Below are 60,948 nucleotides of genomic sequence, written 5' to 3'. Positions count from 1 at the left end.
ACAACAGATAACAATTTTTAAAACAAAAAAAAAAAAAATACTCCGTAGTAACAATGTCATGCAAAGTCCGTGGCACAGTAACTTGCACATGCCATACCGCACCATACACACACCATCGTAAAAACCACCTAAATAAAAATAACAAATGCACATAATCGTGTTGTTAGTCGTCGGAAGATTGAATGGTGGATTTCAAGTTTAAGAAATGAAATCCCTCTCTCTTGGATGAATATATACACATATATATAGGATCGTAAAAACCACCTAAATAAAAATAACAAATGCACATAATCGTGTTGTTAGTCGGAAGATTGAATGGTGGATTTCAAGTTAAAAAAATAAAATCCGATCCCTCTCTCTCTTGGATGAATATATACACATATATAGGAATTAGGAAGAGAAATATTATCCGATCCCTTTCTCTCTTGGATTATTGGATGAATATATACATATATATATAGGAATTAAGAAGAGAAATATTCACTGATTCATATTTACCCTGATTTTTTAACATTTTAATTTCAAATTTAAAATTTTATCTCTTAATAAAAGTTGTAGCCTTATGAATTAGCTTTCCTGTGCAACTTGAATCATCTCAATTAGACCATTGTAGATAAAAGTTAGGCTAATTTCCTAATTCCATGTCTTGCTTTCCAATCTCCTTTTGATGACCATCTTTATTTTGAACTTTCCTCAACTTCAAGACTTTTGAGAGAACTATTTCGTGCCGCTAGACTACAAGATCATTTTAAAAAAGAGAGTGATTTATGGTATTATAAATTTCCAAAATCTGAGAGGGAGACAGGAAGAGCTCATTCCTGCTTCTCTGATTGTTACGATGCTCTTTCAACTTCTGTCCCTGATCAAACTTATGGCATATACCCAAAACCAAACCAATTTATTTACCCAATAAGAATGCAGTCGACTGGGCTGGAAGGATGACATATATGTATTATTGGAAGGATGACATAGTTCCAAACAATAAGTAAATAATAGTTTGAAGGGAGAAATGTTCTTCCCCAACTTAACGAAACATATTATTTTGATAATTATGCGTCTTCCACTCTTTATAGTAATTTTGGAAGTGAATGTGAATTGTTTGCTGCTCTAGTTAAAGAAAATGTGTTGGTCAGTTATCACCATATATCCACTTCTCTGCATTATTCGTGTAATTTACCAACTCTTCTGGTTTGAACCATAGGGCGATTTCATCCTTTGCAGTCTCAGGGCCATCGCTACCATGGATGATATTCCTGCAAAGAACAAAATATATTACTATTCAGAGCTAGCTGCAAAACAGTTTTATGGCATTTGGGAGTTAAATGCAAGCATAGTAATCAATTAATCCATTAAAAGAATTGAAACTGAAGTTATAAATCCGTAGTAGATTATACCTTCCAACTACAACGGCTAAGTCACCTCTGATAGTTCCGGGTTCAGATTTTTGTGGATCTGTGGCTCCAATAAGCTTACGACCATATTTTATCACACCTTCACCTTCCCAAACCTACAAGATCAACAACATCAGCACTAAAAATCTATTTCATAGTTCATACTACCATGCAGGTTGGTTGAACTCGTGAATAGAAAAATTTCCTAACCATTCCAATAACAGGGCCAGAGCTAAGGAAGTCGCATAAACCATTGAAGAAAGGTCTTTCCTTGAGATCATGATAATGCTTCTGGGCAAAGTCCTTGGAAGGTACCAAAATTTTTATTCCAACAAGTTTGAAACCCTTGCGCTCAAAACGGGATATTATCTCTGCAATCTAAAACCAAAATTCCATCAGATAACAGAGAAGAATTAAGGACGTGCATAAGCATTCTTTGTGTGCTTGAGTGGACACTGAAAATTCGTATCATACCAGGCCCCTCTGCACTCCATCAGGCTTGATTGCTATAAAGGTGCGCTCCATCTTGAAAAATAAAAAATGTTACTATCAGCCAATCCTGGAATTATAATCAAGAGACAGCATGCTAATAAATTTGGAAAAACAAGAGCTACCTCAGCAGCACATGCTTCTTGCTCCTGGAGCATGTAAGCTGATAAAGAAAGGCAACACCACACCAAAAGAGATGAGTGTTAAAATTAGAGCTCTAATGAAAATTTCAAGCAACTATATCGGAAAGGAATATTAACAAGTAAATGAGTATGCTTTATATGAAGTATAATAAATGGAGGCACTTGCTGGATAGCTTTTAAGATGGTCAGTTTGATGCCTTAAAATTAGCTTTCTTCTTTCCTTTATCTCTTTACTTATTTCTTCAGGTAAAATTTCATACCAAGGACTTGAGGACATTGAAGTACTTTTTGGAGATTGAAGTCACTTGACCCAAGAAAGGGATATTCTTCTCACAAAGAAGGGTTCATACAATCATACTAAGGAGTAAGGGCTTGAGGACATTGAAGTCACTTGACCCAAGAAAGGAATATTCTTCTGATGGACCTACTTGAAAATATTGGATTATTTGGGACAAAGCTGTGTTAAGGTCCTGTGGACTTGATTATCAACTGGTAAGGGAGAGGCATAAGATATGGAAGACTAGTCGGTAAGTTGAATGATCTGTTGCTGTCCAGATATTGCTTTTCCTACAAGTTGTGGTAAGCCAGTTTATAGAAGCCCCAATGAAATGTTCCAGAGCGGCTCCAGTAATTCGAATTGTGAGATATCTAAAGGCGCACCAGGGAAAGGATTTATGTTAGAATCATGGGCATAAGTGTATTGAAGTATTATTTGGCAGGACCACTAAAATGGCAGAAGATAAGCTACAATATGTTGTATTTTTATAGGTCAAAACTTGGTATCATGGCAAAACAAGAAGCAGAATGTTGTAGCAATATCCAATGCAAGATGTGAACATTGCACTTTCACTCAAATAATGTGAACTAATGTTGGTATATAATCTGCTAATGTTGGTACAATTGGTTGATTGTTTACTAAGGGAAACAATAACATATTGTGCATGATCGACATCTACACTCCAAATTGAGGGTGTGTGAAAGGAATATGAAGGGGACGCTAGAAACATGAAGGGATTTTGGGTATATGAAGTGGTCAGATTAGCTTGTATAAGTACTTGTAGATACCTCTGTGATAATCATTGGATTAGCTTAAGCTTTCTTCTTATTTAACATCTTCTTTATTCCAATTCACTCCATATTCACATTTATAAAAGGATAAACATAATAAACAGCCCAACCAATACTTTCGTTTCAATAATGATTTAAGCATTATTATTATTAAAAAAAATAAAAATGCAAGTCTACTATGCAAAAGCAAGCTCTTCAAAGATGCTTAGATTCACGCCCTTAAATAAGGTCAGACAAAGAACGAGTAGAAGCCATATGAACAAGTAAATTGAAATGATGTTTCTTTTGAGATGAACAAAAAAGATACAAGACACATTACAAACAGTAGGTTAAACATTTCCCCAATTAATGTTGAATACAACTTCCACACAATAATACTGACCTGCCGCAGGAAGAGCAAAGAGACCAGAAATCCAAGCTCTAGAGGCATTTGCAGACTCTTCCCTACCGTAGGCAGCTAGAGAAGGCACAACTCCTCTGAGAGAAACAGTAGCAGCAGCAGCAGCTGCTCGCCCTCCTGCAATTATCATGCTTCAGAAGAACATATACATTGCAAAAGACCTTTCTTTTTTCCTCACTTATAATTATTAAATTAAAACTAAATGCAAAAACAAGCAAACCATCCATTTTCCTCTCTAATCATTAAAGCAAAATAAACATAAACATAAACATTTCATGATAACTGAAAAACAAAGTTAGCAGACAGAAGCATAAAATGATGAAGAAATCATTGAGAGAAAAAAACAAGTATAATAATACTAAAATAATGAGATTAATGACACGTGTCCTCTTCGATATAATTAATATTATATCTCCACCAATGATTTCACAGTAATCATAAGGCAAAATAAAAGATTTTTCAGGATAATTGAACACAAGATTAGCACACAGAAGCATAAAATGATGAAGAAATAATTGAGAGAAAACAAAGCATAATACTAAAATTATAAGATCAATGACACGTGTAGTCTCCGATATATTATATCTCCACCAACCATTTCAAAGTCAAATCTATCAATTTCTCCGCACTACTACATACTTGACAGTTCTAAACAGTAGATTCTTTAAAAAAATGCCTTGGAAACCGCAAATGTGACGTTCAGTTTGATAACGATATGAGAAAATTACCGGAAATGGAACGAGAGCTCTGCTTGGAGTAAGCAGAGAGAATAGACCTGGCAGCTCGCGAAGCAACAGATCTGCAAATCTGTGAGCTCATCTTCGAGAATTTTCGATCAAAACTCAACAGAGAAGACAAGAGCAAAACGATGCGAGCTCTCGTTAACTTCGATGGAGATAGGAATGGAAATGTAAAGCGGAGAGAATATGATGATAATATAAATGAGTAGCAACTTTTTGAGTAGGGTAAATGTATGTGATGTCGGCTGATGTTTTACGCTTTATGAGAGATTTGTACCTTGTGGATCTCGAGTTGTACGTTCGGCCCATCATCGAAGTTGGGCTGGGTAAAATCCAAAGTTGAAGCTCCTAAAGGCCTGGAATGTATCCGATTCGTTAACGGATTAAAGCAACGTTTTGCGTGGGAACACGGCAACGACGTCGTGCCTTTGTTTTTCACGCTTTTTAAGATGAAATGTGAATCACGTGGTTATCAAGATTTTTTTTTTTTTTTTTTTTTTTTTTGTGTGTGTGTATGTAAATCAAGAGGTGGTTCAAGTGTTTCTTTGTCCGTTAGATTCATCCGGCTAATTCCGTTCGCTTCCGGAGGCACGAGACTGGTCCAAAGGGAATCATCAATTGTGAAAATTGAACCCAAATAATTTCAAAATTTTTCATCACAAAGAAAATTCATTTGCCACTTGAACTACCCTGTTGGGTTACGCGGTTAGGTTACGTGGTTATCAAGATAGTCCTAAACAAAAGTTATTTAAATGGTTTTCCTACCTTCTCCCTCTTATAAAATATGAAGTAGAAATGTTACCAAATGATATTTGTTTTCATTTGTACTTGTAAACATAGGCAATTACACTTGAATGGTTAGATAATTGATTTGGTAATCACAAAATTTCATGAATAAATGATTACAAGATACAATTAACAACTGACAATAAATTTGTTTTTATTTTATATGTTTTAAGATGGTGTGAACATGTCTTTAAAAACAAATTGTAATGAATTTTTTCACTTCAAATTAGGATTTGGGTATCGATTAATATTAGTAGCAATAAATTAAAGATCTCTATGGGATATTTCATATAAAACTTACTCCAAAAGTTTGAATCCCCAACTCTAAGGACCCCACACATTCCGACCCGACAGAGCATGTGGGAGGATGTAAATATTTCATATAAAACTGATTTAGATATGAGAGATTATTATCTGTTTATAAAAATGATTGTTAGTTGAAGGGTAAACTGTAAACTAAGGTAAGCACTAAGCAGGAGAATAGATCTTCAATCAAGTAAAAGTTACATCTTGTTTGAGTTGTTTCACCACTCAATTATGGGAAAGAATATCTAAGATACATTGACCTAAAAACTATCTTAGTCATAGATCTTGTGTACAATGCCTTTTTTCAAAGATAAAAATAGAGTTAATTATAATTTTTGTCATCTCTATCTCGATCTCTCTATCTCTATCTCTATCTCTATATCTCTATCTCTATCATTATCTCTATCTCTATCTCTATATATTAAAGCAAAATGATTAGGGAAAAATTTTTCCCTTCAAAGTGTGAAAGCATTTATTGTATTCACATTATTAATTTATAAATTCATGTAATTTTAATCACAAATCAAATCAACATCAACATAATTATTAAATTAGTCAACATAACATGTCTATATCATTAATTTATAAAATACTAGTAAGTGTCCCGTGCGATGCACAGACTATTATTAATTTAACAAATGAGCAAATTATACTTTTGGTCCTATGACTATAAGGGGCGTGTTAATTTCGCTCAATGACTTTTAAAACTAACAATTTAGTCCTTTAATTATATTTTTTTTAGCAGAGTTGGTCATTCTGGCCAAAACACCGGTGGAAATTGGCCGAAAAAACTTAAACCTTTTTAAATTGTTTATTGATATGCACATTTTATACTCATATTTTAGGTACATCTTTATAATAATTTTGCATTGGTTATTTAATATTATCTAATAATTAGTTCTTTTTATATATAATATATAATCTATTCTTATATAATATAATATATATATATATATATATATATATATATATATAATATATATATAAGAATACATACTACGTACATCTATATATAAGAATATCATAGATAAGAATACATATATCTATATATATTTTATAAATAACCTACAAATAAATTAGATCGGCCCACGTCTTAGTAAAAAAAAAAAAAAGACAAAACTAAGTTATAATTATGTTGTTTGTTTTGGTCTTAAAATCGTGTGGTATGCAGCAATGTAGCGGACAAATTCATGCGGCAATAGCGAAGCTTCATCGTACGTGCAGCACAAAAGTAGGAATTGGGTGGAGGAAATTGATTTAGCCTATTTTTAGAATGCTATAAATAGTAGGAGTTTTCTATTGTAAAATGTTCATTCTTCCCCTCTCGATTATTCTTTAAAGTTGTTACCAATGTCCATTCGTGGCTAATTTCTTCTAGCTTGGCTTAGTGAATTGATGCCCCGGAATTGATTATGCTGTAAGATTATTTATTTATTTTTATTATATATGTTTCTATGCATTTGAGTATTAAATATTCTGCTAAAATTATTTGAATAGTTGTATCATTTAATTGCTAGGGAGGCCTACTAGTTATTTATTTGATATAATTATTTGCTATATTAGATAATGTTGTGCTACAAATTATTCTAATATTCAGTAGCAACTGAGGTTAATTATTGACGGCTTAGTGATAATTGGTCTCGGGTAGAATATTTTCCTAAATTAAATGCAACCGCTTGTGCTTGTGTTATTTAGTTTGTCGGTTTTCCTAGTTCCTATTGCTGCTATTAAATTAAATCTATAGCGCTTGTCTTAGGTTATTTAGTAGTTAGGGGTAATTAAATCGCTTGTGCTTTATTTACCTACAACTAAGGGAAAACGGAAATGAAATAATTCCACGACAAATATTCAATTGCATATTAATTACTTTATTAATTAATGATCAGTGTTGAATTCCGGTGGTGGATCTTTACTAACCAAGGTTTCTTATTCTAAGTGTTTTCGATATATTATTTTCATTGCTTTATTCGTTCAATTAAATTTCTTGTTTATTTAAATTCTCTTTTATTTTATCTTTACTCTCGATATATTCCAAACCCCCCTACCTTTAATTTGAGCACAAAAGTTATACTAGTTACTCCTCGTGGGATCGATCCTTACTCCCGCTACTACGTTTGTAAGGTTTTAATTTGGAAGCCTACGACAGCTCACCAAATTTTGGCGCCGTTGCCGGGGAGATTTTCTAGCTTATTTTATGTTTGTTTATTTATTTAATTATTTATTTTGTTATTTGTTTATTTGTTTTTCAATTTGTCCCAAACGAAAATAAAAATAATAATTTTCTTTTCTTTCATTACTTTTACATAAGTGCAAATCAAAATATATTTTCTTTTTGTTTATGCCTATAACTCGATCTGCTAATCAAGAACTCTTGCCGTACTATCCGGAAATTGAAAGAACTATACGCAGGTGGAAGAAACAAGCTTTGAGAAAATTAGAGTTTAGTGATCTGGCTACCGATTCTACCAATTCTGATTTAGAAGAGGAACCCATGGCTCAAAATCGGACTTTAAAAGAGCTTGGAGCTCCAAATTTGGATCAGCAACCTTTATGCATTACTTTTCCCGCTCTGGATGCTAATATACAATTTGAACTAAAATCTGGGTTAATTCATCTTTTGCCTTCTTTTCATGGACTTGCAGGTGAAGATCCGCACAAACACTTAAAGGAATTTCATGTGGTGTGTTCGAGTATGAAACCCACAGGGGTTACTGAAGAACAAATCAAGTTGAGAGCCTTTCCCTTTTCGTTGAAAGATTCAGCGAAGGATTGGCTATACTATCTATCTTCTGGGAGCATCACCACATGGAATAACTTAAAGACAGCGTTCCTTGAAAAATATTTCCCAGCTTCAAGGGCGGCCAACATTAGAAAGGAAATTTGTGGTATAAGGCAAAACAATGGAGAGTCATTGTATGAATATTGGGAGTGTTTCAAGAAACTATGTGCAAGCTGCCCACACCATCAAATTAGTGATCAATTACTCATTCAATACTTTTATGAAGGACTTTTCCCAATGGATAGAAGCATGATTGATGCCGCAAGCGGTGGTGCGTTAGTTGACAAGACACCAGACGCTGCAAGAACCCTAATTGCAAACATGGCTGCAAATTCTCAACAATTTGGCAATAGACTTGTCCAACCGCCTAAGCAAGTGAATGAGGTAAATATTTCTGCTCTTGAACAACAAATTACTGGTTTAACTACTCTTGTTCGTCAATTAGCAGTAGGCAATATGCAAACTGTAAAAGCATGTGGAATTTGCTCGGTAGTTGGGCACCAAACTGATGCCTGCCCAACTCTTCAAGAAGAACCTATTGAGCAAGTCAACATGGCTGGAGGTTTTCCTGGACAACCTCAAGGTAAGTATGATCCGTTTTCCAATATATATAATCCTGGATGGAGGGATCACCCAAACCTTAGCTATGGGAACTCACAAGGGAACCAGTTTGTTCAGAATCGTTCCACTTTTCAGCAGTACAGACAACCATTTCCTTCGAGACAACAACCGACCCAAAACTTTAGCTCAGGTACGAATCTAGAAGATATTGTTAAATCTCTTGCTACTAACACTTTGCAGTTTCAACAAGAAACACAACTATTCCAACAAGAGACAAGAGCTCGTATTCAAGAAACAAAGGTTAGTATTCAAAACTTAGAAAGGCAAGTGGGCCAACTAGCAACTACGGTAAGTCGGTTGGAAGCACAGAGCTCTGGCAAATTACCCTCTCAAACGATCGTTAATCCTAAAGAGAATGTAAGTGCAATTACTGTGGGAAGTATATCGCTGGAAAAGAATGTTGATTTAGACAAGGAAATAAGTGCAGGTGACATTGCCAATAAAGAGAAGTCCCAAGGTAACCTTTCTTCTTTTTCTGATTATGAACCAGTACCTCCTTTTCCTCAAGCTCTTTTGGAACCAATAAGAGGAAACTCAAATAATGATTTATATGAGACATTTCGTGAATGTGAGGCTAATAAACCATTTTTAGATTCTATGAAAAAGATACCTCGCTATGCAAATTTTCTAAAAGAGGTATGCACATTGAAAAAGAAACCAAATAAAGGAGTTGAAGAAGTGAAAGTGCAAGAGAATGTCTCTATGGCTAGTCAAGGCAATCTTCCTGAAAAGTGCAAAGACCCAGGTATGTTTACTATTCCGTGCATGATAAGTGGTGTTAAACTTGAAAATGCTATGTTAGATTTAGGAGCTTCTATTAATGTTATGCCATATCCTGTGTATGCTTCTTTAAATCTTGGACCCCTGAATAAATCTAGTATAGTAATTCAATTGGCTGATGGATCTACTACATATCCTAGGGGTGTGGTTGAGGATTTGCTTGTTAAAGTTAATAACTTGGTTTTTCCTGCTGATTTTTATGTCCTTGATATGGAAAATAATAATCAAATTTCTCATATTTTGTTAGGAAGACCATTTTTAAAAACCGCAAAAACGAAAATTGATATTCATAGTGGCATGCTTACAATGGAGTCTAATGGTAAATTTGTGAACTTTAATATTTATGATACCATGAAATCTCCTAGTGATGATAATTTTGCAATTTTTGTTGATTCCTTGAAACTTGTTAAATTTAATGCAATTGCTTCTATTGAAAATAAAGAAGAACCAAATAATAAATCATCTTTGAGTCCTAATCTGCATGAAGGGGCTGTTTTTTTGAATACTCATAATCATCGAAGGTACTCAAAAAGACGATGGAAATTTAAAGATATATCATAAGTCGAGCCAACGACGATAAACAAAGGCGCTGCTTGGGAGGCAACCTAAGGTGTGTTTGTTCCATTTTTATTTTATTTTATTTTATTTTTTTTCCCTATTCTCATTCAATAACCCTTTTTCTGCATGTTTTTATTCAACATTGGGGACAATGTTGATAATAAGTGTGGGGGAGGAGATTTAGTTTTATTATTTGTTTACTTAATTTAGTTTTATTCTTTGTTTGCTTATGTCAAACAAATTTTTATTATTATTTGTTTTCTTATTTCATAATTTTCAAAAAATATTTTATTAATATTTTATGCAAAATAAGTATTATTTTGAAAAATAATATTTTTTTTCTTTCTTGGAATGCATAACATGATTGAATAAATAGTTTGGCAAGTTGTGATTAGTTTGTTAGCATCTCTTGTTTGATATTTAGTGGCTATATTAAGTAAGCAATAAACTTGTGAGTGTTTTGAACCACTGACTGACACTTCGGTCTTAATTTCTTTCTATTGTGCGCTTTCTTCCATAATTTTGTTTCTCTAGAACTTGCCTTGATTCTCTTTTAAAGCTAATTTGACCATGCATGATTCAAATGTGATTAAGGCCATTATTTGACTTTGAGCCTCACTAGCCAAATAACCGGTTTGTCCTATGATTTATTTCCCTTTGTTAACCACTTTGAGCTTTATGGCCATTCCTTTCTTTATTTTGGACCACATTACAAGCCTTTTATATCTAAAATAATGCCTTCACCCAGCTGAATAACTAGTGGAGCAAATTTTGGATTATTTTTGTAATCTACGTGAGGTTGGGAAGGATAAGTGTGGGGGAGATCACTTACTCTTATTAATATGATTGAGAGTGAGGTGAGTTGTATCTTCGTTGCCAATATGTCGTTGGTCTTCTATGAAAAAAGAAAAGAGGAAGCAGTTCACGATTCAAAAAAAAAAAAAAAAGCATGAAAAATTGAAAAAAATGAAATGGAAAAATGAAGAATATACGTTTGAAAAAGAAGAATATTGCTGAAAATTTATGAAAAAATGAAAAAGAATCAGCAATTGATTTTGAGTTGAAGTTACTTCTAAATAAATGAAGTAAGGAGAAATTCTGGTAATACTGAGGAAGCATTCTGTACCTCAATGGGATGTGTTTTTTTTGGAAATTGAGGGTGTTGGATTACTTGTATTTATTTGTTCCTCTAGTTTGAAGCTTTTGTTTAAGCTAATTTTCTAAAAATTCCCTACCTTAACCCTAACCCCATTACAACCTGTGAAAAGTCCTTATGATTTATGTCATGCATGACTCTTGTAGTGGTGATTGAGAAGATATGCAAGCCTATGGTAGATCAATTTTATAGGAATGAACTTGAGTGAAATTTATACCCATCAAACACTTGAGTGATGAGTGATATTCCTGTGAGGGCTTACTTATTTAGTTTTCTCCATTTTTGAATAGGGAATGCTAACTTATTAATTGTAGGGTGCTTCAAATTGTTGTTCATGATATGTTATGAGTTTTGGGAATTTCATTTTAATTTACTTCGCAAATAATATTTTTGCTTGGGGACAAGCAAACGTTTTAGTGTAGGGGAGTTTGATATGCACATTTTATACTCATATTTTAGGTACATCTTTATAATAATTTTGCATTGGTTATTTAATATTATCTAATAATTAGTTCTTTTTATATATAATATATAATCTATTCTTATATATATATATATATATATATATATATATATATATATATATATATAATATATAATATATAATATATAAGAATACATACTACGTACATCTATATATAAGAATATCATAGATAAGAATACATATATCTATATATATTTTATAAATAACCTACAAATAAATTAGATTGGCCCACGTCTTATTAAAAAAAAAAAAGACAAAACTAAGCTATAATTATGTTGTTTGTTTTGGTCTTAAAATCGTGTGGTATGCAGCAATGTAGCGGACAAATTCATGCGGCAATAGCGAAGCTTCATCGTACGTGCAGCACAAAAGTAGGAATTGGGTGGAGGAAATTGATTTAGCCTATTTTTAGAATGCTATAAATAGTAAGAGTTTTCTATTGTAAAATGTTCATTCTTCCCCTCTCGATTATTCTTTAAAGTTGTTACCAATGTCCATTCGTGGCTAATTTCTTCTAGCTTGGCTTAGTGAATTGATGCCCCGGAATTGATTATGCTGTAAGATTATTTATTTATTTTTATTATATATGTTTCTATGCATTTGAGTATTAAATATTCTGCTAAAATTATTTGAATAGTTGTATCATTTAATTGCTAGGGAGGCCTACTAGTTATTTATTTGATATAATTATTTGCTATATTAGATAATGTTGTGCTACAAATTATTCTAATATTCAGTAGCAACTGAGGTTAATTATTGACGGCTTAGTGATAATTGGTCTCGGGTAGAATATTTTCCTAAATTAAATGCAACCGCTTGTGCTTGTGTTATTTAGTTTGTCGGTTTTCCTAGTTCCTATTGCTGCTATTAAATTAAATCTATAGCGCTTGTCTTAGGTTATTTAGTAGTTAGGGGTAATTAAACCGCTTGTGCTTTATTTACCTACAACTAAGGGAAAACGGAAATGAAATAATTTCACGACAAATATTCAATTGCATATTAATTACTTTATTAATCAATGATCAGTGTTGAATTCCGGTGGTGGATCTTTACTAACCAAGGTTTCTTATTCTAAGTGTTTTCGATATATTATTTTCATTGCTTTATTCGTTCAATTAAATTTCTTGTTTATTTAAATTCTCTTTTATTTTATCTTTACTCTCGATATATTCCAAACCCCCCTACCTTTAATTTGAGCACAAAAGTTATACTAGTTACTCCTCGTGGGATCGATCCTTACTCCCGCTACTACGTTTGTAAGGTTTTAATTTGGAAGCCTACGACAGCTCACCAAATTTTGGCGCCGTTGCCGGGGAGATTTTCTAGCTTATTTTATGTTTGTTTATTTATTTAATTATTTATTTTGTTATTTGTTTATTTGTTTTTCAAGCCAGCAAAAACTCGGACTATGTCCTACAGTCGCATCAACAAAGGAGGTTTTAGGATAATACCGTGCTTTATATACTCTCGCAGCCAGGGAATCAGGATCAGTAAAAAAACGCCAAGCCTGCTCTCTTAGCATCGCTAGTCCTTAAATCCCAATCCCCCAAACCTTTTTAAGGATACATAACATGTCTCATGCTTTCCAATGAATTCCTCTGTCTGTGCCTTTCCCCCACTAATATCTGTTCATGGTTCTCTGTATAGATAAGCAAACCGAATCAAGGAGCAAAAAAACACTCATTGAAAAGGTTGGCATAGATTGAGCCACACTTTTCAAGAGCACTTCTTTACCAGCCTGCGATAACAGTTTCTTATTCCAAGAGCTAACTCTCTGTCTGATTTTGTCCTCCACATATGAGAAAACAACCATTTTATTCCTCCTTATAAATGAAGGTAGTCCCAAATATTTTCCAAAATTCTGTGCCTGTTCTACACCCAAACACCACGCCACCTCTTCCCTCACATTTTCCAAAGTATTCCTGCTAAAGCAAATATTTGACTTGTAATAATTCACCAGTTGACCAGATAACTTCTCATACCTTGCTAAACATTGTTTCACCACACTAGCCTCCTGGATATTTGCTTTAAAGAATAGTAAACTATCGTCAGCAAAGAAAAGATGTGAGATAGGGGCCCTCCCTTGCCACTCTGCACCCATGAATAGATCCTGCTATATGAGCTTTCTGCAATAACATAGATAATCCTTCAGCGCAAATAATAAATAAATATGGAGAAAGAGGATCCCCTTGTCTGAGGCCCCTTGTGGGTTCAATTCAGCCACCACTCACGCCATTCACCATAACATTATACGACACCGTGGTGACACATGTCATAATTAGCCTAGTCCACCGCTCATCAAAACCCATAACCTCAAGCATCATTTTCAGAAACGGTCATTCCATTCTGTCATATGCCTTTGCCATATCCAATTTAAGAGCCCCCACCCTGTCAAACCACATTGCTTTCGGTTCAGAAAGTGCCCCACCTCAGCTGCTATTAAAATATTATCCGTAATAAGCCTGCCAGGAATAAACGGACTCTGGGATTCCGAGATTAAGTCTCCCATAAGTGGCTTCATCCTGTTAGCAATCATCTTAGCCATTACCCTATACAGAACATTTCCTAAGGCAATAGGCCTCATATCTGCCACATTCTGAGGCTCATTCTTCTTTGGGATCAATATAATATTGGTATCATTCAAGTCAGCGGGAAACTCGCCTGAATTCAAACAATTAATAATAAAAGAAGACACATCATCTCCCACTACACTCCAAAATTGCTAATAAAAGCCTGAATTCATTCCATCCGGGCCAGGTGCCTTATCAGGAAACATTGCAGCCTTGACCTCATCCGTAACATAAGGACGCAAAAGTGCATCATTCTGGTCATCCGTCACTCGGGGGACAAATTCATCAATTAACGGATCCTCACACACAGAACTACTAGTGGTAAAGATCATATTGAAATAATTCAAGATAACGGCATTCATGTCCTTCCTCTCTACCCACACCCCATCATCATTCTTAAGTTTAGCAACAAAATTCTTTTTCTTTCTAGCAGAGGCATACCTGTGGTAGAACTTCGTATTCGCATCAGCTCCACGAAGCCAGTGCTGCTTCGCTCGATGTCTCCAAAACACATCCTCCTGGGCCTCCAACTGAGAGATCTGGTCGTTCAACTGTTGGAATTCAGCCAAGGCGGCCGGATCCCTCCTATTTCTGATCAGCCCCTGCTCCTTTCGTAGTTGCTGGATGCGGTCACCAAATTTATGAAAGTGCCCACCACCCCACCGCATCAGCCTGTCCCCGCAATGCTGCTGACAATTCAGCAACCGCTCTGCCCTCCAATCATGCCAGGCAGTCTCCACCACATCTCTACACCCCTCATCAAGTAGCCACGCCATCTCAAACCTGAAGCCTCTCGGGACCCTACTCCTATGCATATTCTTTGCATTAATATTGAGGAACAGAGCCGAGTGGTCCGAAGTTCGAGTAAGAATATTCTCGACCTCGACCCTCCCATTGACATCACACCAATCCATTGTCGCCAAAACCTTGTCCAATCTCTCCTCCACCCAACGATCCGTACCACTGGCTTTCTCCCATGTATACTGGTGTCCACTCATAGGCAGCTGCCTTAAACCACATCCCTCCACTATTTCCCCAAACCCGCGGATGAGGCTCTCTGGGTGTGGATTGTTTCCTTTTTTCTCGTGTTGGAACAAGAGATCATTAAAATCCCCTATTACAACCCAAGGAAGTGGGGACTTTCTAGTCAATGTTTTGAGCAACTCCCACGAGTCCCGTCTACAATTACGCTGAGGGATACCATAGAAACACGTCATTCGCCACTCTTCATCAGCTGACATTCGTACTCCCTCTCACTTGTACTCCCTGGCATGGCAAACAATAATAGGATCTTTTCATCATGTGGGTCCCAAGAAAAGTGTCAGAAATTGGAGTCTATGTAGTATTTTCCATATATTAAAGCAAAATGATTAGCCTCCAAAGTGTGAAAGCATTTATTGTATTCACATTACTTTATAAATTCATGTAATTTTAATTACAAATCAAAACAACATCAACATAATTATTAAATTAGTCAACATAACATGTCTATATCATTAATTTATAAAATATTTCATATTTTATATATATATATATATATATATATATATATATATATATATATATATATATATATATATATATATATATATATTATCTCTATCTCTTCTCTTATCTTCTCTTCTCTATCTCTATATCTCTATCTCTATCTCTATCTCTATCTCTCTATATATATTAAAGCAAAATGATTAGGGAAAAATTTTCCCAAATGATAATCATCATAAATAATTAAATAAATATGAAAAGAAAATCAAAGTGAATAATAAGCAAAAAGATTTTAGTGGATATGAGATAATTCACAAAATTAATTTGAGTAATAATTGTTGATCCATAATTGAGAATTAACATTGCAATAATTATGTTATGTTTGTAACATTAATTGATTGGAGATAGATTTAAAATTCAGAATCAATATTTACATGAACATCTACACATATTTCAACACTATAAATAAATCATCATCCACAGCATCACAACCAATACTACAATTATGTTTTGGTCGTGGGCTCGTGACTGGAATTTGGAGGATGGTTGTGGCTAGAATAGGGAGAAGAATATTACTGGGAGTTTAGATCTCTTATAGAGTTTTATACCGTGCGATCTGAGAAAGATGAATCCAAAAATGCGCAGTAGACATGAAGAAAAATCTGAGGATAAAAATCATACCTTGCTTCTGAACCTGGGGCTTCAATTCTTGGAGCTGTTCTTTCTTGGAAGCAGAGGCAACTGTTAGCCGTAGCTCATGAACGTGAAGAAGAAGAATTAGCTTACGTAAAAAGACTATTTTGCCATCATGAATAAAAAATTTAAAAAGGTTTAAATTTTTCCGTCTAATTTCCACCGGTGAAGGACCAAATCTGCTAAAAAAACATAGTTAAAGAACTAAATTGTTAGTTTTAAAAGTCGCGAAATTAACACGCCCCCTATAGTCATAGGACCAAAAGTGTAATTTGCTCATTTGTTGACACGGGACACTTACTAGTAGATTTATATGTCCTTTTTTTTTTTGGTGTAAACCACAATTTCTCTGTCCGTTTAACGGTCCAGGTGGGTAGATTTATATGTCCTTTTTTTTTTTTTTTTGGTGTAAACCACAATTTCTCTGTCCGTTTAACGGTCCAGGTCCAGGTCCACCCGGTTCGCTCCCAGAGGCACAGAAGCTGGCCCAAAGGGAATCGCCACTTATGGGAATCGAACCCGAGTTTTCCCGGAATTCTCCCTCACAAAGAGAGCTCATTTGCCAGTTGAGCTACCCTGAACATTGTCCTTTGATCTTAATATTTTGTGACATCACTTTTAGACCTAATATTATTGTGACAGAAATTTTTGGTCTTACGTCAATAAAATCGTTAAAATGACGTTAAATATAAGGATATGCCACAATAATACTAGGACCAAGGGAATGTTTTGAAAAAAAAAAAAAAAAAGATTAAAAGTGAAATATCACCTATAAATCTAGGACAAAAAATGGAATTAAGTCATAAAAATAATGTGAGCATTTTGATAATTACAAAAACATATCCCAATTCTAGTACAGACAATTGTTTGTTATCGAGTTCTGGTCCATTTGGATTCATTCTAATTAGTAAAAGCCAACAACGATGTACACAGTTAGTTCAAACTGAAAGGTGAATGGCTAATTAATTTCCTTAGCAACATCCACTTGGTATTGTTTTCCAGTGGAATGTAAAAGTACAAAGCAGCTTGTCAATCTAGTTTACTATGTACACAACCGCACAAAATGTTGTCTTAAGATTATTATCAAACGTTCAAATCTATATGCACTCATTTGCATGGGGCGAGACAAATTTACAGGTTAACAGTTTGAAGCCTGAGAAGAGGTCGGCTGTGGCTTGCCAGACTCGTTCAGCGGTGTTGATTTCGACCCCAGATTGCAATCAGCCTGCAATGATGCCAACCATGCATCTACCTGGAAATGAGAATATAGAGCTATGACAGCTAGCAGAGGGCAGCAGCAAACAATTATTGAAATTGCATACCTCATTTTTAATAGGATGAGATGGTCTGTGGCAAGGAGTTTAATGTGTATAGTGTTGCAAAAATCTCACCTAGGCACCAATTAGTCGGAGTCTATGTGCTAGGCGTTGGCCAGCCGCCTAGCGTATCACCATAATCGGTGGTCTAGGCGGCTGGCCGCCTAGGCCTCATAGATGCCGACTAGGTCGCCTAGTCGGCCGATTAGCTACTGTTCCCTACTTTTTTAAATGGGTTATTTCACTAAAAAAGACATCGTTTTGAACGAAATAACCCTAAATTGTTCAAACTCTAAATGTTTTTTAGGTTAATATTTAATATTTTAGTATTAAATAATTTATACAGAGTAATGATCAAGTGCTAAAAAATTAAAAAAAAAAATAAACAAATTAAAAAAAAAATAAAAAATACACGGGCGCCTAGCGATTTTTTCAACCATGGTGTATATCTTAAAGAGTTTGGGTTCTAAGAGCACTTTCTGAAATTGATTTTGGTAAAACAAAGTGTGGCATAAATTGTATAGTGATGCGATTATAGTACTGTAGTATCATTGTATCAACTTCAGAAATCCAGGCACATAGAGAATTTAAAGCATGCATACTGGACATAAGGACCTTTTTCTTTAATTTCTTGTGATTGAAGGTGAGGTATCACAGACACGTATTTATTTCGTTTATTCATGAATCCCCAATGGAAGGATAACTCCATGAGACACTAATCGAGAAAACATGAGGTGTGTTGAGAGAGTACCTGTATTCTGGAAGTACTGGAGCACTCGTATCGCAACCCTTGACGGGTTAAAATATAAAAGCAATGCTGAGCTTCCTCACCTTCTCGTGTGAGACAAGGAAGTGGACCAACTTCAACAATATCTGACAGCATGGTGGAGTCCTGAGGACTCAAATCTGCAAAGTTTGTTTTAGGTTCATTACTGTTCAGCTATTTCAGGTGGGAATAAATTCCACAGCAGTGAAAATAGTTGCATTTGTAAATGAAACCACACAACTATTGGCAAGAGCATCATTAAGGGTGTGTTTGGTTCACACATGGGAATGGGAATCAAATACTTGGTAATGGTAATGGGTTTTGGTGAAAATATTTTGCATGTTTGGTAGTAAGGTGGAATTGGAATGATTACCAATATTATTGTTTGGTTATGTATGATCCTATAATGGGAATAAAGGTTTTGAAAATACAAAAACAAAAAATCAAGACAATTTATTCTAATATAAAAACATCCAAAACACCAATATGAACAAAAAAAATAAAAACAAAAAACTAAAAGCACTATTCTAAACTTAAAAATCAAATTACCAATTAGGAGGGGAAATAATGGAATGAAACCCTTATTTTTTTTTTGGTAGTGTTGAAACCCTTATTTTATTATGGAATGAGTTTTCTAATTATGGGGGTAATCAAATCCCATAGTAGTGTTCTAAAAACCTGTCAACCAGACAATAACAATGACTTTGATTCCCATTCCTGATAGCTAAACCCATGAATCAAATAAGTAACTTCACAGGTCAATATAACCATAAAGCAATCCTCAGCATAATTATTGATTGAAGTAAAGATCCATTGACTGAAAAATCACTTAAAATTTTTTAAATCAATAGAATGAGAGAAGTGGAGTACACTGTATACATTATACTAACTATCTAAGCGCAAAAAAGACATGGAAAACCAAAAGACAGATCCGTTACCAGTAGACAACATATACAGGTATAGACAAGATCCATGGAGGACAACAAATCTAGGAACCCAGTCATCAACTTCAGCATCATCAAGTGGAGGAAGTTCTCCAGGTAATGCTGCCCATCTCTATCAAAAAGATACCAGAAAAGGTCAATTGAGAGAGTGAAACTCACAGAATAGACTAGATCAGGGGACAACACTGGGAAATACAATAATGGAAGTAGGCAGTACCATTCTCATGTAAAGGTATCCAGAGAGACGAGCAGATCGTAATATCTCATCTACATGTTCTAATCTGCACAGAATAAAATTCATTAGCTTTGATCACATAATCCTGTACAGAACTACAGGTTAGAAAATCGGGACACAAAAATGGATTAGCTTAGAATGGCATTAAAAAGGTTCTAACTCAAGAAGCAAGAAAATTGAAGAGTGGTTTAATTTGGGTTAAAAGAGAACTCTTAGCAACATGATTCTTCTACCAAAAGGCAAGTCAAATTTTTGCTAATAAGTAATAACAGTATCAGATTTTTGTGATCTAACAAAATATTTTTTAGACAAGTCTAAAAGCACCACAGACTAGGAAAACAATATTCAAGGCAAATTAAGGTATCCACATCCAGCAAATCCCAATACACAACCAGAAGGAAAAAGAGATACAGACATACAGACATATCGGTGATGCTGTGATCAACCAGGGGTTAAGGACCTAAATGGATTTTTATATAAGTGCCAGACCATACTCAGCCTCATGATGAGATGTTACGCCAGTTAGGGTGATATGTTACTTTGTTAGAGGTCTTAGTGCTCTGAGTACGTAAACATTTAAGAGCTTCTACACCAAAATTATGTGAAACCTAAAAAGGAAAAACCAAGAGAAGAGAGGGCAGACATTTCACAATTTAGAAAGGGGGAACTTGGGTTGTTCCCCAACACATACAGATTCAGATACCAGTTCCAATGACAAAACTAAAGCTAATGAGAAGAGAGTCTCAAATGCACGAGGAATCCAAGGAGCAAATGTTGAAGAAGAATGAAAAACAAGGACAATTCTGTGGGAAAATGGAAGCTTGTATAATCTGAAGAGACAAAATCTTCCTTACTGAGCTTTCAAGTGCGACTCTCTTTCTTCTAAATCATTGATTTCAGATCGAAGAGACGCTACCTCTACTGCACTCAAAACCACCTGCACTTCAAAACAGTAACAATAGTTATTACAATTTACATCTACAAATTGAAATATCAGAAAAATGGTGCATAACAAGGCAATAGCATCAACCTTTTCCTGGCCATCTGTGTCAGCTACCCAAGGCAATCTTCGTAAGCTCAGTAACCTCAGCATTGATACTGTGCTTTTTAACTTACTCCGGGTCCACGATCCGCTGCACGACCTATGCTAATAAAAGACACAGGAGCTTATCTAAAATCAATTAAAAATACATGCCATCTATTCGACTTCTGAAATTTTCTTTCAAGATGATATATATACCTAAAAGAGTTATCGTAGCTATTTCTCAAAGGCGTGGATACAGTTGGGGTTTGAGGAGAGTCTGCACCAGGCATTGAAGCTTGAAAATGGTCAGGGAAAACTTCTATTCCACGAGGACCATCGCCCATGAAGCTAATGCTTACTTAGATACCTAGAAGAATCAAGAAAACTAGTATAAAACACCCAGAAAGCACCAAACTTCACCATTCTCAAAGTAAATTACCAAACAGAACTAGCATGAATGCATGATCTAGAATGAAATTCGACTTTGGCAGATCGCATTCATCTAAGCTTTATCACAACTATTTCCCTGTGAGATCAATTGCTTAATCAAACCAGAATAACAACAATAGAAACAACACAACAACAATATTAATCACTGTAAAGGCTCTATGTATGCCATTAAGAATCTGATCAAACAAAACCTATAGCTCAGCTAAAGTAACTATTTACGCAAACACAACTAAGCAAACTATTAAATGGATTCTACTAGGCATTCGCACTTCCAACCAACGCAAACTGACTGATTTCTGTAAAAACACAAGAGAAGAAGAAGGAAACAACACACAGTGCAGGATCAAAGTTGCTAAAAATTACATAATTTGAGAAACAAGGTTTCGGAGGGATTGACCAAACCTCTTCGGCGGTCTGTCGACGGGAAGAGTTTGTAGTTGAGAAGGAGAGCAGGTGATGAAGGTTCGTGTTGGGGGATTGCTGTTTCACGAGATGACAGAGCGAAAATGTACGAATGCAATGATATGTCAAGTTTGGTAAACCCCTAGACTAACAGCTTGTTTAATTAATTAATTAATTGGTTTATATGTTTTCTGTTACGTATTTGTTTCGGCCAAGTAGTTGCTGAGGAATTACCATTCTGTCCCTATTTTGGTGTATAAAAGTATAAAACTATAGACAGACGTTTGGTCGCTGGCTATTTGTTGAAGCTTTGAGGATAATATCTTGTAATCTTGCTCCCATTTGTTTCTTTTTCCTTAGCATACAAGTATGCAATTTCGGTCCCGGAACACAACAAAATTTGTACAAGTACATCTTAATAATAATAATAATATTTTTTTTGGTCAGATGTCCTGAGTAAGCCCTAACTATAAGAGACATTTTTAAGCTCGTACTATACTCTGACTAATCCACTATTACACCGGACCGGTCCAATTAAGGGGCAAAGTGCTGGCCAGATTTGTTTTTCCATACGAGAGGGAGTTCGAACTCCCGACTTATCTTAAGTGATAAGAGTGCACGGCCACTCACGCCAACCAAGCAAATTAATATTATTATTATTATTGATGGATCTCAGCGCTACATTATTATGCTCTTAACCACAAAGTACATCGCTACATTATGCTTATTTCTCATCCTGTGACTGTTGTAAGTCAAGTATGCTTAACCACAAAGTTAAGTAAGTAAACATTAACCATTTAACCACATTCATCCATCGTAAGTGAACATTAATCATTTAATCACATCCCTCCATAGTAAGAGAACATTAATCATTTAACCATATTCCTCAATGATAAGCAACATCATCATGTCTCAAATTATTTAAGGACTAAACTCAGCCAATCTGGCTGACTCCAACAATTATTATTATTATTATTATTATTATTATTATTGTAATTGGTGTAATTAAAATAATTGGTCCACTTAATGACTTTAAAAAATACTACCAAAAAAAAAAACTAAAATAAATTATGTACGTATTTCAAACGTTTTTGCTTCGGTTCTTTTAGGAGATTGGACATGGGATGATACTCTTGGCTACAGCGCCGCTAAGCAATTATTTCAAATAAATTATTTGCACATGCCCACTTCTTTAATTATCACTACATGACGTTGTGAAGGAGACAATTTCATTAAATGATTAAGAATTAAGATGACTTTATTGATAAAGTAGAGCCCAGATCCATCAAAGACTCGAAAGTAAATATTTGACACAAGCACATCCAAATGAATGGGACGGGGAAGAAAGTGGTAACCGGCCCCTTGTATGTTAAAAGAATCTATATAAATGAAATGAAAGTCTTTTAGAAAGATTAATAAAGGTTTTAGAAAAGAAAATAAAAAAGACAAAAAGTGGTGTGAAAATGAAAAAAATAAAAATAAAAATCCCAGGATGTTTAAATTGTCAAAAGACAATTTCAGTTCAACTATTCTTAGTTGAATGGCGGACCCTAAGAGTTCCCAGCACTCCAACCCAACAAAACATCTAGAAGGATGTAAATCATGATTACTTAACTAAACACAGAGCCTAATTATTTCTCAAACAAACAAGGACTCGTATATTGCTCAAACAAACAGGAAGAAGGCAAAGAAGGAAATAGTTTTATTGATTAGCAAATAAGATGACAGCCCACAAAGATTATATGATAGCATAAGGCATTTTGGAAACTCAGGAAAACAAAATAAATTGTCTTAATGTTTAATTTCAGGAGAATGGTGTATCCGACTTAAATTTACTGACCCAGACTCAATTGATAATGGCACCACTACCTCAGGACAAACCAAAGGGCCATCAAATAACTTGTTACCCTCTTTCCTATTGGGAGAAGGGTGGTCTAAGTCATTGCTTACTCTAGTTAAGTTTTTAGATGGATCAGATATGGGCTCAACAGATCCTTCCACATTCTCTGCAGTATCATTCTCGTGGGTAAGATTTGAACCCACATCTACATCCATGCCTTCTGTGCCCACCACATAAATAGCTTGTTCCGGTTTCTTGACTATATCCACAACCATCAGATCTTCTATCTGATGATTCCTAGTGTGAGTGTCTCCTGTCCCCAACGCGTTACTATCTTGATTCAACTCCATATCTATACTATCTTCAGAACCAGACTTTTCCTGTTCAGATGCTGGAAAGGATTCAATCTGCAGATTAGAACATAAGACTTTCTCACCACTTGTGACTTTGATTTCCTGTCTCTCCTTTTTGTAAAGGGAAATGGATTTCTGCACATCAATCACACACAAATTTGATAAGAAAGTGCAAATGCATTGTTTACATGACCATAAAACTAAGCCTTTCATGTCTTATTTTCTTTTAATGAACTGATTAATATAAGGTTTTCTGCAAATCAAACTGTATAGTCTCTACAAATGAAAAGCTTCATATTCAGTACTAGTACATTAGAACGAAGCATGTACCTGAAAAATAGAATCTCTCATGGCAGCAAAAAGTGAAGCACTTGAAATTTCACTAGGTCTTGATAACCTAGCTCCTACAGCCTGCAAACATAGGGAGAAAGCGAGTTTATTACACTTATATTAATTATAATTGAAGGAATAAAAACATATTCATTATGATCCCTTTACCTCCACAAACAAGATTTTTGAAGCATCATCAGTTATCATGTTCTGATTGGCAAGTAATAAGCCTGTGCATTGATTATACAACTCAGGTTCAGTAAGATCTGCAGAAATATCAAGCTTGGAGAGATAAACATGGCAATAATGAGGGCCATCCCTTCTCGACAACTTAGATTGACTAGATGCCTCTTTCTCTGAAGTCTTTGAACCTTCTGAAGTATTCTTCTCAACAGCTTCACTTGACTGGCTAATAGCCTTACTCTCAACCTCAAGATCAGGCTGCCTTTGCTCACTCTGAACTTGCAGAGCTGACTGACCAGTCAAAGTATCATCTCCCAGGCCCTGGGCTGAATTATCCTCCTTCTGAGAAGCAGAAGGTGGCTCCACACTTGCACTCCCATTTGGCCCCTTCCACATTTCATTTGTCTCCCAACTCCGACTCCTTGACATGGTCGTATACTGGTCCCAATCTGGCCTCCCATAAAATTGTGCTTCATCTCCAAAGACAGGATTAGTAGAATCCCAAGCATGCAATGAAGGTCCACATGAATCACTCATTGGAATTCGCCAACCAATAGGGTGCCCATGGCCAGGATACCTATCAGCATTTGGCAAATGGTAAGGTAGTCCAGGATGACTCATCTCCAATGGTGTTCTGATGCCAAACATTGGGGGAGCAGGAAACTGTTGCATCATGGGAGGAAAACCAACAGGCGGTGGACCATGTTGGAAGGGCATATAACCATTAGCAACAGGTGAAGGCCAATTTGTGACTCCTTTCCAAGAATTTCCTTGAAATCTTCCAATATTTGGGTCACTGGTCCTTCTATGCCGATTGCTAGGCTTGCCCCTACTGTCATCTTCAGAACAGCCAAAAGGGCTATCAACACCTGACCTTAAAACAGGAGGTGGTAACGATGACTTTGTAGCACTTGAAAAATTACCACCTCTGATAAAAGGTGAAGAAACAGATAAGGTCACTCCGTCAGCTTGGGAAAGTTCATCTCCCACAGGTGCCTCCAAAGGCAATTCACGACTTCCCTTGCGTTCCTTACCAGAGAAATCCTTCAAATCCCTGGAGTCTACACTTCTTTGGGTTGGGTCCTCAGCATCAAGACACTGCCTAACCTCAGATCTATTTACATGTCTGCGGCCATTGCTTGTTAATGAAGGGGATTTATCTATTGGCTGCAAGATATGGGAATCAGATTTTAGATACCCTCCAGTAAATCCATCACCTAAATAGTTGTTTCCCTTTTCCTGATAAGCATAGTCCTTATTTGTTGCTTCATCTTGCTTCAAATGCCTGGGAGAAAACAAGGATATAGAAGATAATAGATAAGTCAATTATTTCAATGATGTTGTTAATGATATATACACAATTTATAAAGGAAAGCAACTTGCTGACATGAGTATAAAAATCACCACTAATGTCATGTGTCATGTCTGTCTATATGCCATGAGAAAAAATAAATAAATAAATTTAAAGGTAAAAAATGTCCAGCCATGATCACGACAGTTGAAACTCTTTTATATTTCCAACATTCATAAATGTCTTCAATCTGACTAATCAAACATCTTTTATCATATTCCTAATGTAAAGAGACTACAAGAATTTCAAAGATGTGGTGAATCCAAAAATAAAAAATAAAAAAGACAACTACAAGACAGTGAGTCTCCTTTCCTTTTCCCTTTCAGTTCACAACTTCACATCAGCACCTAAAAATAAAAACAGGCTTCCTGAAATTAACAACCCAACCAAACATATAGTTTGCCTCTCTTATGCATTAGTAGCAATTCCATGCCATCTTAAATGTCCAAAGGAACTATTAAACAAATTGGACCAAATAATCAATATAGAGAGCATGTCTAACTATTGTAACAATGTCTCAGACTATACAAGAGTATTATGAAATGTAACTTAGATACTGGGGTATATGAGTACATCTAGTTTTAAACATGCCATATAAACTAACCTGTAATGATCTCTTGTAGCATAATGGCCAGTACTAGAGGGACTTCGCTTTTTGCTGTCATTTGAACTAAGTTCTAAATCAGTAACCCGTGAGGATGATTTTCCTCGATTACTGATTGAGTCTAATCGAGAACCACTTGCAGATATCTTTTCTGCATCATATCGTTGATCCTTACAACTTTGAGATTTGATGTCACCATAGTCCTTATTGTTGTTTCTTCTCCTTTCCTGTTCATCTTTGTATTTGGAGATCCTGATATCATAACTTGGGCTACTTTCACCAAGGCCAGATTTCCTAGATATAAAATCAGTAGAATAACTCTCATCCCTCAAACGTTTTGCATCAGACCTATCCCCTGGGCGGTCTCTTAGCATGCTCTCATCCCTACTCCTCTTGTGTCTATTAGCTTCATCTCTTTGCTTATCACCCCTGTGTCTGCTATCTAGTTCAGAATCTTCTCGATGTTTCTCTTCCTTGCGTCTATTATCTCTTTCACCATCTTCTCTATACGTATTGTCCCTCTGCCTATCATCCCTCTCACGGTCTTCACGATATCTATCATCATTGTGCCTGACATCTTTACCTTCTTCTTCTTGATATCTATCATCCCAATGTCTGCCATCCCTCCCACTATCTTCACGATACTTATCATCTCTACGCCTACTACGTCTCTCAGTTTCATCCAGATATTTAGGATCCTTGTGTCCATAATCTCTATCATCACCCTGATGAAATTTATCATCTTTGTATCTGTTATCTATGTCAACATCCTCACAGTACTTATCACTCCTATGCCTATCATCTTCATAATATTTATCTCCCGTTCGCCTACTGTCTTTATCAATGTCATCCCAATACTTCTCGTCTTTATGCCTATCATCTCTATAACTATCTTCCCGATACTTATCACCATAGCTTCCATCTTCACGCTTCACATCTCTGTATTTGTTATCTTTGGTACGCTCACTCCTTGATGATGACCGCCTTTTATCAATTTCAGTTATATCATCTTCATACTTATCTCGATCAACAGAAGTTTCTCTTCTCTTCCGAGCTTTTTTCTCAATTTCTTTATCCAAGTCACAATTATCCACCTCACTCTGCCTAGACAAATCTGCCATAATTTTAGAACCATTAGAATCAGATCAGCCATCCAGACAGGAACTTAATATTCTCCAACAGCTGAATAACATACTAGCTGATAGTCTAATTGAATAATACTGGTAAATATTATGTAAAGAAAAGAAACTAAACAATTGAAAGGCAGTAACTTGAAAATACAAGCCATTCTCAACATGAAGGGAATGAATAAGAAGATATGCAACTCTAAATACAAATTCTAAAGAAAATTTGTAGTCTAGAGAATAATTATTTTGACTACTACATATCTATTTACAACAAAGAAGAGAAATTTGTACTCCTTGAGCATGCCCTAACATATGTAAACTTGTCAATCAAAGACTATAGAGGCAATTTTCAAGAAATAGGATTGAAACATCTACACTCAAAGTCAAAATTATAACTAAAGTAACTAAAAGCAAATAAACCCATTACTAAAGCTGACTGTCTATCATGATAAACCACAGGAAGAAAGCAGTTAGATAATTGAAAGCCAGTAGAAAGGCTAGCAGTCTCATGTACAACTAACTACAAAAAGTTACCTTACCAGCATTATCTCTACTTCGCTTTCCCTGCTTTTCTTCCGAGACCACTGACTGTGACCCTAATTTCTTTTGTAAATCTCCATTATAGCCCTTCATTTCAGTATCAAGTTTACTACTTTGCTTCTTATCCTTTTCTGATCCTCGCTCCTTTTCCTTTGAATCCTTGTTCTCCTTTCGTGAAGAATCCTTTTCTGATTTCCTCTTTGACTCAACTCTCCCGCTCCTAGCCTCCACCTCCATTTCTGCAGCAACATTCTCATCCTTCCTCTCAACACATCCACTTTCGTGCCTTCTAGAACTTTTACTCTTCAACTCACCAGAACTTTTTGATTCCGTATGCTTCAATCCCTTCTCTTGAGCAGCTTTCAAATTCTCAGCGCCACTTTCTTTGTTTATCTCCCAATCCTCACCCCTCTCGTCCGCACCACTGTTCCACCTATCACTTCCGCCACTCCCCTCGGACTTCTCCTTCCGCCGCCGCTTGGACGACGTGTATTCCTCAGATACGTTGCCATTCCCATAACCGACGAGATCTTTCCCATCTCTCCCCTCCCTTGATTGAGAAGCACGTCTTCGCTTCTCGCCGGAAGTAGAATGTCCCGAATCCTTCAAAACCCTAGGCGAAACGTCCCCCTTACTACTCCTCTCCGTCTTCACATCCTCCTCCGAGTCTGAGTGTCCCCTTGCCTCCTTCGAGCCATGCTTGCTTTGCTTATGCGATTTGTGCTTAGAACTCCGAGGCATAACTGCGCCTTTACGTATCTCTCAGAAACCCTAAGTTTTAACGTCACTGAAAAACCGCTAGAATCACTTGGATTCTGTTCCAATAAAGAAATACGGACCAGAATCCAATATCCGTAACCGGCCGAGTTGTCGGAAAAATATCCACTGAAGTTTGACCTCTCAACCCCCGCGATATGTATAAATCAATAAAGCATATACCAAAATGTGAGCGTATGAGAGTATAGAAAGATGAAAAGAGAGACAGAGATTGGGTGAATATGGAGGTAGAAGATTTGAAGTAATGTGAGTTTGAATCTGAAAATTGCGCCGCCGGCGCTGGCCAGAGAGTGAGATCGGAGAGAGGAGTTGCTGTAGCGGGGCGAAATTAAAAAAGTGATTAGTATTGTTGTATCGCGAACAATTGGCGGTAAATGACGGACTTACCCTCGATGCAAGTTTACGGTGAGTAATTCTCATTAATTCAATAAGAGAAAATTTCAATTTTGGTCATATGACTATATGAGCTTTGTTAATTTCAGCACTTGACTTTTAAAAGTGTCAATTTAGTACCTTGACTATGTAATTTCTATCAATTTTGGTCACTCCGGTTAAATTGCCGGCCAAATTTCGCCGGAAAAATTTAATCCTTCATTTAGTCTATAATCTGAGGGGCAAAATTGTCTTTTGAAGTCTGGTAAAATCGTCTTTTTTTCGGTGAAATTTGGTCGATAATTTGGCCGGAGTGACCAAAATTGACAAAAATTACATACTCAAGGTATTAAATTGACACTTTTAAAAGTCAGGTGCTAAAATTAACAAACCTCCTATAGTCATATGACCAAAATTGAAATTTTCTCATTCAATAATGTCACTAGTGCTACTGCTGTAGGATCATTTGCCAATCGGAGAAAGTTTGGAGCACGGTTTTCAAAATAGGGAAATCCCATTAGTGGGATACAAAAGAAGGAAAGTGTCTTTTGTAAAGGCGAAATTGAATAAAAAGGATGTTGTCTTTTGAAATGGCAACATTACTTCATATTGCAAAAAAATATAAAATATCAACCATATACCATTATACACTATTGTAACACCCCATGTTACGGCCTTCAATCCCGGATTAATTATTTAATTAATCCCGTTAATAATAATTAAATATGATTTAATTCGGTTAGGTTTCCTTTAATTAATTAATAAATTCCACCATGAACCGACCCTTGCCTAAATTAGAGTCCTAAGCCTATTAGGAATAAAGAAAGTAAACCCTTTACTATTCAGATTCTAATTAGGAATCCTAGACCTAGTCATCTATTACGAATGAAGGAAGTAGGCCTTTTACTATTCAGACTACGATTATGATTCCCTTTAATTAATTAATATGGTCCACTATGGACCATGGACCCTTATCCCCTAAAATAAGCCCTTAGTTCTATAAGGAATAGAATTAGTAAACTCATACCATTCAGACCCTAATTAGGAGTCTTAAATATATAAATAGGGATATAGGAGGCACCTAGATCTCCCACCACAATAAACGACTCACCACCCCAAAGAGCTCCAAGAATTCCCTTAGAAGAAATCAAGAAAGCAAGAAAGCTTAAAGAAAGACCCTTCATAGCTAAGGAATTAATTAAGGCTAAGAGGTAACCCATGTCTCAACAAAACCTATTTTCATAGTTATGATTTCCCCCGTAGGTTTTCCCCATATTATTGTGCATTGATGATTTGTGATATTATTATTGATGATTGGTGGGATGATTTCCATGGGTAATCATGACGATGAAAGACTCTTGATAATTATGGTGTTCTTGATGATTATATAACGTTCTTGATAATTATATGATGATGATTGTAGGATACTCTTGATGTTTATGTGATATTCTTACCGAATCTTGATATTAGAAGATGAATTGTGTTCTTGTGGATTTAAAAATGATTAGAACCATAGGTTGTATCGTATGGAATTATTCTTGGTATATTGGGTGAGATTTCGCATGATTGGGTGTTTATTATGTCTAGAAGAGCATGATAGGTTATGTGCCGTTTGTTTCTTGATTTTGATCCGTTAATTGTCTACGTGTGTTATCAATTGCGTTTGAAAGTGTCTAAGCATGGTTTCGGGTTCCACAAAGGTTCCCGAGGCGTTTTTGTGATGAAAGAGTCAGTGGGGGGTAGGGGACCCGCCACCTACCCGCGGCCTTTTTGGGCAACGCCGGCAGCGGGCAGCCGGCGGGCGGGCAACTGCTCGCCGGGCACCCGCTGCCCGGTTTTGCTACCGCCGGCGGGCAGCCGGCGGGTGATCCCTCACCCACCGGCTACCCGCTGGTTTGGACCCCAATTTGGGACTTTGGCTTCCCCGTTTGATGTTCCCCGACCCCCGTGGTGTCCCAACGGACTCCGTCTATCGTGCCTATGTCTAGTTTGATTTTCGGGTACCGTTCGTAGGTCGTATGAGTCTTATATATTGCATGCTAGTTGAATTGGTATCCCATTGACCTAGGTGAAAGAAGTATGAACCCCTTAGGACTATTCTTAGTATGTGAAGGATCACGCATAGGTTTTGTTATACGTTTTCTCCCCCTTCCCAATGTGTTAATGTGGGCTGCATGTGCTTGCTATGTGTTATGTGTGCATGCTACCCCGACTTGGTTGAGATCAATCGGGCTATACAAGCAGTCGGGTGGGCTGAGAACCATACCGACTGTTAACCAGGCTGGTAGAGACCGGTCAGGTATATAAATATTATATAGGACTAAGTTCCACTATACGGGCAGTTGAATGGGTTGAGAACCATCCCAACTGTTAACCAGGCCGGTAGAGACCGGTCAGATATATAAATATTATATAGGACAGAGGTCCACTATACGGGCAGTTGAATGGGTTGAGAACCATCCCAACTGTTAACCAGGCTGGTAGAGACCGGTCAGGTATATAAATATTATATAGAGCTGAGGCTCATCGGTCGGTTGCGATCGACCCCTCCGTGCTGTGAGACGGGGCAGGGTGCTGCGGGGCCGTGTCAGAGCTATATGCGCTGACCCTCATGTATGGGCATGCGATTGGTCCTGTGGCGCCAACAAAGTGTGCTATGTGATGAAGTATGGACGAGTTGTTGTTATGAGTATCTTGGGGATGAGACTATGAGATTTATACTGGGGATTGTATATGTTGGGTTATGATTATTAATTGTGTTTATCTTATCTGTCTTGCCTGTTGTAAACTGTATATGTTCGGTATAACTGCTGTCTGTGCTTAGCCCTATCTATTGAGTCTATCCCTGTTTTAAAAGCTAGAGTTCGTAGGAGATATCCTCATGTTCAAAATGACTTTTCATATATCTATATATATATATATATATATATATATATATATATATATATATATATATATATATATATATATATATATATATATATATATATATATATATATATATATATATATATATATATGTATTGTATTGTATTTCAACGCGTTGGAGTGGGTTACCAGCATCTCTCGCTGAACAGATATATTTGGCTTTCAGGCACAGACGAGTAGATCACTGGAGTGCGCTAGAAGCTTGGACGTAGCTTAGATAGTTTTCCCTTTCGGCCTGCGTGCCATGATTTAGTATTGATACTATTTGAGGATATTAGTTAGTTAGCCTGTGCACCTGAGTTCTCTAGCTCAGGTGTGACATAGCACCCCATACTCTTGTGTTATGTTTTGGGATTTAATGAGATTTCACCTTTATTTTATAAGTTTTAAATATCCTGAAAATCTGGGGTGTTACAGTTGGTATCAGAGCCTAAGTTTGACCCTAGGATAAAACTCTTAAGACCGGACTTTAGGACATTAGGCTTGAACTCTAGGTACTTAGGAACATAGGATTCAGGAATCTTAGGACGCGCGGTGAGATTGTGAAACCTACACGTAACCTCCCCTCACCTTATCCCTCTCTAACTTAAAATAACTTCCCCCTACGCTTACCACACCAAGGTAAGGGTACAGCACACTGACTCATCGATACAGTAAATATTGACCCTGAAAACCAGCAGCATGGCGCCAACAAGAAGACAGTCAAGGATCCCACACTCCTCGAAGAATAAACTCAAACCTTCAACAAAGTCCTCGGTTAGTGGAATACCCAGAGGAACGCCCCGTAGGGATAGCCTCATTCCACTTCAAGACACGAGGCTGATCTTTGATAAATCCACGAAGAACCCACTTATGGGCAACAACCAGGGGTTCAACTAGGAGTGCCTAGGGGCACGACTACGGGGACGATTCCACCCCGCACCTGTAAGGGCAACCATGTACGAGGAAAATCCTTCACCTAAAACAAGGGATGGCCACCATCAGGGAATACTACAAACGATCCCTCCAGCTGGCTCATTTCGCGCCTGAATTAGATCCTACAGAGACAACCAAGATAAAGAAGTCTGTGACAGACCACAACTACGAAACCCAGAAGGCCCTAATTGTAAGCAAACCCCGCACACCCAATGAAGCCTACACCAGTAATGCCAACTTCTACCAAACGGGGAATTTAGGGACAAACCCGAAAGAAGGAGTAACGGAAGTGGGAGACCGCTCCCTCCAGCATGAGCAAACCCTTCCGGAACTGGTTAAGAATGGGCGCAACTATCCCAGCCCGGAGACCGGGAACGCCAATTAAATGCAAGAAAGAAAAGTAGTTCATAAACAACGTCTTTTCCCAATCGTTAGCACGAATTGTCGAAAAGGACTCGATATGACAAGAAGAGGCAACAGACGCATGGAAAGTATCGTACAACTAGAGCCTCCCGGCGATAAGGGTCTTACCTGGGAACAAGGACCTTGATGGTTTTATGACACCGTAAGAAGTACATGTAACACACAAAATCGCCAAAACACCATGAGACATCAAAGGCAGTCAATCAATGCATTCCAAGGAAGGGAAATGCATCACAAAGCACTTGGTCACCAAAGGACTGAACAAAGAACGAGCGACAAGCCGAACTCCAAGAAAAACCAAGAAGGCTTATCATTAATCAAGCAAGGCAAAGACAAAGTTGGCTTATAACCAACCACCCGGTGAAGGTGACGAGGTTGCTAATCGGAAACCAGACCCGACCTACTGAGCAAAAAGAACATGCGAGAGTCTTGACTCATCTATAAACTCGTACCTAAGGATCAATAAAACTATACGATGGGCCACCCTATGTATTCAAGTCCCTTCTATTGTGCACATGGACATGGGGCACATTAGACACACCACTCACGCACATTGAGTACAAATCTCACGCACATTAATAACCGCACAACCGCACGGGAAGCATTCAATCGCACTGGAACCTTTCACTATATATATATATATATATATATATATATATATATATATATATATATATATATATATATATATATTGATACTGCTAATTACTACGTAAGCAATAATTAAACAAACCCGAGACCAAATAAAGCAAGTAAATATCTTTATTGATCACGGTGAAGGCCCTAAGTACAATCTACTTGGTTGCTCTGAGTACCGACTGACTGCGGTCGGGATTCTCTAACAACAACCTATCGATCGTCCAAAAGTCCCTCACACTGTAGCTACTGTGGGTATTTATAGCCGCTGCGCCGGAGACACAAATCCGGTCGTTCGGCATGCTATCCACGTAGCTACCACATGTCATCCTCCTGGGTGCCCTGTCTGTCGTCGTAAAGAACCGCTACGTGTCCTTTGTCAGCTCTCTCGCAAAAGGGCTACCGCTCGGTGGTCGACACTGTCGCTCGGGCAACTCCCGGTCGGACCCCGACCGGGTTCTTCACACGAAGCCCGACCTGTTACCTGCAAAGACAAGAAGAAAAAGACAAAGGCAGACCAGCCGGGGTAAAATAATGTCGGTCGGGATATTCCCTACCAAGAGCCCCCCAGCCCGGGCCTTTTTGACCGTCTGGGAAAAAACGGGACGGGATGAAGAAGCCCAACCGTCAGCCATCAAACCGACCAGCCAGCTGTCATTCCTTCCCTCGCCACGTGTCGGCCACTACCGGCCTCTGCGACTGCAACAGTCGCCTCGGAATCAGCGCGGGTCGTGTCACGTAAGTGGACTCGTTTCCCGCCTAAATGCTCTCCTATAAATAGGCCATTGAGGCCCTCATTTGAACTTTCTCCAATCTATTGCTTCGATCGGTATCCTCAGAGAATCCCGAGCAGAGCATTTCAGCAAGGCAATCAAGCAACAGATTTCAAGACTCTTCACAAAGCACCTCCAATCGGTAAGCTCCCCTCTCATAATTTTTTGCTTTATTTTTAGCTTTGCATAAGAGTAGGGTAGGACTAACTCCGATCTAACTTCCCGAACCGTGTACTAACCCCGACCGACCTTTAGGTAGAAAAAACATGTCGGACTCGGATAGCCAGAACGTCTCCGTCGCAGACTACGACAACACGGTTGAACAGAACAGCGAGGAGGTGGACATCATGTCCTATTCTCCGGAGGTCGAGCAACGACCACAACAAATCCCCGACCGAGCCCCCGAGCCAGAAGGGTCATCAAGCTCTTCGGAGACATCGGGGTCGAGCTCTAGCGGGTCGGGGAGCGACGAAACGTCCACGAGCGGACGAAACTCCCCGGCTGAAGATGCCAGGGGAACGCCTACGAGGGTAATAGGGGATTACCCTCAGGCCGAGCCCCAGAGGGCAACCGGGCAGACGACGGGGGGGGGGGGGGGGGGGGGGGGGGGGGGGGGGGGCAGCCGAGGAAAACCCAGCCGAGCCGGCAGCGCCTGGCGGGGACGGGTTCGAGTTCCTCAACAGCGAGAGCGTCGCGACCCAGATGAGCCTGCTGACAAAAGGAGAAGCAAGCAGAATTGCTGCAACTCTTGCCGGTCGGGTCGAGTTTGATACAAGCCGGAAGCTCGGGAACGTTATCGAGCGGCACCGGGGAAAGTGGCTCGGGATGCACTACGACTCCCTCATGGCCCCGATCACTTTCCCATTCTCGAGCCTCCTCACCGCATTCCTGGGCTACTACCAGGTGGTGCCCGGGCAGATCTGCCCGAATGCGCATCGGATGATTGCATGCTTCCCGCAGATCTGCGGTCGACACCGGCTGGCCTGCACCATGGAACTCTTCAACTTCATCTACCAGGTGAAGGTGCTAGCGGCCACGTACGGGGGCGGGTACCGATGACCCAATCCCGGGCGGATATGTGCTCGATCGATGGATTGCCCGGGAACAACCGGGGGTGGAAGAACCGGATCTTCTCGGTAAAGTACGATCCGTGGATCCTCCCGGTCGAAAGGGTCTGGAGTCAACACTTTCGAAGGCAAGTCATCCCGACCGAGACCCAGGCCCTTAAGGACGCCGTTACTAAGATCTCGGGCGAAATTTACGAGTACCGAATCTTCAAGTCGGCCGAGTGCTACGAAGCGGCCAAGCTGCCCGATCTGGTATATGATCTGACCGAGAAATATAAACCCGAGCCGGCGGGTGTAACAATTGCAAGGATTCCCGCTCGGGGCAAGAGGAAGGGTAAAGGTCCGAGGCTAACCATCTTCGCCGACCCTTAACATCCCGATTGCTTTTTATTTTCCCGATCTAACTGCTTATTTTTCCATTTTGCAGAGATGGCCGAGTTCGGAGATGATGATGCTCCTCTTCCCCCGCCCGCCAAGATCTCACTTGGCAAGAAGAAGCCAAAAACCAAACCAACCGGGCAAAAGGAAATCCCGGTGGCCCGACCCCTCGGGACCTCGACCATCACGACGGCCGAAGGCTTTGTGGTCGAGCCGAGCGATGTATTGGTCACCCGGGTAGAGGTCGCCCGGGGAAAGGAAAAAATGCCCGAAAAGGGCGTGACTGAGGTGGGCGGCATGAAACGCCGCAGGGAGCAACGTAGCCCGAGCCCTTCGACCGGGGGAAGCAAGGACAGTTCGTCCATCCTCGCCCGAATCGGCAATGCAGGGCCAGCTCGGGAAGATCTTAGCAAACTGAGCCCGACTCAGGTGGCCGAGAAGATCGGTCTTGACTTGGCCGAGGTAAGCTTAATCTTCACTTAACTTTTCATACAAGTGTCTTTGATCGGAGTATTCTGACCATCCTTAACTATTGCAGATTTCCCGAGCGGCTCAGCTCCTGCAGGGCCGAGCTATGCTGGCCGACGAAGCCGACCGGCACAAGAAGGCTGCTGCTCGACGCCTTCAAGAGGTCCGGGACATCCAGGCGGAGCTGGAGAAGGTCCAGAAGGACCTAAAAAAAGTGAAGAGGACCGGGTCTTGGCCGAGAAGGTCGCCCAACGGGCGATCGGGGATGCCAAGGAGCTAAAATCCCGACTCGATAACCCGAACGAGTTGGTCCAACCTGTCTTCAAGGACAACGAGTCGGGCACGGCATTCCTGACAGCGGCCCGGGGAACGAAGGTCGGGGAAGATCTTATCCTTTCGTTCGGTCGGTGGGCCTTTAAGGCCGGGCAGAGGAAGATGCTTGAGCGGGCCCGGAATCGGATGGAACAGGCCCTTGAAGGGGACGACCTCCAGTTGGTCTTTTCTGCGCTTCCTCCGGACCTGGCCAACCCCGGTCCCTCTCCCTTCGCCCCAAAAGACAAAGCGGCCGAGCCCAGCGGATCCGTAGCGGCCACCTCAAGCGGGAGAGAGCCCTCCGAAAAGGGCGGAGCCCGGGAAGCGAAGAAGTAGAAATAGGACTTCTTTTTGTAAAGGGACGCTGATCGGGAGCCCGGTCCCGAGATTGTACCGGGCATTCTCTCTTTAATTAATAAAATTTGCTTTTTGTCCAACTTATTACGCTCGTTCTCCTTTTCGCACTTTTATTTTTAGTCATGCATGTGCCGACCTTAAATGCTCGACCTTGTGGCCTTTTGGCCCGGTCATGCACTACTCGACTCGTTCGACAGCCGACCTTACGGCATTATGGCCCGGTCGTGCGTCCATAGCTTCGACGTCAAACTGACCAACCCGATCGGGTTTACCCGATCTTCAGGCCTTGTCGAAATTTTGAAAATAAGTAAGCCTCTACGGTCGGGTTTTTCCCGAGCGACGGGCTTGCAGAGTGAGCCTCTACGGTCGGGTTTTTCCCGAGCGACGGGCCTGCAGATACTTCCTTCATCCCAGCCCCCACACTATTGTACCTTCGAGGCACGAGTGAGTGCGATAGTGGAAAGAAGTTGGACGGATCAGGGAATTGTGCTGAGAGCTCCTGGCTTTCCCGATCAGTGGCGTGACCCAAATGTCCGTCGAAGAGGAGCGCGTACGACCGGTCGATAGACTCGCTCGGTCGATGTATCTTGGCGATGAATTAATCTGCATGCGATGAAGGTAAAGGAAATAATCGATCGGGCCGCCGTATGCAAACGGTCGAGCAATCACCGATCGTATATACATTAAACCTTCCCGCTCGCAGGTGGTGAAACAAATATTTACAACAACAATTTTAATTACAAATGACGACTGGGACTAACTCGCAGGTCGAGTCCCCACTTCGCCCAAAGATTACAAAAAATAGGCTAATGCCTAAACATAACGAGGTGCTCGGAATTCCAAGTCCCCTCGATTACCCGACCAATTGTTGTCTCTAGTCGATAGGTTCCCGGCCGTATGATAGCGCTGATAATGTACGGCCCTTCCCAATTCTGAGCTAGCTTCCCTCCTTCCAAAGGTTGACTGGCCTCCCTTCGTCGTAGAACGTAATCTCCCACCTGAAAATAACGAAGGTTGACCCGGACGTCCTTTGAACTCTTGACTTGCTTCTGGTACTCGGCCATACGCCGAGCGGCTAGCTCTCTCTTCTCTTCGACCCCATCGAGATCCACAACCATCGCATGTTCGTTCTCCTCTGCGTTATAAGTTCTCTCTCGATCGGTCGGGATCCAAGCCTCGATCGGGAGTCGGGCTTCTGCTCCATAAACCAAGGCGAAAGGGGTCTCTAAAGTAGCCTCTCTCGGGGTCGTCCGATAAGTCCACAATACATATGGCAACTCATCGGCCCAACTACGACCGGCCGAGTGTAGCTTCTTTTTCAGACCTTCCAAAATCGTCCGGTTAGCATTTTCAACCTGCCCATTTCCTTGCGGGTAAGCCACCGATGACCGGACGTGAGTTGTCCCAATCGTGGCCAAGAAGTTTTGGAAGTATTGGCTTACGAATTGACGGCCATTGTCGCTGACGAGATGTACAGGAACGCCAAAGCGGGAAATTACATTGCGCCAAAGGAATCGAGCACACTGCTGAGATGTGATCGTGGCTAACGGCTCGGCTTCAATCCACTTGGAGAAATAATTGATGGCGATAATCACGAACTTTCTCCGACCGGAGAGCTGTGGAAAAGGGCCCAAGATGTCTACCCCCCAGTCCCCCACCTAGCAAAGGGAATTGCAGTCGTGACCGGCTGATAGAAGGTGGCCGGTCGTCCAGGCATCCGGGCGAACAGTTGGCACGTCTCACATTCCCGAGCTAACTTTTCACAATCTAGCTGGAGGGACGGCCAATAGTACCCGATCAGCATGATACGACGGGCTAATGATCGGCCTCCTTGGTGTGAAGAACATATACCCGAGTGCAATTCCTTCATGACCAAATCAGCCTCAAATGCGGTCAAGCAACGCATAAGAGGGCCTCCATACGATCGCCTATAAAGACGACCGTCCAAGACTTGGAACCTCGGGGCTCTAAGCTTGGCCTTCCGAGCACGTTGAGGGTCGTCCGGAAGCCGACCGTGCTCGAGGAACTCCTTCAGATCGGTGATCCAATTGTCTTCTACCGGTTGGATTGGGTTGACCGGTAGGCGATGTATGCTATGTCTCGGGATCACCAGAATCCGAGCTATCTTTGACATGTGTTTCGGGGCGTCTTGAGCCAACTTAGACAAGATGTCCGCGTCGGCATTATCCAATCGGGGTATATGCCGGACGGTATACCCCCGGAACTGAGCAAGCTTCTCCATGGCTAGGTCTCGGTATAGCTGTAGACGCTCTCCATTGACTTCATAATCTCCGAGAACCTGCCCGACCACGAGCGCAGAATCTGTTTGAGCCCGAATGTATTCAGCCCCCAAGTCCCGAGCGCAATGTAATCCATTGATGAAGGCTTCATACTCGGCTTCATTGTTGGTCGGATGGAACTGATACATAAGAGCAAAATAAACTTTGAATCCCTCCGGGCTCGTGACCACCACTCCTCCTCCTGCTCCTTTCTTGCTACTCGACCCATCAGTAGCCAACGACTACCACTCAGCCTCGGGATCCGCAACCTCCGGGGGTCGGGTATCCCGGGCGGTGCACTCGACCAAGAAATCAGCAAGGGCCTGACCTTTGATAGCTGGTCTCGGTCGGTATTCGATCGCGTACTGGGTCAGCATTAACGCCCATTTGACTAGGCGACCGGATGATGAAGCAGTTCGGAGGACTGGCCCGATCGGCTGATCGGTCAACACGCGAATTGCTCGACCCTGGAAATATGGAGCCAACTTCTTCGCGGCAATATACAAGGCGTAGACGACCTTCTCTAACCGGGAGTACCGGAGCTCGGGACCATGTAGCGCGTGGCTTACATAGTACACCGGTCGCTGGACTCCTTTCGGATCGGTTCGGCACAATACTGCGCTTACTGCACGATCGGAGACGGCGAGGTACACGTCTAGCTCTTCTCCGAGCTCGGGCTTTGAGAGCACGATTGGTGACATGAGATATTCCTTTAACTCGTCAAAAGCCGCTCGGCATTCTTCGTCCCAGACGAATCCATTAACTTTCCGCAATACCTTGAAGAAAGGTAAAGCGCGCTCGGCTAACTTAGAGAGGAACCGGCTAAGAGCTGCCAACCGACCGGTCAATTGCTGGACCTCCCGAACGGTAGAAGGTGGTTGCATGTCCAGAATCGCTTTTACTTTGGCCGGGTTGGGCTCGATTCCCCTCTTGGTCATCATGTAACCGAGGAACTTGCCGGTCTGAACCGCAAATGTGTACTTGGTCGGGTTCAGCCGCAACTGGTACTTCCTCATGATCTGGAAGCACTCCCGAAGGTCCCGAGTATGGTCGGATCGGTCCCGACTCTTGACCAGCATATCATCTATGTAAGCTTCCATCGTTCGGCCCAGTAGATCAGCGAAGAGCATATTGACCATCCTCTGGTAGGTCGCTCCCGCGTTACGGAGGCCGAACGGCATCACTCGGTAGCAATACAGCCCGTCCGGGGTCACGAAGGCTGTCTTGCTCTCATCTTCATGGTGCATCATTATCTGATGATATCCCTTGAATGCATCCATGAAGCTCATCAACTCGGCCCCGGCCGTCTCGTCGACCATCTGATGAATACTCGGTAGAGGATACGGATCGAGCGGACAGGCCTTGTTGAGGCCGGTGAAGTCTATGCACATCCTCCAAGCTGGGGGTTTCGGAACAAGGACAATGTTGGCCACCCACTCGGGATAGATCACTGGTCGGATGTGCTCGATCGCCGCCATCTTCTTGACTTCTTCTCGGACAAACTCGCGGCGATCGGAAGAAAGGTGCCGGGTCTTCTGTACGATCGGTTTTGCTGCGGAATCGACGGCTAATTTGTGACAAATTACCGATCGATCGATCCCGGGCATATCTTCGGGCCCCCATGCAAAGATATCGGCATACTCTCGGAGTATGGCCAAGATGTCCGCTCGGAGCTCGGGGGTGAGAGCCCGGCCAATCTTAATCTTCCTGTCCGGTCGGTCATCAGACAGGGGAACTTCCTCTATTTCTTCGGAAGGCTCAGGTTGCTCCTTCCGATCCTTAGCCTCCTCCTTGGCTATGGTATTCACCCGGGAAGACTGACCGGAGTCGCGTCTGTTGACCGCTCGGGTGTAACACTTCCGGGCGGATTGGACGTCGCCGCAGACTACGCCGACCCCATTCGGGGTGGGGAATTTCATGCACAGGTGGGGCATAGAAATTATCCCACCGATCTTCATAATGGCAGGTCGGCCCAAGATAATGTTGTGGACGCAATGGAGGTTGACCACAACAAACTCTAGCTCCGTCTTGATCGACTTCGGGGATGTGCCGATCTCAACCGGGAGCGTTATTTTTCCTTCGGGGTAAACAAGAGCCCCGGTAAAACCAGACAGTGGTACACGGACCGGAGTCAGCTCCTTCCTGTCAAGTCCCAGCTTCTCGAACACGTCCAAATAAAGGACGTTCACACTGCTGCCAGTGTCCACCATAACCCTCTGGACGTCCGTCCCTTTCACATCAATCGTGACCACGAGCGCCTCCATGCCATGGTCACCGCTATTAGGTTGATCTTCAAGGGTGAAGGTTATGGGCTCCATCTTTTGCCTCTTCCCGGTCTCCCGGGAATCCACTATGGCGACCGGGCAATTACTCCTTGGTCGGGAAGCGTCTTCCAATCCACCAAAAATGACGTGGATGGTCGGCTTTCCTGCTGGTCGGCTGCTAGACGGAGGGTCAGGGTCCCATCGGTCATCGCGACGATCATCTCTTCGATCGTCTCTTCGGTCCTGACCTGACCGATCGGAGCGTCCATCACGATCAGAGCGATCAGAACGGTGATCTCTCCGATCGGTGTTCCTCTTGGGGTCTTCTCTCCTCCCCACGCACTTGTCCAACTTCCCAAGATTGAGCAAATCCTCCAACAATTGGTGCAAGTGGGTACACTCTTCAGTGTCATGCCCGGCACATCGATGGTAAGCGCAATGCTTACTCTTGTCGGGGCCGTCTCGATCGGGATGGGGGAGTTTGATGAGATTGCAGGACTGGGCGTACTGCATGGCCTCCGCTGCGGATCGGTTCAGTGCCGTAAACTCACCAGGCCTGGTGCGGGATCGGGGGTGGTCATCACCCGATCGGTGTTCCGCCCGGCCGGCCGGTTTACGGGACGAAGACCCGACCTCCTACGAGCGCTTTACGGCATTCGCCTCGCCGGCGTTGGCATAATCTGTGACCCTTCGAAGGGCCTCCTCATATGTGGCCGGGGGGTGGAGAATAAAATCTTGGTACAAATAACCCGCCCGGAGGGAGATGTGAAGCATATGGGTGGCGGTCGCATCATCCATGGGCTCGACCTCCCCGACCGCCGCCTTCCATTTGACGAGGATGTCGGTCAAGCTCTCCCCTTCAAGCTGCTTGGCCTTCTCCAGATACATATAGGGCTTCCTCACTACCTTGGAAGTGATGAACTTCCTCACGAACTTGATCGCCAAGGTATCAAACTTGTCGATCGAGCCCGGCTGCAAGGTTCGGAACCATTCCGCCGCTCGACCGGTAAGCGTGGAATAAAAAGCCCTACACATTACGGCGTCTGATACGCCCTTCAGCATCATATTGCTGTAGAATTCGTTAACATGGGCCTCGGGGTCCGTCCGGCCATCGTAACTCTTCTCTTCACAGATCTTTAAATCAAGCGGGTAAGGCTGAGCCATCACTGCCGCTGTAAAAGGCGTCTGGTGTAAGGTCGATTGGTCGACCGGGGGTGTTGCAGGGTGCGCGTTTCTGAATTGCGCAATCTCCGCCTGGAGGTTGTAGAGCAATCCTCGGGTCTCGTTGAGCTCGGCGGCTTGGGCAGCTTGGGCTGCATCCCGAGCACGTCGTCGTCGGTGAGATCTCGACCCGCTATGCCCGGATGAAGCCTCCTGGCTGGCTTCCTGCATCTGTACGTCTTCTTGATAGCGGTTCGGGTCTTGGGGCCCCAAACGTTGCCGCATCTCCGGTCGAAGACGATCAAAAGCTGCCGCCCGGGCAACTTCTTCGGGGTCCTCCACTTGGGTGGGAACTTCGGCTGCTTGCTGGGCCTGCCGTGGTGCCTCCATCGCATCAGCACCCCCCGACCCCAATCGCGAACGAGCCGGGCGTCGAGCCCGGGAAGCGGACTGATGCTGCGTCTGTACCTGTGCGGCCGGGTAAACTGGAGGGGCGGTGGCTGGAGCCGTGTACGCAGGCGTATATGGTGGATAGCCAACCAGGGGCGTGTAATACATCGGTTGGCCAGGCCAATACCCGTACGGTGGAGGTGGGACCGGGTATGGATACTGGCCGGGATACATCATCGGCTGTTGTCGATATGGCTGACCGGGTGTTGGGTACCCCGGTTGAATGTAGTTCACCGGCTGTTAGGCGGCCGGGTATGTGTTAGATGGATGCGGTGGTGAGAGATTGAGGTTGATGTCCATGGTCTGACCTTGTTGTTGCGTTGCCTGGTGGTCGGATGAACTTGCTGCATCCGCCTGGTCGTCAGCAAAAAGGTTTTGTGCCCACGGATACATTGTTGATGAAGGACTAGGTGCTCGTCAAGACGTTTGCTTTATTGCACGGGTCCCCACGGACGGCGCCAAAATGATACTGCTAATTACTACGTAAGCAATAATTAAACAAACCCGAGACCAAATAAAGCAAGTAAATATCTTTATTGATCACGGTGAAGGCCCTAAGTACAATCTACTTGGTTGCTCTGAGTACCGACTGACTGCGGTCGGGATTCTTTAACAACAACCTATCGATCGTCCAAAAGCCCCTCACACTGTAGCTACTGTGGGTATTTATAGCCGCTGCGCCGGAGACACAAATCCGGTCATTCGGCATGCTCTCCACGTAGCCACCACGTGTCATCCTCCCGGGTGCCTTGTCTGTCGTCGTAAAGAACCACCATGTCCTTTGTCAGCTCTCTCGCAAAAGGGCTACCGCTCGGTGGTTGACACTGCCGCTCGGGCAACTCCCGGTCGGACCCCGACCGGGTTCTTCACACGAAGCCCGACTTGTTACCTGCAAAGACAAGAAGAAAAAGACAAAGGAAGACCAGCCGGGGTAAAATAATGTCGGTCGGGATATTCCCTACCATATATATATATATATATATATATATATATATATATATATATATATATATATATATATATATATATATATATATATATATATATTTCATTGTCATTTAAGTTGTCATGACATACTGTTAGGTGTCACTCGATGACTTATGAATTATTAAATATTGTTGGTTGCTAGTTTGGTTATAAACTTAGAAAGTCACACCTTAATGCTCTGTGGTAATGCAAACAAGTTTAAAATAAATTGATTAGGAGTTATCGATATTTAATTAATACAGTAACAGTTGATTAATGAATTAATTTAATTTAATTTGGGTAGTTTGGGTTTTTAAATGATAACATCTTTGGGCTAAAACTAAGCTATATACATAATAGTTGATTAATGAATTAATTTAATTTGAGTAGTTTGGGTTTTTAAAGGATAATATCTTTGGGCTCAAACTAAGCTATATAAATAGTATATATAGTTATGCTGTCCATCCGTATGCAATCGTTATACCCTACACCACGGCTCGCGTAGCACTGTGCGCCGCGCGCCTCCTAAAACGATGTCGTTTTGGGGTCGTTTTGGGAGGCGCGGTAGGAAGTTGCTGTAATTATGTATATTTGTTCATACAATTATGTATATTTGTTCATACAGTTATGTACATTTTTTATACAATTATGTACATTCTTTTTATACAATTATGTACATCCGAATCAAAAAATTTGTGTGTATTATGTTAAGAGTTGATGTGTATTATGTTAAAAGTTTATGTTTATTATGTATTATGTTAGATTATGTGTATTATCTTTTAAAAAGAGTATGTATATTTTGTTATATAATTATGTACATTCATGTATACAATTATGTGTATTCTAGTATAACATTATGTACATTTTTGAACATGGGTTTTTTTTTTAAAGAAAAATTAACTGCCATACACTGGGGCGAGAAATTTCAACAAAAAAGAAAAATAAAAAATTAAAACGACGTCGTTTTACATCTGGGCGCACAGTGCAACGCGCGCCGTGGTGTAGGATATAAATTGCCATCCGTATGCACCATGCGTATGCATACGGATGCAAAAACGACGTCGTTTTATTAAAAACTCGCATCCCACCTAAAAAAAATCAGTTTCGATTCCCCTCAACAGCATTATGTTGTTCATTCATTCTGGAATTTTAGTTCATTGATTCTGAAATTTTAGTTCATCGATTCTGGGATTTTAGTTCATCGATTCTGGAATTTTAGTTCATAGATTCTGGAATTTTAGTTCATTCATTCTGGAATTTTAGTCCATAGATTAGATTCTGGAATTTTAGTTCATTCATTCTGGAATTTTAGTTCATAGATTCTGAAATTTTAGTTCATCGATTCTGGAATTTTAGTTCATATGTTGTTGCTAGGAATCGAAACTGAATTTTTTTTTTTTAAGTGAGACGCGCGTTTTTAATTAAACGACGTTGTTTTTTCATCCGTATGCACCATGCATGGTGCATACGGATGCACAACATAATTTGCCATATAAATAGCCTTGCCCTTTTCTTGAAAAAGATAAAATATATTTTTGATAGAAAGAAAAATATTTATTTCACGTAAAATCTTTAGAAGTTCTCATGGGTCCGGCCGGTGGACGAACTAGAGGCCGGACAATTGGACGGTTGAAGTTTTGATTTTGTCAAAGCACACTTCAAGGGTAAGATTGCTCAACTCCCTCAATAACGTAAAATATATGAGAAAGCGTTTGATGCTTCCGCTGCGTGTATGTGTATATTTTTCTAACAGTTATAAGTCGTGTTGCTTATTAAAAAAAAAAAAACAAAAAAAAAAAACTCTGTTTTTAGGTCCTAGAAAAGTATTGCTACTTGAACCTTTGTGGCTTATACTTCTACTGCATGTATAAACCCTTGTTGCTCTCAAGTATTACTGCTTGTTGAAAACCCTTATTTGCTAATCATTTTTGTTGTGCTGATATAACCTTTATGTTAGCCTCTTGAAAGTCTTGTTGGTTGTAGAACTCTTACTACTTGTAAAACTCCGGCCTATTGCTTAGATGATGTTAGCAACTACGCACACCTCCCCCCCCCCCCCCCCCCCCCCCCCCCAAATAGAACTCTTACTATTAAATACCCATGTTGTATTGTAGACTCGTGCAACTACTAACTCTTGCTAACCAATGACTTCACTTATGACATTGACACTAAAGCCTTGATGTGATGAACACCTTTGGACTCCATCACTTAGTGATTTTTGTAGCGAACAAAAACTACATGTTTAATCTATAAATTTAAAGTTTTGAGGGGAGGGTGTCTAAAGTCTATTCTTAAAATACAATTTGACTCATCAAAATCTAATTATATTTTTTCCTAACATAGTAACATATGTAATAGAAAAGTTATATATTATTGAGAACTCAAGCACAGTTAATACCGAGGCCCTCTTAAGAATGACTAGTCTCGTGTAAAGAGAATAATTCATTCCTATAAATGTTATTTTCAAAAATAAAAAGTCATAACAAACAATGAAATATATTATAAGTTTATTTCTAAGCATATTATTCTATTCATTCTTCCAAAAAGTTAAACCCCAACCTTAACAGGGCGTTTGGTTGGAGGGGGGGAATTATGTGAGAAAGGAATTGTAATTCCATGAGAGTTGAATTACTGGGAATAAAGTGGGAATTTAAATTTCAGTGTTTGGTTGACAGGAATAGAATTACTGGGAATTTCAATTCCAATGTTTGGTATACATGGAAATTGAAAGGGAATAAGTAGTATAATGTCAAAAATGTCCATTATTGTTGTTAGCCATTAATTTTAAGTTGAAAAATGAAGGGGTAATTTTGACTTATCACTATCGTTTTTTCCCAGGAATTAAAATCCTAGGGGGGGACATGGGATTTTAATCCCATGAAAATGGGAGAATTGCAATTCCATGGAATTACAATTCCCTCCAACCAAACTACGGAATTTAACGGCCTTTGGAATTAGGTGGGAATTAAGTGGGAAAAAATTTTAAAATCCCTCCAACCAAACGCCCTGTAAGGGCTCCCCACACTCCAACCCGACAATATTATTCTATTCATAACTTATTCTATAAATCAAACCTGCCTTAAATTACAATTTCAACTATTTAATAAATTTGTCAATATAATCAATCATATATTTACTACAATATATAGTTTGTTAGAATTAAACACACTTCTCCCAAAGTTCTTGTGCTCAAAGCACTTGATGAATGGGATTACAAGGAGAACTATACTAATAGAATAGGGAGGGAGAATTCCCCCTTAACACTTCGCCAATGCTTACTTTGGCTTGAGGCTCTTACAAAGATTCTTATTCTACTCAAGTAATCCGGGAGTGATCACAAACATTTTTGTGATTGGTCTTACCATGATAAAGATGGAAAGAAACCAATTGTTTATAATTTCTGTTTTGTTGCACATGTACTTTGGTGCCATATTTGATAGGAAAATTAAATATTACATAAACTTTCATTTCTTACTCTAACTCTCAATTTCTAGTCACTCTAACAAATTCTTGATGTATACACTTTTCATGTGACTCACATGAAGAAAATATCATATCTTTATTTACCACATCACAGAGTAAAAGTGAGAGAGTAAAATTTTGGAGTACATATAGTGAAATTCTAGTCGGTATGTGCTAAGCGCTAAGTCATGTGCCCATGTATGTCTGCACTAGTACCATTGGGCTCGGGCTCTCCAGGTTGGAGTAGAATGTGAATTGGACTCCTTATATGTATAGTAAGGTGGAAGACTAACTGAAAGGTTGTTCGTTTTTGTGACTTGCGATTTCGGGTTAAGATTTTTTTTTTTTTTTTTTTTTTTTTTTTTGGGTTAGACCATGAGGTGTCCTAAGCATGCCCTAACTATAAAAAAAAAGACTTTTAAACCCGTACCGTACTCAGATTAATCTCCATTCACACAGGACTGGCTCAATTAAGAGACAAAAGAAAGTGATAATCAGATTGATTTTTTCATACAAAAGAGGGATCCAACTTCTAACGAGAATACGCAATCACTCATGCTAATCCAACTAAGATTAGTGCAGCCTGAACAGGGAAAACTACGTACTAAAAAGAAATTGCAGCCACTATTGTCATAGGAGATCCATAGCTCCACGTGGCGAAGCGACGTTAGCTGAAAATCAGAGAAGATAGCAGCACAGTCTGGGCACAAGAATTGGTGGCTGAGAATTGCCACGACGCTACGAAATCGGTAGCGTATTCCTCCTTGCTACTGCTTTTCAACACTTTCTTCTTACCTCGTATCTCCCCTTCTTCATCTCATCATTTCTCAGAAACCAAGACCATGGCTGCTGCTTCTTTCCAGCTTGCAAGCCTTCAAGTCCAAGGCTCGCCGCTCCAAAAATCCACCTTTCTGGGCCAAACTCACATCTCCAATCTCCCTCTCAGACCACCGCCAAAACCACCCGCATCCTTTGCACTTCAAACCCCCGTCGCTAAATTCAACCTCTTCGAAGTCCTCGGAGGCAGAGGTCTCTGCAACGGCGAGGAAGGGCTGGAGAAAGAGCTCAAAAAGAGCGTCTCCGAGGGACCGTCTAGCCTTACTAAGAAGGAGAAAGAAGAGGCGGCTGTGGCGGAGGAGGGCTTCCCGGAGGATGCGTTTGGAAAGGAGCTGCTAGGATTCACCGGCGGATTCCCCGGCGGCGAGACGGGGCTGCAGAAGTTCATCGAGGAAAACCCTCCGCCGGCGGCGAGTAGTTCCGGTGGGTTTGATCTGAGGCAGGTGAAGAAACCGAAGCCGCCTGAACTGCCTATGCTGTTGCCGGGGATGATTGCCATCGTGAAGAACCCGGAGAGCCCTTATCACATGTACTGCGGCATCGTGCAGAGAATCACCGACGGCAAGGCCGGAGTGCTGTTCGAAGGTGGGAATTGGGATAGACTGATCACGTTCCGATTGGATGAGCTGGAGCGCCGGGAGAAAGGACCTCCCATGGTCAATCCCAGGTCTGCTATACTTGAAACCATGGTAGAGAAGAGCTCAGAAGCTTAGCTAGCTTCAGCTCCAGGCATTGCTTCCATTTTGTAAATAGTAGCTTTGAAGTTTGAGGTGTTAATACTAATGACTTTGTAATCTGCATCAACGTAATGAATTTCAGAAATGCAAAATGGGTTGAAGCATCAACTTGGAGACTACACTTCTACATTCATCATGTACTGATCAGAGACTAGCCCCAACTACTTAATCAATCAAAAATAATTTTATAGGTGTCCTGCATTTAGGGACATATAAGCTAGTTGAGGCACATTTAGCTTTTTTTTTTTTTTTTTTTTTGAAACAAAATTCATTCATTAATTCATGTCAAATTGTAAAGCACGAACAACAGATCGAGGAAAACAGATAGGAAAAACAAGTCGCACAATCTGACTTTGATAGGGTTTCCCTTGCTAACACATGAGCAACCTTATTCACATATCACTTAACAAACAAAAACAATAGATATGTAAATTCTGTATCTAGTTCTCTAATGTCATTAATAATTAAGTCAAAAGAAGAGACCAACCAGCAACTCTGAATTCTTGTAATTACTGGGAGGCAGTCACACTCAACTTGCCCGTAGTCAATATTGAATTCCTTCAGTCATTTTAAAGCCTCTCTGATCCCAATTGCTTCTGCTTCGCCTAGTTTGAGAATGTCGTATCAAGGGATTTCCTTCGCTTCAATGAAGCCTCCATCAAACCCCTTAATACATGCACATCCGAGACCAACCTTTCTAATGTCCGCAAATTATGCCCTGGAAACGGGTCCAAACAGCGCCGTTTTTACGAAAATAAAAAATAAAAATTCGCTAATGCGGTGTTAACGGCGCGCGTTTGGTCAGATTATGAATTTTCTGTTATGAGATTATGAATGTATTGTACATTCATAATCTCATAACAGAAAATTCATAATCTCATAACAAAAAATTCATAATTTATGAATGTTGAAGAAGCTTGAGCTACAGAGGAACAACCATGGTTTCGGACGGGAATGTGTAGGCATGGTTCCAAAGTGAATGTGCAGGCATGGATTCATAATTTATGAATATCCGAAATCATTGCTCACCTCAAATTAAAGTGAAACCGCGAGATGTGAAAATGAAGAAGAAAAGTCACGCGATTAATTAAGGGGAAAAAAAAAAGAAAAAAAAGATAACGGTGTACTAACACCGTTGGGGCTGTGTTCACCATGGATGGTGAACACGGTTCCATGGCATAACGATTGTCTAATGTCGAAGGTTGCATCCACATTCAGTTTAGACCACTCATCTGGAGGTTTGGACCATCCCTGACACATTGCTATCCCTACTTTTGGACTGTGGGTCAGTTCGAACAATGGTTTTTATTGCTTTGCCCAGATTGAGCAGGTTTATATTTTAACTCGACTAGACCAATTTAATTTAAATAATAACTAGATAGATTGTGGGTTAACCTGCCCATATGACATTACTTAGAAGAAGAGAGATATAGAGAACTGAGTGTCTTGATAGAAAAAAAAAAATGTCTTTCGTGTAAAAATCATGGAAGACATTTTTCGCCAAAATGATTTATTTTTCCTTTAACTAGAATGAATACTTTCCGTTGATGTCATTTTTTGTTCATAGTCAAACTGTTGAGATATTTGATGATATTAATCATCTATATTAATAGTCATGTGTCTCTTGAGTTTTCCATATGTCTTTTGGGTTTCCCATGTGTCTTTTGGGTTTTCTATGTGTCTCTTTGTTTTCTCATTTGTATTTATTTTTCATCATCTTGTTAGCACTATATATACAAGTGCTTGTATTGAAGTTGACACAAGACACAATATATTAGTTTTTCCTTTTCTTCTTGTTTATTTGTATTCTACACAAACACTGAAAACTCCAAACAAGTTTCCACACTAATCCTTAATCAGGTTAAATGCTTTGATTTATGAGAAGTTTGCAACCACTACACAAAGTGTGTGTTCTGGGTGAATCTCGCATTGTAACCCTAACTAGAAAATGACTACAAAGAGGAATAAAACCAGCCTAGGTTATACATAATTGACTGATTCAAACCAAGAAAGTATATAAACAATTTTCTATATGAGTTAAAACTTTGTGATTACCAAGTCAAATGTCGGACGAATAATTTAACTGAGGCTGTCTTTATTAAATGCTAATTCATGAGTATCCAATAATTAATTAAGAAAAAGATCACACTTTTTATTTCCTTAATTATTTTTCATTTTTGAATGTGATTTCTTAATTGTCACAAGTGAGCAAATATGGCATCTCAACTTATTTACTACAGTTGTAAATTTGGTGCATCCGTCTAATGGAACGTACTAAGTAACAATCAAATTAAAGAACTAATTGACAAATTGAAGAAAAAAATTAAAGAGTTTTGGGCACATTTGTTCACTTAAAAGTTGAAGGACTATATTTTAAATAAAAAGTAATTATATTAAAGAACTAATTCGCATTCAAAAAAAAAAAAAGAACTAATTCAAATTGACAAATTGAACAAAAATTAAAGAGTTTTGGTCACATTTGATCACTTAAAAGTTGGTAGACCAATTTTAAATAAAAATTAAAGTTATTAATAGTGATTAATATATACCGATTGCAAAACCAACAAAAGAGTGATTGTATTAATGAATCAAAGCTGCAATCGAGTCAGGAGGGATAGCATCTCAATACATAGATTGTTCCTGAGTAAAAGCTAAAGTAGCTAGAACATGTGCATACGAATTAACATGCCTTGTAACATAATTTAACGAGCAATAATTAAACGAAGACATTAAAGTCCTACATTGGTTCACTACGACCCCAACATAGGACATTATAATCGTTGATTTCTGACGTATAGTATTCCGAAGTTGCGTGCAATCTGTGAGGAGGTCGATCGTCGTTGTATTTTTCTCCAGCAGCCAGGATAGAGCCTCCTTACAAGCTAAGCCCTCCGCCATAAACGGAGAAAAACAATTCGGAAGTCTTCCATTTCGAGCCGCCAAAAAGGATCCATCCGACGATAGTAGCACTATACCGTATGTAGCCTCTCCCGTGGCCTGCCGGATGCCGGCATCTATGTAACATCTTGGCCTGGCATAACCTCCATCCGCCGTAGCAGTCGGCACAGGTTCTGGACGAAGAAAAGAGGAATGCAAAATTACCTTTTTACCCTTAAATTTAACAGCTCATAGATGGAATTTTAACGGAGGACTAAATCGAGTAAAATTTTAATAGTTGAGGACTTAATTTGGTAAGGATTATAGTCGAGGACCAAATTGGTAGTTTCGCAATAGTCGGAGGACTAAATTAGTTATTAACTCGATAAAGAATCTATTATCTATACATTTCACACTATATGGTAAACTTCTTTTAGCAAATAGACACCATTTTAAGTGGTAGAGGAGAAAATCAGTGTGATACCTATGACATTTGTCCAGTGAATGAGGAATCTAACTTAAAATTTGTTTTTAGCATTTAGATTAGGTTCGGTTTTTTCACAACCATTGAAAGTTTGAGCTTGGGTTGGAGTCTTTGTGTTACCTCCTTATGAGCTTGGGTTAAATTTACAAGGTCCAGAATATAATATGACGAAGTGAAAAAACCTTAGGTTATAAAAAAAGAAATTCAGTGTGCTTGAATACTTTAGAATCTATGTGTGTACATTTCTATCCCTATAATTAATTAGGTTATGTCTAAATCATGATGCCAATACACAACTCATTTTTACATGTAGTGGCATTTGAGTCAGGTTGAATGGCATAATATTTTATCATTAGATTTATTCAACTTTAGGGGTACCTGCGATAAGATTATAAGCCGACTTTAGTCACAAAATTAAACCTTTAACCCATCTTCCCTGGTCATCACACGAATGAGCCCTCCGGCACTAGCCATACCTGTATTAGCTTTCATCGCCCCATCAATATTCAATTTCATCCACCCCGGTTGGGGGTTCGACCAGCTTACCCATTTTTGTTGGCCTTGCGAAACACCTTTATTATTGACGATGAAGGTTCGGGCCTCCATGGCCATGCTGCGAGTTGTTCCTGTAATGTGTGTTGCGGTTTCTCTCTTGCTATTAAAGATGAGATTGTTTCTAGCTTTCCAAATGAGCCAAAGGATATACACAAACGTAGAGCTCCAGGCAGTGCCATCATGCATGACGATGTTGTTTTGGCAGTTTTCCTTAATACATGTACGTGTTAATGGGGGAGTAACTAACGAGACCAGCTCCACAACCAGCTTTGGCTAATTCCCAGCACTCGACCGCAAGGAGGCAATCGTCAGCTTGTGTTTCACTCTTTCAACGTTGGTGAGGAGTTTGTTTCTAAGAAGGAGCGACATGAAGGTTTTGACTTTCTCTACCACCTTTAGCTTCCAAATCCAAGTCCAGCTCTCCTCATCTCGCGGGGTACCTGCGATAAGATTATAGGCCGACATTACTGTACCTGTGGTGCGATCTTGTAACACCCTACTTTTCTAAAACTAAATCCCAAAATACTTTAACTTTAAACAAGATAAAAAGCAAGATTAATTAACTAAAATCCAACGAAACCAACAAGTAGGGTGTCACCGCCACAGTCACCACTCATGATGACTGCACAAGCTATAAAGGGTAACTACTAGAGTTAATCTCAACAAAAACATCAAAAACTACTTCAATACTTAGGGAACAAACCCCAGTGTCCTAACACCAGCAAAAGATCAACAACAGAATCTAAACATCAATGCTCATGATAGAATCTATGTGACAATCCAAAATTTAATTTCATAAATCCGATTTTAAGAAATTTCAAAATAGCCATTTTTTCACTCTATAAAAATTTTTGAGGTAAAATTGGCGTTTGAATAAATTATTTTGATTTACATTTTAAATGAATTTCACACCGGAACTTATTTTAATTCTAAAATCCTAAATTTTCGGGTACTTCACATACCAAGTTTTAAACTGAGAATTCAATCTGAGTGAAACCGGGAGAAACATGAGGAACCTAAAATAAGTGGTTGTCTAGAAAGTATTTTTGGAAAATTAAATTTTTGACCCCAAAACTATTTTTTAAACTATGATTCTATACCTTGGTCCATGAAGCTTGGTGAACCACTAGACTCCACATCTCTTTGCCTGATATTTTTTGCAAGCTAAGCTAAATTACCATTTTGCCACCAACCAATCATTGATAAGCTATCTAGGGTTTTGCAGCCTATTTATACGCCACTTTTCCCTTGTTTCCATCTGATTCCCTCTCTTTTGCCTCTCCATTTCTTGAGCTTTGTAGAAGAAAGAAAGAAAAGGCAATAAGATTCATCTCATCCCTTCATCCCTTTTCCTTTAGGTATCCATCCTGGCTTTCAATCTCTGAGTTTTGTTAGGCTTGGCTTGTGTTGTTGTTTGAGGTGTCTAGGCGGTGAATGGAGTGGTGTATGAGTAGAGTGGAGGCTGAAATCCACGCAAGGAAGGAGAATAAGAAGAAAAGGCAACAAAGGTATAACCCCATGGATTCCCAACCTCTTTTTGGCTCTGTGAAGCCTTTGTGATATAGTTAGAAATGAGCAGGAATGCTAGAATTTTGTGTGTTTGAGCTATTGGATGTCTTGTTGATGTTGTATGATGTGTTGTCGATGATTTGGAGGTGGTTTATTGTCTAGTTTGGCCTTGCAGATGAAGAAGGAGCTACTGGTGCACCTCTCAGTGTGCACCAGTGGAAGTCACGGGCCTAGCCAACGACCCATGAGGGGAGCCGTTGGCTAGATCCGTGGCTAGACGGCCCTAGGCAAGGGCCGTGGCCCTAAGCCGCCGCCGTGTGGTCCCAGGCGGCGGGGCTCCTCTAGCCCTGCTGCATGGCCCATTGGTTTTCTCTCTGCAATGGGCGGGCCCTTGTGGTTCAGCTACGTGCCGTTTTAAACCGGGTGTCACGGGTCCTTACGGATCGGTACCTTGGGGCCGTCATGACGCACGATTTGACTTTGACTTCGTTGAATTTGGATTAGAATTGAGCATTATGTGATAGATTTTGTGAAGCAACTGTGTTACAGTAATGTTATTTGAGAAGCATCAGTCTTGGTTTTGCCTATGCAATCTGTATGATGTTGTTTGATGATTAAATTGAGAAACATGATCACTAATTGTTCATGTTTTGTTAGAAGAGCATGCCTAAAGTGTATATTATGATTTATGGAGATTATAGTCAGATTTCAATTGATGAAGTGTACAGAGCATGTTGTTTTGAATTCCAAGCATGATTAAGTGTTCTTTGAGAAGTTCACAGTAATACAGAATTGAAGTATGTTGTACAGAAAAATTGCATTCCAAGCATATCATGTTTTAAGGATGCATAAGTGACCAACGTGAGCCTAAGTATTATTTTCCGAAACTCATAAGCATGTGGAATGTCATGACCTTGTTTTGCATTGAGATTTGTTGAGAAGTGACATGCATAAGTTTGCGTAAGTATAAGAGTTGGCTTATATATATATATATATATATATATATATATATATATATATATATATATATATATATATATATATATATATATATATATGATTCGAATCTGGTGCAACCCCTATACTAGATGAGATCATGAGATCTCATGATATCCATTGATTCATTTTCCATAAATGGTTGAGATTATAAGAGATTGTGAAAGTAATTAAGGATATATTTAAATCAAAAGGATTAAATAGTAATTGTAGATATATGTTTAATTATGGATATAATTCAATTGGAATCTTAAGCATTATATTAGGGAGATTATGAATGAAAATTGATATTTTAAATTATTAGGGACCTTATCAATGGTAATAACTAATTATATTTTGTACATCTGAAATTTTAAATTATGGGAAATTTTACGACGGTGTGTGCGTGGGTGTGGAATAGTGTGTGCGTTTTATAGTTTGCCATGGTGTACACCTCCTGTTATAGAAAACCGCACACGCCATTCCACACCCGCGCACACACCATCGTAAAATTCTCCACAATTTAAAAAAAAAAAACACAATAAGCCCAATACTATATCTACGTTTCGCACACGCCCGAAACAAGTAAAACACAAATCAAAATGTACATGCCTGTATCACGAAACACACATACCAAAACGCATAATTTTATGAAAAAAACCAGCACGCCATGGTGTACGAGCCCTGTTACAATAAAACTCACACACCATTCCACATCCACGCACACACCGTCGTAAAATTCCAAAGAAAATTACTAAGAAAGAGAGAGAAATATTGATTAAGAAGAGCTGAAATAACGCTACAATCTTTATAAACATGAAAATAAATGAAATATAGACTTGCACTCGGGTGCGAACGACTCGCCCAGGCGCGAAATAGGAATGGATTCCGTTCGTCCACGTGTCCAGATCTAATGGATGAGAAACACTGATTTAAAAAAAAAATGCGGTGGCATTTTCGTAAATAATTGAACATCGAGGTGCAAGTAAAATGTATTACAAGTGCATGTAAAATGTATTATAGGTGCAAGTAAAAATTTAAACTAAGCATCAATACTTAGTTGCACTTATAGTTCTAAGTAGTTGCACCAATAGTTCTAAGTAGTTGCACACATAGGTATAAGTAGTTGCATCTAGGTGTATGAATGTTTGCGAGTGGTTTTCAGGAGTATTACTACCCGCGAACTCATATCAATGAATGTTAACAAGGCAAAATTACATGCACTTATAGGTGAAAGTAGGTGCACATATAGTTATAAGTAGTTGCACCTATAGTTATAAATAGTTGCACATATAGTTATAAGCACACCCAGGTGCATGAATGGTTGCAGAAAGTGAATGCTAACAAGGCAAAATTACATGCACTAATAGGTGAAAATAGGTGCACTTATAAGAGATTTTACTTGCACTTCGATGTTCAATTATTTACGAAAATGCCACCGCGTTTTTTTTAAGTTATTAGATCTGGACACGTGTCGCGCGCTGATTCGTTCACATTTCCTTCCTGGGCACTTATTCGCACCTGAGTGCGTCCCTATATATATATATATATATATATATATATATATATATATATATATATATATATATAAACTTAATAAGTGTCAATATAAGTTATGTCCTTGATTTTTGTCCCTTTTTTATATGCTAATAAATATATACATTTTGCTTTAATTGTTGTACATTCATTTGCATTTGACAAAATCATCCTTACACCGTTATAACACCGTTAGTTTTTAATATATCTACCAATTTTACCATACACCTACATCTATCATATCTTTTTCCTATTTTTAATTATCATTTTATTAAAATTATCATATAACAATTAATTTAATTATAAATTATATTTTAATTAAATATTTATATGAATGTTAAATTATATATGTGTATCATATATATATATATATATATATATATATATATATATATATTATTTGTGTATCCATATCAATATATCATATATGTGAGTCTTAGCTTAGTATTATTTGTAAATTATTATTATATAAAAATATAATTTATCATTATTATTATTTTTGTTTTGATTACTATATTATTCAAAAATATGATAACTCAAAAGTATCATCACTTTAAGAAATTGCAAAACATAATTTTAACTAATTTTTTAAATTTTGTTACTTACAAATATTTTAATATTGGGCATAAGTTTTTGCGCATCGCGCGTACAAAATGCTAGTATATATATATATATATATATATATATATATATATATATATATATATATATATATATATATATATATATATATAATTTATCATTATTATTATTTTTGTTTTGATTACTATATTATTCAAAATTATGATAACTCAAAAGTATCATCACTTTAAGAAATTGCAAAACATAATTTTAACTAATTTTTTAAATTTTGTTACTTACAAATATTTTAATATTGGGCATAAGTTTTTGCGCATCGCGCGTACAAAATGCTAGTATATATATATATATATATATATATATATATATATATATATATATATATATATATATATATATATATATATCTAAAAACATAATAAGTGTGAATGAAATTTATACTCCTAATTTATGTCCGTTTTTTCCGTTAAGTTTTTTTTTGTACATTATGCTATAAAGGTTGTACATTAAAATATTTTGGACAAACATACCCCTACCATTATAACTTCCGTTATCTTTTCCACTATTGTTACCATGCACATGCATCCACCATATATTTTCTTATCTTCTTCATTAATAATAATAGGAATAAGGGTCAAATAGGCCATCGAACTGCACCCAATAAAACAATTAGGCCACTGAACTTAAAAAACCAACAATTAGGTCCCTAAACTAATCAATTTCAAACAATTTTTCCAATTTAAAGGTTTCAAACAGGTCAACAGGTCATCCTTCCAAATTAATTATTTTTTAAATTTTAAATTTTAAAAATTAATTAGTTTTAAATTAAACTAAAAAAAAAAAAAAAAAACTGGTTCCGGCTGGATTCCAGTTTTTTTTTTTTTTTTTTAGTTTAATTTAAAACTAATTAATTTTTAAATTTATTTTTTAAAAAAATAATTAATTTGGGAGATGACCTGTTGACCTGTTGGAAACCTTCCAATTGGAAGAATTGTTTGAAATTGATTAGTTTAAGGACCTAATTGTTGGTTTTTTAGGTTCAGTGGCCTAATTGTTTTATCGTGTGCAGTTCGATGGCCTATTTGACCCTTATTCCATAATAATATATACACATTAAATATTTGAGTTATATGTTAATTATTACATAAATATAAATATCAAATTTATAAAAATGATTTACATTATTATTATTATTATTATTATTTAGAATAATTTAAATATCTAAAATCTAAATAAATTTAAAATTTTAATATAATGTATTAATATTGGGCACCTATTTTAATATAATACATATATATATATATATATATATATATATATATATATATATATATATATACTATCCATATAAGTGAGGTTTTGGAGGACCCGTTGGGACTATGTCATTTCGAATGATGATGATCGGACATTGAGATCCGATGTGTTGTAACGCAGTGTATTCCCACGTCACGAGGTTGGAAACTGCCCGCCAGGCTTGGAATCCTGGTCAAGGGGTGTGCACGCTGAAAGTTTGATACCTGATTCCACAGAGTTGAGCATAGAACCGAGAGAGTGGTTCGGTGGATGTGATTGAGCATAGGTCGGCTAGAGGCCGTACCCGGATAGGTTCGTTCACGCTATGGTGAAGTTCCTACTTCATCCATTTGTTAAGAAAGCGAGTGTCATTGCGACTCTAAGAAAGCGAGTCATTGCGACTCCAATAAAGAAAGAGCAAGCGAGTCCTTGTGGCTCTAAAAAAACCTCCACAGAAAAGTATTCTTTTGAAAGAGTGTTATTGTGTATCTATACTTACTATAGCATCATCTTATGAGTTATATATCTTGCACGAGATTGCATGAGTAGAAGCATGAGATTGCTTATTATATATCTTGCACGAGATTGCATGAGTAGTAGCACGAGATTGCTTATTATATATCTTGCACGAGATTGAATGATTAGTATTTGATAGATTGAGCTTGACTTTTGAGTTGTATGAGAAAGCATGAAATTGTTGAGTACTTGAGAAAGCTGAGTTTTGTTATAAGTGAGATTGTGAATAGTTACTTGTGGTAAGCATGCCTATTTATTATTTAGGTTGAAAGCATCTAGAAGCCAACGCCAAAGTATGATTTAAGTGCTTTAAGTTGATTGTTTGGAGTATGTGAAACTTCGTTTTCCAAAGCATATACTGTATTACTTTACAAGGTTGAGTGTGGTTATACTTAGCTTCGTGCTAGCGGGTGTTTTCTATTTGTCTACTTGTTGTTTTGCAAAATCCCTTTCAGGTGGGCCCAGCGTTTAAGAGTTGTTCAAGTTAGACTAGTGTAGTTGATCTAGTAGTCTAAGCTCTGTTTATTTTATGATGTTTTGGATTTTAGTTGTAGACTCTTGTTTTTATGTTTGGTGATAGACACCGGGGGGTACCTTTCCCCCACGTTAACTTAATGTAGAAATTTTCGGATTGTTAGTTCCTTTAGCCTGTGCAGTCACCGTGCGTGTGACTGTGGCGGTGACATCCCTTTTGTCTAATGTTTAGTATTTAATGTGATGGATTAGTTATGATATTTATGCTTCGTACTTAATTAAAAGGGATTAGAAAATTGGAGTGTTACAATCTAATTTAGAATCTACTATCTCGTGATCTACGCACTAATCTAACTCGTGCGCTCTCAGACACTGGGTCCACCTGAAAGGGGTTATAAAAACAAGTAGAAAATAAACCCGTTAGTACGAATGCTAAGTATAAAATCACTCAACCCTGTAAAATACTATAGATATAGATTTGAAAATCATTTGGCATTCTCACATAATCTCAATTACTTACAACACTTAATCACAATCTCATAATCATGCTCATAAACAACTCTTTATACATTTCTATCACTAAGATTGTAAAATATTCGTATTAGATACTTTACATAAATAATTACATTAATTTTATTAAAGTTTTGTACAACTACCAACCATACCTCAAAATA

At 39.1% G+C, this 60,948-nt stretch overlaps 5 protein-coding genes across 11 annotated transcripts; 1 reads left to right on the top strand and 4 right to left on the bottom strand.

The window, feature by feature from the left end:
- Positions 1–879: 879 nt before the first annotated feature.
- On the bottom strand, positions 880–4,459 carry LOC109148142 (nucleoside diphosphate kinase 3-like). Its single transcript, XM_019295953.1, has 7 exons — positions 4,220–4,459; positions 3,474–3,608; positions 2,006–2,043; positions 1,866–1,916; positions 1,602–1,769; positions 1,395–1,507; positions 880–1,253 (listed from the first exon to the last, which is right to left on the bottom strand). The coding sequence occupies exons 1-7, from the start codon at positions 4,308–4,310 to the stop codon at positions 1,130–1,132; spliced, it is 720 nt and encodes a 239-aa protein (XP_019151498.1). The 5' UTR covers positions 4,311–4,459; the 3' UTR covers positions 880–1,129.
- An 8,798-nt stretch (positions 4,460–13,257) lies between these two features.
- Positions 13,258–13,802, bottom strand: LOC109147801. Its single transcript, XM_019295458.1, has 2 exons — positions 13,436–13,802; positions 13,258–13,340 (listed from the first exon to the last, which is right to left on the bottom strand). The coding sequence occupies exons 1-2, from the start codon at positions 13,800–13,802 to the stop codon at positions 13,258–13,260; spliced, it is 450 nt and encodes a 149-aa protein (XP_019151003.1).
- A 3,573-nt stretch (positions 13,803–17,375) lies between these two features.
- Positions 17,376–21,747, bottom strand: LOC109148141. Of its 6 annotated transcripts, none has more exons than XM_019295949.1 (8): positions 21,548–21,746; positions 20,951–21,101; positions 20,741–20,852; positions 20,565–20,647; positions 19,693–19,756; positions 19,470–19,587; positions 18,517–18,671; positions 17,376–17,701 (listed from the first exon to the last, which is right to left on the bottom strand). In XM_019295949.1, exons 2-8 carry the CDS (start codon positions 21,076–21,078, stop codon positions 17,588–17,590), a joined length of 774 nt encoding a protein of 257 aa, XP_019151494.1. In that variant the 5' UTR covers positions 21,079–21,101; positions 21,548–21,746; the 3' UTR covers positions 17,376–17,587. The 6 variants fall into 6 exon arrangements, with proteins under 6 accessions (XP_019151494.1, XP_019151496.1, XP_019151495.1 ...); XM_019295951.1 differs by having other exon boundaries at positions 20,741–20,876; positions 21,587–21,746; XM_019295950.1 differs by having other exon boundaries at positions 20,741–20,857; positions 21,587–21,746.
- Positions 21,748–23,266: 1,519 nt separating this feature from the next.
- On the bottom strand, positions 23,267–28,992 carry LOC109148140. 2 transcript variants are annotated; one of them, XM_019295944.1, is made up of 5 exons: positions 27,914–28,992; positions 26,248–27,361; positions 24,278–25,577; positions 24,110–24,190; positions 23,267–23,914 (listed from the first exon to the last, which is right to left on the bottom strand). In XM_019295944.1, the coding sequence occupies exons 1-5, from the start codon at positions 28,653–28,655 to the stop codon at positions 23,378–23,380; spliced, it is 3,774 nt and encodes a 1,257-aa protein (XP_019151489.1). In that variant the 5' UTR covers positions 28,656–28,992; the 3' UTR covers positions 23,267–23,377. The 2 variants fall into 2 exon arrangements, with proteins under 2 accessions (XP_019151489.1, XP_019151490.1); XM_019295945.1 differs by having other exon boundaries at positions 26,248–27,347; positions 27,914–27,980.
- Positions 28,993–48,601: 19,609 nt separating this feature from the next.
- LOC109147654 (NAD(P)H-quinone oxidoreductase subunit S, chloroplastic) lies at positions 48,602–49,584 on the top strand. Its single transcript, XM_019295262.1, has one exon. It carries the CDS (start codon positions 48,745–48,747, stop codon positions 49,450–49,452), a length of 708 nt encoding a protein of 235 aa, XP_019150807.1. The 5' UTR covers positions 48,602–48,744; the 3' UTR covers positions 49,453–49,584.
- The last annotated feature ends 11,364 nt before the right edge of the window (positions 49,585–60,948 follow it).

Source organism: Ipomoea nil, unplaced genomic scaffold (assembly GCF_001879475.1).
Source record: "Ipomoea nil cultivar Tokyo-kokei standard unplaced genomic scaffold, Asagao_1.1 scaffold2036, whole genome shotgun sequence".
In the NCBI taxonomy this organism is placed as follows: Eukaryota; Viridiplantae; Streptophyta; class Magnoliopsida; order Solanales; family Convolvulaceae; genus Ipomoea; species Ipomoea nil.
Note: the sequence above shows the minus strand (reverse complement) of the source record. Positions and strands in the feature narration are given on the sequence as shown.

Excerpts from the sequence above, each read along its gene's own strand:
- LOC109148142 (XM_019295953.1), bottom strand. The coding sequence starts at position 4,310 with ATGAGCTCACAGATTTGCAGATCTGTTGCTTCGCGAGCTGCCAGGTCT. Across the intron at positions 2,044-3,473 it reads CTTTGCTCTTCCTGCGGCAG|CTTACATGCTCCAGGAGCAA; the intron begins GTCAGTATTATT and ends TTTCTTTATCAG. Across the intron at positions 1,917-2,005 it reads AAGAAGCATGTGCTGCTGAG|ATGGAGCGCACCTTTATAGC; the intron begins GTAGCTCTTGTT and ends TTATTTTTCAAG.
- LOC109147801 (XM_019295458.1), bottom strand. The coding sequence starts at position 13,802 with ATGGGTGCAGAGTGGCAAGGGAGGGCCCCTATCTCACATCTTTTCTTT. Across the intron at positions 13,341-13,435 it reads GAAACTGTTATCGCAGGCTG|AGAACCATGAACAGATATTA; the intron begins GTAAAGAAGTGC and ends TTATCTATACAG.
- LOC109148141 (XM_019295947.1), bottom strand. The coding sequence starts at position 21,078 with ATGGGCGATGGTCCTCGTGGAATAGAAGTTTTCCCTGACCATTTTCAA. Across the intron at positions 20,853-20,950 it reads AGCTACGATAACTCTTTTAG|GTCGTGCAGCGGATCGTGGA; the intron begins GTATATATATCA and ends TTATTAGCATAG. Across the intron at positions 18,672-19,469 it reads CCTGTATATGTTGTCTACTG|ATTTGAGTCCTCAGGACTCC; the intron begins GTAACGGATCTG and ends CAAACTTTGCAG.
- LOC109148140 (XM_019295944.1), bottom strand. The coding sequence starts at position 28,655 with ATGCCTCGGAGTTCTAAGCACAAATCGCATAAGCAAAGCAAGCATGGC. Across the intron at positions 27,362-27,913 it reads GCGAAGTAGAGATAATGCTG|ATTTGTCTAGGCAGAGTGAG; the intron begins GTAAGGTAACTT and ends AAATTATGGCAG. Across the intron at positions 23,915-24,109 it reads TGAGAGATTCTATTTTTCAG|AAATCCATTTCCCTTTACAA; the intron begins GTACATGCTTCG and ends ATTGATGTGCAG.
- LOC109147654 (XM_019295262.1), top strand. The coding sequence starts at position 48,745 with ATGGCTGCTGCTTCTTTCCAGCTTGCAAGCCTTCAAGTCCAAGGCTCG.